Consider the following 72089-nt stretch of genomic DNA (forward strand, 5'->3'; position numbering starts at 1 on the left):
TAACAAGAAATGAATCGCCCAACTCTAAAAGGACGGAGTGTTAGAATAATTTGACTTAAGGCCAGATGATGAATACGAGTCTTGTCTTTTGGGCAAGATGACAAAATCACCTTTCACTAGATCTTGTGAAAGAGGTCAAGGTTTGTTCGATCTCATACACACAGATGTGTGTGGACCCTTCAGATCCACCACAAGGGATGCTAATCGATTTTATGAGACATTACAAATGATTATTGAAGATATGGCTATATCTACTTAATCAAAAATAAATCAAAAACCATTAAAAAGTTCAAAGAGTTTAAACATGAAGTTGAGACTTAATTAGGCAGGAAGATAAAGATGCTCTGATCTAATAGAGGCGGAGAGTATCTTAGTATCGAGTTCCATGACTATCTCAAGGAATGTGGAATATTTTCACAATTGAATCCTCCTAAGACACCACAACTTAATGGTGTCGTTGATAGGCGTAATCGGACCTTATTAGACACGGTTCGTTCCATGATTATTCGAGCTTCTCTTCCTATTTCGTTATGGTGGTATTCCTTAGAGACAGCTGCCCATATACTAAATCTTTTCCCTACCAAGAAGGTTGCCAAAACACCTCACGAGATGTGGGCACGAAAAGTTCACTCATTAGCATATATCAAGGTCTAGGGTTGTGAAGCTTTCATTAGACAAGTGACTCATGAAAGACTAGAACCTAAAAGTGAGAAGTGTTTTTTCATTGGCCACCCACAAAAGTCTTTTGGATATTTTTCCAACAGACCTAATGAGAACGTGTTCTTTGTAGCACAAAGAGGAGTCTTTCGTAAGAGAGAGCTCACATGCAAAGAGGGCAGTGGGAGTACAATTGACCTTGAAGAGATTCAAGAATCAACCAATGAAGGAACCTTAGAATACACAAGCTCTCAACCAGAGGATGAAACTCCTATTGAGCCCTTTAACAATTCATTACCTCTTCGACGTTCTAGTAGAGTTAACGTACCACCTGAGTTCTATGGTTTTCATATAACTACGGATGGTGACACGTTTATCAGTAACCGTACAATGATAAATTTGGATGAGCCAGCTAACTACAAGGAAGCAATGGCAGCCCTGAAGCTACCAAGTGGAAAGAGGAAATGGACAGCGAGATCAAGTCCATGTATGATAACCAAGTTTGGAATTTGGTTGATCAAGAACCTGGTCGAAAGACAGTGGGTTGGAAATGGATCGTCAAGAAAAAAGACTGATATGGATGGAAAATTACACACTTTTAAGGCATGACTAGTTGCAAAGTGCTTATTCAAACCCCAGGGATTTACTATAATGATATCTTCTCACCACTGGCCAAGATAAAGTCTATTAGAATAATGTTTGCCATAGCTGCCTATCATGATTATGAAATATGGAAGATGGATGTCAAAATTGCTTTCCTTAATGGGAAGTTGGTTGAAGATGCTTACATGAGTCAGCCAAAGGGTTTCGTAGATGCAAAGTTTCCGAATAGAGTGTGTAAGCTTGAGAAATCCATTTATGGATTGAAACAAGCGTCTTGCAGCTAGAATCTTTACTTCCATGAGAAAGTCAAAGAATTTGGTTTCTCTAAGAGTGGGGATGAGTCCTATGTGTATGTCAAGGCTAGTAGGAGTATAGTAACCTTTCTAGTATTGTATGTTGATAACATACTCCTTATAGGAAACGGCATTCCAACTTTTCAAGAAGTAAATTCTTGGCTTGGAAAGTGTGTTTTTGCTCTAAAGGATCTGGGAGAGGCAATTTATATTCTCAAGATAACAATATTAAGGGATAGAAAGAAAATACTAATTGGTCTTAGTCAGACTACATACTTAGTAAGAGTTTATCGGCGATCTCGAAGTAGTTCTGACCATTTAAGAGCCAATGGAACTTTTCTGCGATAATCAAGGAGCGGTTGCTTTGACCAATAAACCGAGAGATCATGGTAAATCCATACATATCGACAGAAAGTACCATTATATAAGACATAGATTTTAAGAAGGTCATCTCATAGTAAGGAGAGTGTCATCAGAAGACAATCCTGCATATCCTTTCACTAAAGCTCTGAGTAGGGTTAAGCATAATCAACATGCTAGGAGCTGTTGGCTTTTTATTCAAAAATCAGGTTTCATAACCGGTAAAATTGACAACGGAAGCTTTAAAAATGTTGAATAAAACTAAAACTATTTTACCCACCAACGATCATTTTGCAAGAGTTAGACATATTAAAACAACCATAGAAGGGAAAGCATAACAACCTTTGAAGACTTTGATCCTCATGGGAGGTTGGAAGTTGATGAAGTGTGGCATGAAACTATAAAACAAGAGTTCTCTACAAGTATCCATCAAAACATGCTAGTATTCACTTGTAATTTGTTGTTCATAAGCCTTTGAAATATATACCAAATATGTGTTCAAAGGTGAAGCAACAAAGGGGCTTTGTCTAGCATCAAAATGCAATAGAATGGAGGAGAAGAAGAGCTTGTAAAGCTCGAAATTGGAAGCCCTCTTAGAGCTCCTCATGCCCACGATTTTCATAGCCAAAAGGAAGAAGAAGAATATGCAAGAACTTATCTCAAAAGCCTTCCAAGCCCTTCCTTATATAATGGCCATAAAGTGTAAGAGGGAAATAAAGTAAAAGGAGAGACAACATTGTTCTAAGCATTGTATGTAAAATAGACAAGGCATGCATGCCTTGTCTCCTCCCTTAAATTTTCGAAAAAAGATGTCTCCTATGAGACAAAAGTTGTCTTATGGCTAGTTATTACTTTTATTTATATACATATATGTTATCTTTATAAAAATCAATCATTTTTATAAAGAATTCCCAACATATATATATATATTTATACAACTAGTCATATATAAATATCTTATTTTATATAAAACTATCTTTTTATATAAATTGTAACCAGCTTATTAAGATATAAATATGAATATATAAATATCTTATTTTATATAAAACTACCTTTTATATAAATTGAAATAGTTTATTAAGATATAAATATAACTTATAAATAATCATACTTTATGATATATTTCATAAGTTGTTATTTCTCCAATAGATATTATTATCACAAATAATAAATTCCCAATTAGTAAAATATTATTTCCATGAAATAATAATTTTCCAATTAAATGCAAGTGTTGATATATTTATTAATAATCGAATTACACTAATAAATAATCAATTGACTGTAACTTGCTATATGGTGTGACCCTATAGGATCATATATTATTAGCAATATCATCTATAATGACTCTTAGGCATACTAGATATTTCAGGAGCATTGGTTTGAGTAGTTTTAGTAGTTAGATGATTAGTTTGAAACTTGTAACAGAATAAGTGTAATTGATTTTGGTGATTAAATAATAGAGATTATTTATGAGTTTGTTTACTGCCTTCGTCAATTATATATTCTTGTGTTTTGATTTGCATGTTTTACTTCCTGAATGATTTGATTATTCGAAACTCCATATCCATTCATACTTTAGGAAGTAAGTAGTGAATGAAGACTTTCATGAATTAGATTGTAGATTGTTTAAGGAGATTAGACATAGCAATTGTGTTGCTACAACATTCATGAGTACTTCGAAAATGGAGATTTGAGTATTATATAAACCCACGCTCATAGAATCACTTCATGGATTCTATCATGGGTAATTCTTAGACGATAATATCTTGTATTCTTAAAATGGAGATATATGAGTTGTAATTTACAAGTCGGTTGTGCATTGGTATTGCGAAAATGCATCAGTAGCATGATGTTATAAAACATAGTGTCATGTATGATTTGTGAGTAAAGGATACAAGCATATAAGTCATAGTTTATTCATTACTTTCGCCCTAACGGGAAAAGCAATATCTTTGGGGCCCTCGGTGATTTGGTGTTGACTTATAGTGTTGGGCTCATTTAGGTCTAAATTGATGTTTTCAATTATAAGTCTTATGAGGTCATCACAAATCGAAAAATCGGGAAATAGAAATTTAGACAATGAGATTGATTCTAATCCATGTCTTGTGTCCATACGATATTTGGAAGAACGAAAGAATATTTGATCACTTATCTTAGGACTAATGTCTGATCAGGTTAGAGTCTGGAGTTGCTTTGTGAAGCACCCTTTGTAGTTTAATTTAGAAGTTATACTGGAAATTATAGTTATAGACTTATCCAAGTGAGAGAATGTTGGATTAGGTGTCTAAGCCAATAAAAAATTAGTATACACTTAGATTATTAGCAAAGTCATTTTGGGTTGCCCAGTTGCCCTCAAACCTAGTAATTGAATATGATGATTTTTATAGAGAGAGATTAATTTATTGATTTAATATATGATTAATAAATAGCAATAAATGATTTATTAATATATTATGAGAATAATATATTGATTAGAAATAGTATTATTTAATTAAGAACCAGTCAGAAATTAATTACAATTAATTTGGGGATTAATTGGATTAACTAAAAGTGTAAGGACCTAAGTTGTAATTGTTCAATAGTTGAACAAAAGGGTTCCAAAACCTTCCCAAGGTGGTGGAAAGTTCGGGGATATATTTTAGGGTTTCTATAATATCCTTTGAAGATAATTAAGAGATTGGATAATTACCTAATATGAAATAATAATATTATATTCAAATTAGGGTTTCCTAGTGCAACTATTAATAGGGCCTTTACCCTTCAATTTTCTTCCACTCATTCCTCTAAAGAGTATAGTTGAAAATTGCCTTCCTTTTTATCTCTCTTCAAGTTTCCTTAGTTGCTAGGGTTTGGGTGTGAACCATCAGAGACATGAGATTTCTAGTGCTTGCTTACAACAGCTTTTGAAGAAGGATTTCATTGGTTGTTTACAAGAATGATCAAAAAGTATGTAAACCCTAACCCTCTTATGAGTTTCGATTAAATTAGGGTTTCCATAGGGGTTTTTTTGATGATCATAGATTATAGCATTCAATAGTGAAAACATATAACCTTTTTAGGTTGCATGTGAGCTTAAGAGTTAAGTTATTTTCCGCCACATGATTTTTTGTAACCTATAAAACCTATCACAAAATTGGTGTTGAATACTCTTATTACTATAGTATTGAGGATGATCCTAAAATTTTTTAAGAGTCAATGGATTCTCAAGGTGTTGTCTTTTGGAAGGAATCAATTGATGATGAAATATCATCAATTCATGAGAACAACATTTGGGTGTTGTCTGATTTGCCTCTAGGTTCTAAACCACTTGGTTGCAAATGTATTTTCAAAAGGAAAATGAATGTTAATATAACTCTTGACAAGTACAAATCCCGGTTGGTCTTTCAAGATTTTAGGAAAAAAAACCGGTGTTAACTATTTTGATACGTACGCTCAGTTTCTGCGTATTTCTACTATTAGATTGTTAATTTATTTGGCAAGTATCCACAATCTAATTATCCATCAAATGGATTTTAAAACAACCTTTTAAAATTGTGAACTTGATGAAGAGGTTTACATGAAACAACTAGAAAGTTTCGTTATGCCCAGTAAAGAGTGTATGGTATGTAAATTAGTAAAATATTTGTATGGGTTGAAACAAGCACCCAAACAATGGCATCAAAAGTTAGATGAGGTTATTTTTTCTTCTGGATTCAAGTTAAACCAATGTTACTAATGTGTTTAGAGTATATATAATGATGTTACTGGTACAGGAGTGATCATTTGTTTATATGAAGATGACATGTTGATTTTTGGTACTAACTAACAAAGAAATTATTATCATCTAACTCCATGAAAGACTTGGGAGAGGCTGACATAATTCTTAGTATAGGGATTAAGAGGGTGAACAAGGGATTAGTACTGACTCAAAGTCATTATGTTGAGGAAATTGTCAAACGAGTCAATTTTAGTGATTGTTCTCCTGTGAGCACTCCTACAGATTCAAGTTTGAAATTAATGTCTAACACTGGCATTCATATTTCACAATTAGAATACTCTAAGGCTATTGGTAGCTTTATGTATGCAATGACATGTACCAGGCCTGACATTGCTTTTGTTGTGGAAAAATTGAGCAGGTACACTAGTAATCCTAGTGTTCAACATTGACAAGCAGTTAATAGAGTGTTTAAGTATCTCAAGGGAACAATGGATTATGGTTTGAGTTACTTGGGAAGTCCTTCGGTTTTAGAAGGTCATTTAAACGCAAGTTGGATAACCAACATGGAGGACCATTCCTCAACTACATGTCGGATATTTTTGCTTGGGGGAGGTGTCATTTACTAGGCTTCCATGAAGCAAACTTACATTACAAAATCGATAATGGAATCTGAGTTTTTTGTGTTAGATACTGTTGGTAAAGAAGCAAAGTTCTAAGGAATATAGTCTATGAGATTCATTTCTGGTCAAAGCCTAAATCACTTGCTATCCTTTATGATAATGCAACCGCATTGGCTAAGGCATATAGCCAGGTTTATAATGGCAAGTCCAGACACCTAGGTATTAGACACAATATGATTAGAGAACTAATCATGAATGGTGTGATTTCGATTGAATTTGTGAAATCACAACAAAATTTCACAGATCACTTGACTAAAGGTCTAATAAGAAACTTTGTTTACAAGTCTATTATTGGGATGAGATTAAATTCCATTTAATTCTATAATGGTGAGATGCTCACTTCCCTTCTAATATGACATTAGGAGTTGAATTCAATGTGGAAAGCTTACATTATAGATTGGAACACATAAAGTATACATCTCAGGCATGTGTTCAGTTTTACAGTTGACTAGGTTAAAGTTTAACTTCTTAATAATTCCTTTGGTAAAATGTATGTACAGATACATGAAGTAAAGGAATTACCTACGTGATTGTGAACTGTAGCCGCATTTCAAGAGGTTGAGGACTTGGCCTTAATACAGTCATGAGAGGATTAGGATACATCGTTTTATAATAGTGTCAACTTGTATTTTGCTAGGAAGTTCAGTAAACTGGTATGTATTTTACTTTCAAGTATTCAGTTGGGTTGATAGGTTATTCTCTTAGGATACCCTAATTCTCGAGTATTTAAATTATTTGATACTAAGATGGAAATTCAATCGTTTTGACATTTTCATTTATGTACTAGTTTAGTTTGTTTAGATAATTTTATGTTAGTTCATGGGTTACACTAAAATGAGGGAGGATTGTTGGGGATTTTAGTGTCACCAGACATTTTGTGTAATTGAAACTAATATGTAAGCTAAGGGGCTTATTCTTTGTACTTTATATTATATGTTCGCTAAATGTTGAGTGCATGCATATATAAGATCGAATTATCAGTCGGTGACAAATCTCGTCAGTTTTGGAAACCATTGTTTATATCATTAATTCATGATTTGTTTAACTAATTTAAAGATGGAAACCCTAATCTCTCAAAGTATAAATACGACTCCTCTATTGAGTCATCATCAGTCCCTTCTTAGTCCCCCCTCTTCTATAACAAACTCATAATTCGTCTAACATTTTGGCTTGTGTTTCTGTGCCTAGATTCACAAGTGTCCTTTTGGATTATCCTATATTGTATTTCCGGTAACTTGGGCATATAATGGAAATATCAGTTAAGAAAGTAACCTTTACGCGATCCATTGGGAATCCGTTTCTCCACCATCACCCTATCACATCCCCAAAAGAAAAGAGTCGTGTCCTCGTAGTCTATCTTTACCTTTCAGTTCTTTAAGTCTATTAGGATCAAATTTTGTCTGTCTAAATGATCTTTCAAAACAAAATGTTCCTTCATTCTAAGGGAGAACAAGGTTATTTTAGTAACAACTTACTCGTTAGGGACTTTGTAGTGCAAAGAAACTCGAGTTTCATCCACAACCTCATTGCACTTTCTTCATCAGCTACCTCGTGTAGTACCTCGTCCTCATCCGAAGGAGATAGCAAAATGGTAGAATGTGCATTTTCTTCCAACTGTCCATCATCTACACTTGTGGGCTTCTTCCCAGTAAGTGGAAGCCATATACCTTATTGTTTTAGTAATACACGCATCTTAATCTTCCAAAGACTGGAGTTATATAAACTGGTGAAAACTTCTTTGAGGAAGCATGAAATTGACCCCTTACACCCAAGAAGACTATGAAAACTTCTTTGAGGAATATGACCGAGCACATGGTGTGCGAAAAAAAAAATTGAAAGTGTCTTTAATACCTTTTAAAGATCGAAAATGACCAAAACATATGCACACCCTGTCTTGATGTTTTTGTTGTTGTTGGATTTGAGAAACATGCATGTAGTGACTAAAAGAAATTACCCAAAATTTTCATTATTTTCCAAAATAGATACCAATTTACAATTGTCCACTAACAAGTGCACTATTTAAAGTTTGATACCCACCAAAAAAATAATCTTTCTAACACATTATTCTTCGTAATAAACTTCTCAATTTTTTTTATTTTTTTTGCAAATAATAAATTTTTATTAAAAAAATGAAGTTTTTTTTATTGTAGCGATATTCAAAATTAATGTCCTCGCAGCCATCATCACCACACCATTGTCATCGCTGCCATTACGACCAATATACCCACCCCCACCCCGTCGCGGCCATGATCGTCACCAATACCATCACCATCTTCGCGCCACCACCACCATCACCACCTTATTCTAAAAATGAAAATCGATAAAAAAAATTACATATATAAACACGTTTTCTAATTTTCTAAAACATAAAATGAAAACTAAATAAGTTTTATTTAAACATATTTTCTAAATTTTCTAATTAAAATTTATTTTGTTTTTCTGAAAATTAAAAACAAAAAACAAAAACTATTTTTCTGCTTCTAAATGCAAGCATTGTGAAATTAATGGGCATTTTAAAAAATAGTGCTTATTGGTGGCAAATGATAAATAGATGTTTTGTGACAAAAATATATCCCTTGCGATTAAGACCATCTCTAACTCGTTTATTTTTCCCCTACAAATAGAATAAAAAAATAAGGTAAATAGTGTTTCATTTTCAATTCTACTTCATTTGTTATCCCATTTTTTACTCCAAAAAATATATTCTTAGAATATTCTATTTTTTTAACTTATATATTGTCAAATACACCCCTCTACTAATTAGATTTTAGCAAATATATATTATCTTTTTTTCATTACAATAATATTACAAATTATATTATCATAAATAAAATGTTTATATATAATAAATTTGAATTTGTTATTAATTTTTTATAAATAAGATTATATTTATAATAAATATATCAAGATCACAAACATATTCGATTACTATATTATGTAAAATAATGCATGTAATTATTATGTCATGTAGTATCGGATGTTTTATTAGAATATGTCATCGTGTTTGTAAAATATATATTTCAATTATAAATTCTTACAACTTATATTACCGTGTTTCAAGTCTTTAGTATACATTTAATTTTTTATATGTTTTCGATAAATAAATATTAAACTCCATATTTATGATTAATTAATATAAATTATTATATAACATGATGTTATAACTATTAAATATTGCATTTAAATTATAATTAGTAGATAAAAATAAACTAGAAATGTATAAATAAATGAGAGAGAGAGAGAGAGAAAAAAAAATACTAAAATCGACAACCAAAACTTCAACTCCATTTTTTAAATATAGGGAAAACTATTCATATATCCAAAAATAGATATGAAAATGGGATGGGGTTTAAGGAGAACGGGGAAAAATGATAATAATAAAAAAAATGAAGTTTGGGATAGATTGAAAATGTCCTAACAACTAAGCTACAACAAATATCTCTCTTATAAGACTTTTAATATATTTGGACTCCTTAGTTTAACTTAGAACAAATTACTGAAATCGTCCCTATGGTTTGGTTAAAATTATGTATTTGGTCTCTAACTTTTGTTTTGTACTCTGACCATCCCTGTAGTCTCTTTTTGTTATGATTTTTGTCCTTGTGGTTTAGTTAAAATTACGCATTCGGTCCTTAGTAGACATAAAAAGACTATTATACCCTTACCAGATTTTATTTATATTTAAAAGAATATTAAAGATTATTTCCTAAAACTATTTTACATATTATTAAAAAAGTTAAATCCCACGCATCCCCACCACCCCCAGTTAACTTCTTCCCTTCTACAACTAGAAGCCATCGACCATCGTAGTTCAAGCCATACCTCTCTCCCCTAAACTCAACCTTAAAGCTCTGATGTTCACCTTAACTCCCTGTCGGAGCCGCCTCCTCCCAAAATTTGCAAGTTCTAAACTCGACATCGTCATCAGTATCATGTGAACACCACCACCGGAAGCCTGTAACTGTAACGCCTCAAGAAATCTAAAACTCTAAATTCGTCGAAAACCTGCACCTCCTTTGTTCTTCTCCGCCATCGCAGGTTCCCATCTAACTGCAACTCTGTTAGAACCCTATTGTGGGTTTAATCCCATTGTGTTTAATGTGAAGATATCATCGATTTGAGGTTAGGTTTTGATTTTAGGATTTGACTTTGGTTAGGATTTAATTTTGGGATTTGATCTTGGTCTGGTTTTGCTTTACGGGATTTGATCTTAGTTTTGCTTTGATTTTGATTTTGGTCTCGGTGGTGATTGATTGTGGTTGCAGGAGGTAAATTATGGTTGTTGTAGGAGGTGAACATCGTGGTTGCTGGAGGTAAATGGGGTGTTACGTGATGAAATCGATGATGTGGGCGACCTGAATAGGCGGATGGTGTTGCCGGAATAGGTGAGTGGTGGTGGTGGTGGAAGAATATGTGGGTGGTGATGGTGATGACTGGTGGTTGCCTGGTTGTAATGATATGAATGTGTCTATATGGCTATAACAATTGTCAGGAAAAGGGAATGGAGGTTACCGGAGGTGATAAGTGAGGGGTGGGCAGGTGGTGGCTAGCGGTCACCGGTGGTAGTTTCCGGGGGCTGGTGGGTTTCAGATGGTAGTAGGCGGTGGTTAACATAAACAGGTGGTGGTAATAGTGGAACCTATTATATTAATTCATCTTTTAATTAATAAATAATAATAACAAAAAAAATAACAAAAAAATGAAAAAGAAAATATAAAGGGCAATATAGTTTTTTTATTTTATGAGGGACCAACAACGCAAAATATCAAACAGTAAGGACGGTCCGAGTGCAAAACAAAAGTTAGGGACCAAACGTGTAATTTTAACGAAACCATAGGGACGATTTCAGTAATTTGTTCTTTAACTTAAAAGAATAAAATTTACTTTGGCACCCATGTGCACTTTAAACTCTTTTGGACAAAGTCTAATAACATGAAATAAATAAAATAAACAAAATTTCACTCTGCTCCCCATATCTTTATGGGATGTTGTGCGTTTTAAACTCTTTTTGGACAAAGCTTGGCCATATCTTTATTGGATGTTATGCGCTTTAAATTTCACTCTCCCACCCAACCCGAACCCAACCCAACATTAGTAGGTTGGGTTGAGATTTTCAATCCACTTAGGTTAAATGGGTCAACCCGTCTAACTCATTTAATTAAATAGGTTGGGTTGGGCAAAAGTTATCAACTCATTTTCAATCCACCAACTCATTTAACTTTAATATAATTTTAATTTAATAATCATTTAAATATTATCATGTATTAATCTAAGTATTAATGTATAAATTACAATGTTGTATTGTCATTTATTTAAAAAAAAAAATACAATCCTAAGTCTTATCTTTTTTTTTACGCCGACAACACTAGTCACTCTTCAAAATCACTTCGAAATTACATATCCTTAATTTTATTTGAACAATTTCTTTATATTTGTGAATTAGGATTGTGTTTTTATTATATTTTGAAAATTTATTCAAGTTTAGAACTAATTTAAGTAGTGTAATTTTTAGTTATTTTATTTACTTTTTTATTTTGAATGAGTTAACCCATATTTAACCCATTTACTTAATAGGTTGGGTTGAAGATTATATAAACGGATCAACCCGATAACAACCAATTTATCTGAAAGGTTAGGTTGGATTGGAAATATCCACCTATTTAAATAAAAAAATTGGGTTGGATTGAAATATTCAACCCAATTAATAAATGGGTTGAACCTGAACACAATCTAAATCGACCATTACGAGCTCTACGATTACCAACATCAAATTATAGAGTAAATGAATTTAAATTTATTTACAGATTAATTTCTTGTTCCCTTATGCACAGTAAGTTAATCCTATTGGACCACCATTAATTTTTCTTTTCTTTTCCGATCGGTGGTCTTTCCCGATGTTTCCCACCGCTTATCTTAGCTTTCTCCACACCGCCGCTCCAATCGATCCTTCCAGTTAATACAATGTGTGTGTGTTCGTCGGACTTCTCGATTCTTCCACCCACCGCCAAATAACCTCCTCCATAGAGGGTCTTTCTTCCATACCCACCGATATTATACGCTTCTTCTCCATTCATCGGCTTCTCTTTCTAAATAAATCGGTGTGTGCTTTTGGTTCGCATCTGGGCATCCGTCTTATTGGAAGATGTTTTGCTAAGGTTCGACATCCCCTGCTTCTCCAATTTTCTTATGTTTGTGTTTCCACTCGATAATTTGCTTATTTGATTTTGTCAGTTTAAAGGAACAAGTTTCATATAGCGTTCTTCTGCATAGTGAAGGGATAGAGAAACGGAAATATACAGACTTGAAGATTCGTCTCTTTGCTATCTTCTTCGTGATTGTTAGATATTTTTCTCGATAGCTTAATTTTTCAGGTAGTTGTTGATTTTGTTATTCATCTACTTATTCGGCGTCGCAGTAAATAAGGTTTTCTACCATTTTGGGTGATTATGTTTTCGGTTTCAGTTTCTTTGTTTTTTTCTCTTCTCTTTTTTCTTGGTTACGCTTCAAATTGTCACCAAAAGATTTCAGGTTCTTCTTCCTGGTGGTTCTTTTGTTTGATTTGGGTATCTATGTGTTGAAGGAAAAGAACATGTTTGGGAATTTTGCGGCCATAATTCTTCATCCTCTAATTCCACACAAATTAACAAAGTCAACAATCAACTTATATATTCTAAGTTTGGAAAATGACTTAAAAAGGCAATGAAGTTTCAAAAATGTACAAAAAAAACCTTTTTTTCAATACACAAAATACCATTTAAATACCAATGAAGTATACATGTGTTCAAATAAAGTCTTGTGGGTAACCTGGTATTCCAGATAACAGAAAAATGTCTTAAAAAGGTAACAAAGTTTCAAATTTGTTCAGAAAAAACCATTATTATTTTAGTATAAAAAATACCATTGAAATTTTCAAAATGTTCAAAAAAAACCATTGTTGTTTTTTCAGAGCATCTTTTGTTAACTTCGTTGTTTCCGGATTATATAGAACATAGTCGTCGGAGATTAGTCACCGTCTAACCAGTTCACACCAGTTGTGTACTATCTTTCATCCTATCACTCAATCAGTTTGTATCTAAATCCATATTTAGGAATTGTCAATGACAAAACGTCACACTCGTTTCTCCTTTGTGTCTCTCTTGTGCCGCAACACTAATGAACGGCTAACCTTGATTTATAATATGTGCATCTATATAACGTATATATGTTTTAGGTTTGAGTCATATAATGTGATCGGGAAGCAAGAATGTTTAACTAATTTATTACCCACTTACTTCTCTTGTTACCACAAGAACGATCGAGTGAAGGAATGAAAGAGATTTGCACAATTGTTGTGAACTGATATGACGGTTCATGATCCCCGGTAATTGTGTTCTATATAATCCGACAACAACACAGTTAACAAAAAGTGTGATATTTTTTAAACATTTTGCAACTTCGTTACACTTTTAAGTCATTTTCTCATTTACCTGAAGTACCTGGTTAACACAATGTTTTAGTTGAACATATGTGTACTTCGTTGGTATTCTGTGTACAAATAGTAACATTAATGGTATTTTTTGTACTAAAAAAACAACAATTGTATTTTTTGAACACTTGGAAACCGGGTAACCTACAATAGCCGGTAAAATGGTATTTTGTGTACTAAAAAAAAACAATGGTCTTTTTTGTATATTTTTGAAACTTCGTTACCTTTTTAAGTCATTTTCCCTTCTAAATTTGATTTAGTCAAATTTTGTATATAGTGAAAGGGCAGTTTGGGGAATTGGTATGTAAAATCATTGTTGACACCCCTCCTTTCCGTTGTTGAATATACAAGAATATTTTACAGAGCATGTCAAATCTCCTTACAAATCGTGTGATTAAAGTCTGTATACTTTTTGTTCCTTGTGTTTCAGACAAATTACTTCAAAATCAGATCCATGGATGCTTTATGAGAAATTTTAGAAGAGCTGATCTAAGGTATTCCAATTTTAGTTCAAAATTGTCTTTCTGTGTTTTGGTTGAGGAGTTGGTCTGAGGCTTAGAATGTGAAATGATTTGAATTGCTTTATGAGTTTAACTCCTAATACTAAATTTTGAATTTACATAATTTATTCGACCCCGATAAGAAAAACTCCTAATACTAAATTTTGAATTCACACTTCGTACACAAAATCGTCACCCCACGCATTTTACTTTACTAATAAAACTAAAATCATTGTTACATTTCTAATTTCACAACATTCTAAAAGATATATCATTAGACTTTTTTTTTTAATAAAATTACCATCCGCCGATAATAATTTACAAGAAAACACCATCAATTTCCACATGAATAATGGCATTAAAGCTGTACATATCAAAATATTTACATTCATATAGTTTTGAATTTCGATGATTTGATCTGTAATCTCATCTTCATTTCTGTATCTTCAAATGGTTGGAAGTTGCATTCAAGCACCACCAAATTCCATGAATATTTCTGGATTTTTTTTCATAACATCATCATCATCATTATCCAAAATTTAGAGGTGTAATACATGAATGCAAATGTACCTCAAAATATCCTATGGGTCATTTTTTGGCAAACGTAGCTTCAAAAGTTTGTCCCTCCACATGGCTACAGAACAAAAAAAAATCAAATCCTATTTAGAGATTTGTTTTTGAAACATTAAAAAAATTGCTAAACTATAAAAAAAAAATATTAAAATAAAAACCTGCATCACTGTATCTTTCATCCTTAACAGCAAGATTCATTTTTGTAACCAAATCAAGCTCCTCAGCAAGTACATCTGGACCATCTATGGCACTGTATAATGAAATTGTAACAGCCTTAACGACATGGAAGGGTATTTTTGGGATTTTAACTTTACAGAAAAGGAGAAAGGTGGAGGGTACACCTGTCCAAAAACACGTCGTATGTCGGTTTTTTATCGCGCAATTTGTTCACCCCGTAGACTATCTTAACAGCATCAGTCAAGACAATTTGTTTGCTTACATAAATCGGTGCCTGTAAGAGTGAGTCATTATCAGTGGATTTTAATATGTGAGATACAGAAGGTTAAAAATGTAAATTTATTATCCCACCCAAAAAGGTGGAACAAGATGAGACAGGGATATGGACAGATGTCAATGGGACAGAAGTTGTTATTTTGTGTAGGGCTCAGAAAAGGTGGAACAAGATGAGACAGGGACATGGACAGATGTCAATAGGACAAAAATGTAATTTTGTGTCCCGCCCAAAAAGTGGGACAGGGACTGATGTCAATAAGACAAAAACTGTAACTTTATGTATCATCCAAAAAGGTAGGACAAGGACTTGTCCTTTATCTAGCGTTTGTACAAAAAGACGTGAATGCCCTTCTTGTCTTCATTATCAAAGCCAACAAAACTAGTCCAATTATCAAAGGTGCATTTGGGTACCCTGCATCTTTTAGCTACATTTATGGCATCTGAAGGGCGAGCATCAACTCTAATATCTTCTGTGCCTGGCTGCAAGTTGTGAAATTCAATGAAGGTCAAAATGGTCAAATACTCAAATTAACTTCATCTCATCATAGAAAATTATAATCATGGGGTCGTATGTGATATGTTCTTTATTTACCTTATGAAAACATATATTCGCAAAATATATACTATCCACTCTTTCTGTAATTTGTACCATTTTTACCTAAAATAAAAAACAAAGGCAGCATTAGAGGAAACAAAAGGTCTTTTCCTACTTTAACTTCTTTCTGTTGCACCATTAAAATATTATATAAGTGCATGATAAATTCATCTGCATACTTCATAGCCAAGTTTCCCAACAATATTTTTCACAAGCTGAAAATGATTTGGAAACCCCTGCAGTACAACAAAAAAAAATTAATATAAAAATTCAATTGAGCTTCTCTTTGATTATAAACAACCTAAACCTCATCTTCCAGTGTGGAGCTTATTAGCTTTTCAACAGCATATTCCCCTACAATATATTAATATAAAGTGTTATTACAATTAACAATAATTGGATAAAACTTCAATATAACTGTGCATGATGAATGCATTTATTTACCTACGATAATTGGTAGCAAATAATCTCCATCACAATCACATGATATTTTAAGAAAGATAGTGGGATTTTGATATTGGCTAAGAAATTCTGGTCCAAATGTATGGATGTTGGTTCTAAGACCTTTTCCTTGACCAGATATTGGAAACAACCTTGCAGTAGGTTTCCAATTTATTGCTTCTTGATATCCTTGTATGCGCATCTGATAGTGCATTAGTGTTTCTGCACAAAAATAAAAGGAACCCAAGATTCATAATCATAATCCAAAACTATAGATTTGACTAAAAACATCAATTGTTACACTGTTTCCATTAATCCCAACCATTTTATAGACATATAGTATTTAATTAAAGAAAGTATAACAAATTCAACTCAATAGATTGAGCAACAGTGGACAAGAAGTATCCTATGTGGGACAGAAGTAACTCTTAGTTTCTTGTTTGTGTAAAAGACGTAAATGCCCTCTTGATCCTCATCATGGAAAATAGCCCTAGAAAGTTTGTCTTGTCCACATATTATCAGTGAAGTAGATAGGACCTTTGAACTTATAGTAGTTTTTTGCCAAGGATATGCTAATAATGTGTATGAATGGTTGTGCAGTAGATTAGGTAAGCTACTGTTGTAATTGGAAACCTAATAAATAACTCCAATGGCAATAGACATTATGTTAAATTGATAGTAATTTGATTAGCAATAGCATACAAACTGTTCGTGTTAAGTTAAAGTGGTAGAGCTCTGGTAATCTAATCTATTGCACAACCATTCATACATATTCCCTATACGATCTCATAAGTCACAAGTCTGAACATAAAACTCCAAACTATAAATCAGCAAATGTTCTACAGACTACACTATATAGAGTGCAGTTAGAATTTTACACACAGACGAAAGATAAGATTGAGAGGACTTTAAACAAGCGATACGACGACCTACAAAACTAATTCGTAAAATATGGAGAATTCAACTGAAGAAAATTAACTTCAAAGCTTCAAAGCAAAATAAAAATCTTTTAATCATCTAGATTGTCATCTGTCACATCAGATTCTGATAAAGGGACAGTGATACCTGTCATGAGAACAGAAGCTTCCAAGTAATCATCACCATCTTGATAGTCGTAGTCTTTAGATCTTCTACCACGAGAGGAATTACAAGATATGACGACCGATTTCGAGCGCCGGCGACGATAATGCTTTACTAAAGGAGTTGAATACGAAATTGAAGGTGATAAGCATCGGAGCTGAGTAGAGAATAATGTTTGATGATCGACGAAGTCGCCGGCTCCGGAGCTGACGAACGTGCGTGCACATAATTGAAGTCGGAGCATTGTACAAGAGAGATTCCGGTGTTTAGAGAGAAATGGGGTTGTTGGTGAGGTAGAAACAAGGTTCCATCGATCAAATCAGATCTTTATATATATATAAAACGTACGATCTTCTATTTCACATATACACGTGGTTTTCTATCTTATTCCAATTATTTGTGTATTAAAATACTTTAGTTCTCTTTACTCAAAATGGAAGTAGAAATAAAATATACAAAAAGATAAATAAAAAAAAGATTAATGATTTGTGTAATAACTTTCTAACAATTATTGGTGTGTATGAGACAGTTTGATTCGATTATTTGTCAAAAACGAACTATAATCATTAGTATTGATTAATGTATTTTGATAGTCACTAGTTGTGAGACCCATGTATTATATGAGTTTAATTAAAAAACAAACAAACAAACATGAAGATCTAACACATTAGAAGTTTTGAATTTATAAGAAAAAATAGAAAAATATTTAATTATTAAAATCCAAGTGTTTATTTATCTTATAAATTTAAACTAATAATTTTGATACATAATTTTTGGAAAGGGAACTTCCCTAACGAGGGTTTCCGGGCCAGCTTTCGCGCACCGACTAATCCCCCGCTGAAAACATGAGGCTTTGCCTCATGCCCTGGAGTCACTGCATGCGAACCTCCATGGCCACAAGGGCTGAGTGGTGCCAAGATTTGAACATGGGTCAATATGTTATCCACCATATCTTCCACATGCCTTACCAAGTCACCACAACCCAAGTGGTTTAATTTAGATACATAAACAATTAAAATAAGGGGATTCAATTTAGAAATTTAGAAATTATAAAGAAAATTGTATTAATGAATTGGATATGCATTTATTATTACATTTATTACATTTAAATATTATATGAAATTTAATAAAATGAAAAAAAAAACACAAAATGACATGAATATAATTTAATCTAAATTTACCATAAAATGATATGTGGCATAATGTATAAGAGGATGGCAAGTTGCAAAAATGGTTTTTATTTTTTAGAATAGATTGGGTAGCGGTTAATATTGGTCTTAGTTAATGGTTTTAGGCGGTTAATGGTTATGGTTAATGGTTAATATCGGTTAACCATACTGATCCAAAATAACATAAAAATATAAATATTTTTTAACATAATTGGAAAACATAAAGCCTATTACTATCAAAATTGAATGATTATGTATATATAATTATACTGATAGAAGAATATTTATTCTATTTGATTCCAAATAATTATCCTTTAAATATTCAATTCCTAATATAACTTACATACCATATATTTAAAATTATATTATATTAAAAACATTTATTAATATTCTTGGTTCGGTTCGGTTTATAGTGGTTATGTTTTAGATGAAAACCATAACCGAGCCATATGTAATCGGTTAATCAAAATTAAAAACCGCACCATATCTTTTAGTAATGATTCTGCTAAATTGGTTCGGTTATATTGATTAATTTGATTTTGGTTCGGTTTTTCGGTTAATATGTTCACCCTTACTAGCAAGGGTGTACATGATATGATGATAATGTATTAGCTTTTTTTAATACCGTATCAATCATAATTTTTTGGTAAATTTATCAATTGTATTGTATCATGTATAAGGCTATAAGGAATGCATCACAATGTATTTTACGCGTTTAGGGTTGTCACATCACACAAAATCCTTCCACCTCACAAAATATATCAAGTTATTAGTAATGTGAAATGGTGTTTAGCAGTAAAGAAGTACTGAGATAGAGGGGGAAAGAGAGAAAATAGATGAAAGAAGAGAGAGAAATAGATAAGAAGAGAGAATGAGAGAGATTGTGAAGGATCGTACCCTCACTTACGGAGCATCACAATTACTAAGCTTGGGGGTGGTGTTTGGAGCAAACTCACATGTGACTTGGCCTTGCCAAGTCACCTAACGCGTGGGTTTTTAACCCACTTCGCATAGCTTAAGGGGCATTGATAATTGGATATCCAATGTTTTTATAGAACCTATATAATCCAATCATCAATTAGATATTGAATATTGTTAATCGATCCAATCTAATTAACTCTAGTCAACCGAGCCGAACCGATCTAACTAAACATTAGATTAGATCGGTTTTGTCTATTGTATATTTATTTCGGTTATCCAATATATCTAATTGGATCCACCCGATGGATATACAATTTTTATCTAACTTTACATCCAATTACTATAGAGTGTGAACTGTCTAGTGAGAGGTCGAATGTTATTTTGGTATGTATAGGTGTGAAGTCTAGCACTTCGCAATGTATGTATTTTGCAAGGCATTTGTTGTATTGTGTTTTCACGTCTAGTCCTTGCATATTTTTTGAGTGTTTGTATCTACCTATAAATAGGGTTAGTATAGAAGTAGAGAGATAGCTTTTGGGCACTTTTGTTCTTACTCTCTCTCTTGTACTTTGTACTCATTCAGACGAATCAACGAGCCAAACAGAACTTATTTACTCCTTGTGTTCTTAATGCTTTCTGTGGTTGATTTCTTCTTCTAAACTCGAATCAAACGCTATTCAGTTGGTTTCAGAGCAGGATACATTCAGTGAATACTTGTTTTCTCGTCTTTTTCAATAGTATTTTAATCGTTCTTTCCGATTCAAAGATTTACGCACTATTGATTAATAAAACATGTCCTAATTAATTGATTTGTTTCGACTCTACAATTTGTTTGATAGATCGAGTGTTTACTGATAGTTTTCTGGTTGATTCATCCATTAGATCTCTTTTCTAAAATCATTCGTCACTTTTGTCCGTACGAAAATGGCGAATTTCAATATGAACACCATGTCAAGCTTTTCTCATCTGCTTGGATCTTCCACTAAGATTCCAATGCTTATTCCAGAGTATTATGAACAGTGGGCGGATCGTATAGAGGATTATCTCAACGGAATCGATGAAGATCTCTGGCGATGTGTTACTAGAAGAAATTATCGTCCTGAAATGTTTACTTAAGTTGGAAATGCAGGATCATCCACTGGTATGGCAACACAAAAGGAGAAGTATGAAGAAAATGATAAGAAGTGTCTTTGTGAACTTCGCGGTGCTCTTCCACCGGTTGTTTACAATTATGTTCGAGGATGCAAGACCGCAAAGGAAATTTGGGATACTCTAAAAGAAAAGTATCAAGGAAGTGAAAAGACCAAGAAGAGTTCTGTGAAACAATGTCTGTTGGAGCTTGGCGGATTCAAGCAGAAAGAAAGCAAAACCATTGAACTCTACTATGATCGCTTGAATGAGTTGATATTCAAGTGTAATCGCTATGATGTTACACGCTCAACTCTTGAATTCAACCTTACCTTTCTGATGGGATTGCGAAAGGAGTGGAGGAACATCAGCCTAATGATAAAAAATCAGCAAAGTTTCGATGGCTATTCCTTGGGAGACTTGTACAATGTGCTCAAAGATCATGAGAGTGAAATCAATGAGATTGCAGAAGAAGGAAAGATGAGTCTAGGGGGTCCTTTGGCCTTATTGTTGAAAGTGCCAGCAAAGGACTCTGAGATCGAAACTGCTGAAAAAGATGATTTTGAAGATGAAGGATTTTTGGTGAATTCAGAGGATGAGGCTGTGGCATATTATTCAAACAATAAAGTGAAAAAGTTCTTCAAGAATCCTTTCAATCCAAAGTACAAAAGCAAAAATGAATTCAAGGGCAATAATTCATCTGCCAAAGGCACAAAAGTGGAGCCGATGGAAGAAAAGAAAGAAAGTAAGATTGTTGGTGAAAAGAGTGAGAAAAAGCTGAAGGGAGATTCAGGATTCAATTATAACTATTGCAATGGTGGAAACCATCTTGAAAAAAACTGCATGCTGAGAAAGAAAGAAGAGAAGAAAGAGAGGATAAAAGATGAAGCTTATTATGTTGAAAAAATTAAGGAACTGAGAGCTCGAACCAAAGGAATCTCTTTGGTTGCGAAGGGTGGAAATGAAAGTGATGGAACTTACCAAATATGGTCATCTGGATCAGATGATGAAGAAATGAGAAACCCGACTCATGTAGCAATGTTTTCTCAATTTGAAGAGGATGTGTCTATGGATGCGAAGGTCACAGGAAGGTGTTTTGTGTCAACCAGCGCAGATAAGTTACCTATGACTTCAAAGATACGTACTCTTCTTGAATCTTATGATATTTCTTCAAGTTCTTATCTCACAGTTTTATCTGATTTTGATGATACTCTCTCATATGTTAATGACACGCTAATTTTTGTTAGTAGTGAAGCTGAATGTTAAAAACATTGTTGTTAGACGTTCAAAATTGGTTGGAGACTAAGAAGAGTAGAAATGATAGCCTAGAGCTGCAATTGCAAAATATCACTCTAGATAGGGATTTAGTGAGGAGTGACAATATTATGTTAGTAAAACAAAGAAACATTTATTTTAATAGCGCTAAGAGATTGTATGCAAAACTAACTGAACTCCATCACTCTTCAGACATTTGCAAAGAACAACATAGGAAATTATTATCATTCTTAGAATATCAAAGGGAAAAAGTTGATGCTACTTCCTATGATTGAGAAAAGAAAAACTCTGGATTTGATAAAGTGTCTAATGATTCATATGCTTACGAAATAGTCAAAATTGATGAATGCTTGAATGTTGATGACTTAATGCATATTGTAAATGAAACTCTCACTAAAACTGAACAAGTTAAAATTTTGAACATGACTGAGAATTCGACATTAGACTCTCAACAAAATTTTGCTAATATTGAAGATGATTCTGATAATATTAGTGAAATTGAGGAAGAGGAAATTGTTGATTGTTCTCAATTATTTGTGATTATTGTCAATTCGATGGCAAAAGGCAAAGAAATTTGTCATGATTCAATGGAAGAGGTTAACAGTGATAAACCCTCTACATCGAAAGTTAGTGATCTTGTTGATCACGTTGTGGTGGAAGACTATGATAGTGATAGTGATGAGGAGGATGGTTCGATTGAAACAACTATTCCTAGAGTTGTTGTCAGACAGGTTCATGAAGAAACAAAACAGTTCGCAAACGTGCTGAACGACAAAGGTTCGCATTATCTTGAACCAAATTCAGTCGTCTATTTGTCATTCAAATGCACAGATGTTGTTGTCTTTCCAAACCAAGTATTTGTCACTTCTAGAAATGGTGTCAAAGTCAATCCAGAAATAAACAAAATTGTTGAAGAAGATAATAAAGTTGCGGCAAAAGAAGGTTTCTTTTCTAACCAAAGCACGGTGGAATTGGTCTGAATAAAAATTCAACAACTTTTTAAAGACAAAAACAGATACGTATTTGGGAAGTAAAAATTGAAAAATCAAAAGTTGAAAATCAAACCAAAGAAACTGTTTCAAAACCTCAAAAGATTAAATCACAAGTTTTCAATGAAAATGTTCAAAAAGTTGTGAGAGAAGAAGCCATTTCAACTTCAAAATCGCGAAACAAAGTTTATTGGAAAAATGTTAAGGCTTTTCAAAAACAAAAAGTTTTTAATTAAAAATCAACTGAACAATTTAAGACATTTTCTCAAAATAAGACGTTTGTTCAAACCAAGTCATTTCAAAAGCAAAATGATTTTTCAAAAAGTCAATCTAATGTTCAAAAACAAGTGCGATCTCAAAATGTTCAAAGGCAAGGTGATGGAAAATTTGTTCAAAACCAACATCCAAGGAATTTTGTTCAAAATCGTGGAAATAAGAGGTTTGTTAATAACAAATTTCAAAGGAATTTTGTTCAAAATAAAGAACAAAAATATTTCAATCAAACTCATGCTGAAAGATTTTTTCAACAAGGACAAACGGTTTTCAATAACAATAATGTTGGTTATAAGAATCAATATCAAAATCGTTTTCAAAATTCTCCAAAACCATCTTTTCCAAACCCTAATTTTGAAAAATTGGATGTTAAAGGGAAGAAAAATAAACCATTTAAGGCCACAAATCCACACTTTCCAAATCGTGAGTCAAAGCACAAAGTGAAAGCAACGTTTGCGAAAGGCAGAAATGATGCGAAAAATATTAATCATTGGTTGGAAGGAAAAGGGAGACAATATCAATCTGGAAAGTACTCTCAAGAGCAAATCAAGGTTGCTTATGAAAGTTATTTAAACGAATCGCAGAATGGTAGTTCATCATCTCTAGAGTCGAATCCATCAGTGAAGAAGTGGAAAGAAATTCCCAAGAAAAAGGTTAATGGACAACAAACTGTAGATGGAAAAGGGAAAATTAACGTTGAACCTATTCCATTGAATGATTACATTTTAATGCCCAAACCAATCGAAATTGGCTTAATCGAAAGTTTAAAGTCAAAGGTTCGCAATTGGATACTAGGTTCATCTTTCCATAATGCATTTAAAACTAATGTACAAGGACCCAAAAAGCCTTGGGGACCTAAATTCGTTTGAATGATCGCAGGTACTGTGTGAGGAGCAATACGCCGAGCATTGATATGTTGATAGTGGTTGCTCTCGTCAGATGACTGGGCGAAAGGAGAATCTGCGAGACTTTCACAAGTTAGAAAATGTTGGAATTGTGAAGTTACGCAACAATCAAAAATGCAAAGTGAAAGGATATGGAAAGGTGACAAATGAAAGTTTATTGTAAATAGAGTAAAAGCATTGAGCTCAGTTTGAGGAAGAAAGTTAGAAGAATCAAAAGTGATAATGGTACACAATTCAAGAATCAAATTATTGATTCATTTTTGGCTGGATTGGAGATTTCGCATAAATTCTCATTTCCTTACACACCGCAACAAAATGGTGTTGTTGAACGGAGGAATCACTCTTTATGCGAATATGCAAGAACAATGATGACCTATGCGAATCTACCTCAATATCTTTGGGCAGAATTTGTTTAGACAGCGTGTTTTACATAAAATCGTTCATTCATTCATCGTCGTTTTAATATCATCCCTTATGAAATCATTAACAATCGAAAGCCTAATGTTAAATTCGTTCATGTTTTTGGATGCAGGTGCTTTATCATAAATCTCAAAGATAATCTTTCTAAATTTCATTCAAAACCTTATGAAGGAATATTCTTGGGGTACTCGCATAATTTTGTTGCATATCGGGTGCTGAACAAACGAACAAGAAAGATTGAGGAAACGTTCAACCTTACTTTCGATGACTATCACGTCAAACGTCTCGATCAGACTTTCACACAAAAGCCAATTCTTTCTGAAACAAATGTTGAGTCAGAAATTGTGAATTCTTTTGATATTGACTATGACTTGATTTTTGGTATTCCTGACAGAGCAATAGATGTTGAAATTCATGTTGATGACAAACGAGTTCCTGAAGCATCAAAGCATTCAGATGATTCAACGGTTACTTATGAAGTTGATGATTCACATTCTACCCCAACATCTCCAGTGAATGTCGATAGCATACATATTTCACAGGGTGATCAAGTGGAGGGGGAGCACTTAAGTTTGTAGTCACATGATCATATTAATGATTCAACTGTTGAGGGGGAGCATGGACAGAACAATAATGAAGTCAAGAGGGAGCATCTCAATTCCCATCCATTAGTCGAGGGGGAGCTAAATGGATCAACTCCTAATGTTTTAAATTATCAAACTAATGAATTTCATGATGTTAGTGATCATATTTCACATGCAGGTGAAGATTCTGAAACAGATGAGATATTTGAAGATGTGCCTTTGGATTTTGATCCTTCATATCCACCACTGGATAAATGGACATAAAGCCATCCAAAAGAACAGGTTCTTGGTGATCCACATGCTAGAGTTATGACACGTGCACAAATTCGAGCTATGAATGATATTCTTGAATGTTCACCAGGAATACTATATGTTCAATGTGTTTATTTCAAAACTTGAATCCAAAATAATAAAGGTTTCATTAGAACACTCATATTGGGTTGTTGTGATGCAATCTGAGCTAGCTGAATTTGAACGTAACAAAGTTTGGAGGTTAATTCCTAAACCAGACGATGTTTCGTTAATTAGGTTGAAATGGAATATTAAGAATAAGACTGACAAAGAAGGTAATGTGATTCTCAATAAGGCAAGATTAGTTGTTAAAGGATATTCGCAACAAGAAGGAATAGATTATGAGGAAACCTTTGCCCCTTTCGCAAGACTCGAGGCGGTTAGAATTTTTCTTGCCTATGCAGCACATAAAGATTTCGACGTATACCAAATGGACGTCAAATGTGCCTTCCTAAATGGTGTATTGGAGGAAATGGTCTATGTCGAACAACCGCTTGGTTTCATCAACGATAAGTATCCTGATTATTATTATGTTCTTGATAAGGCAATTTATGGGTTGAATCAAGCACCTCGTGCCTGGTATGCAACCTTAACCAATTTTTTGAAATTTGCTAAATTTAAACTAGGATCAGTTGATCCCACATTATTTCGTAAGAACGTTGGGAATCACCTGATGTTTGTTCAAATTTATGTCGATGATACAACTTTTGGTTCAATTGACCCTTTGTTGTCAAAGGAATTTGAAGAGTTAATGAAAAGTAAGTTTGAAATGAGCATGATAGGAAAAATAAATAAATTTCTGGGCTTACACATTCGTTAGAGCAGGGTAGGCATTTTCATCAATCAAGAAAAAAACACGCGCAACCTGCTAGATAGATTTGGCATGACAAAATACACAAAACTGAAAGTACCGATGGCAGTGGGAACACGCTTGAATCCTTCGTTGGACAAGCCAACAGTGGATCTCACTACATACCGTAGCATGATAGGTTCACTTTTATACTTAACTGCAAATTGACCTGATATCATGTTTGTTGTTTTTAATTATGCCAGCTATCAATCAAATCCAAGAGAACCCCATCTTATTGCTATGAAGAACATCTTTCGCTATCTTAAGGGAACAGTGTCTTTGGGACTCTAGTATCCTTCGCATACAGGATTCTTTGTTCAAGTTTTTTCATATGCAGACTTAGGTGGATGTCAACTGGATCACAAAAGCATAACAGGTGGATGTCATTTGTTGGATGGGAAGCTTGTGAGCTAGCAATCAAAGAAACAAACATGTGTTTCGATTTCCAAAGTAGAAGCAGAGTATGTAGCTGCTGCAGCTTGCACTTCTCAAGTCACCTGGATTCAAAGCCAACTTCATGATTATGCAATCAATATGAAGAAGATCCCTTTATATTGTGATTCACAAAATGCTATTCGCATTTGCCATAATCCAGTCCAACATTCAAATACTAAATACATAGCTTTACGCTATCATTTTATCAAGGATCATGTTGAAGATGGTAACATAGAAGTTCATTTTGTCAAAATGATGGATCAACTTGCAGACATATTTACAAAACCTTTAGATGAGAAATCATTTTTAAGGATTTTGAATGGGTTAGGAATTATTGAAGCAAGCTCTATTCCTGGTTCGCATGAGTGAAAAGATGTTGATATGGTTGGAATGTTGTTGAAGCATTCAGAGGTTACTATTCACGGTCCAGCGTTCGCATATGTTTGCATTCTCATTCTCCCTGAATCATTCCGACATCACTTTACATTAAGGGGAGAAAAGCTGATCGATGTACAATGTGTTTGGGAGTTGCTAATTCTTACATCGCATGACACTGGTAACACTGTATTACTTTGTTTTTGTTTTTAGTTTTTCCAAAACAAAAATTCCAAAAAGATTTTCTTAAGTTTTGTCTTTAAATTTCAAAATCAAAAACTCAAAAAGATTTTCTTTATTTTTGTCTTTTATTTGTAAAAACAAAAATCCAAAAAGATTTTCTTATTTTTGTATTTATTTTTAGAAAACAAAAAAAAATCTTGTTTTTATTTCATATTGTGTTTAACCGTTTATGGCTCCTTGTAACAACATGCTTTGGTGGTGAATGCTCAACGATCACATTCAAAAGGGGGACATGTATGATTTCACACTAATGTATTAGTTAGGAGTCCCTAGAAGCATGCTGATGTATGTTGACCTCAAGCCTCAAAGACTTTATGTGTTCAAAGCCTTAATGGATCTCTCACTACGAGTGTTCCTTCCCAGTCAGGCTATATTCACATTAGTCCAAGAGCTACATTTCTCTTCTCATTTTGAGTAAAGAAATTTCTGTAATATCCATATCTTTCACAGAGGTACAATGAGTTTCTTTAACCAATCTTTTTCACCAACATTTTCTTCACGATCACATACATCACTACATATCCTCGACATCTCTGGTAGAAACCAATCAGAATGTAGATATTGTACCAATCTGTGTTTATGATCTTGATTCATTTTTCCATGATGATGGTGAAACCCAACAATCCCAACTTCTAAGGAATTAACGGTGAACTTTTTGTTCAAGATTATAACGAAACATTTGTTTTTGTACCAATTTTCGATATTCAAAATCATATTCTTTTCATCATGTGTGATCTTGACAAAATGCTCTATAAACTATACATTTTTGCCCAACAAGATTCAACTCTTTAATTTTTTTTGGAGTATGATCTTCGTCTGAATATCTTTTTGAACTCTTATGTTACTTAGAACATTATCCAACCTTACTTGTTCTTGACTACACTGGTCATCCAAGTAATTTTTTTCAACTTACTCACACTTATGTTAAGCTGTGGTATTGAGCAAAATTATGCCTACCTGCAAAACCTATAGAAAAAGAGGCCCTTCGATGCTCATTGATGAGTATTCGATTTTACTTCACGGGAAACCAAGCAAGCAGTTCGTCATCTCTCTTGATGTCGAATGAAGAGATCTTTGCCCGGGATCCAACTGCTTTCGCATCAAATGTTATTTGATGTCAGTATTCACACATTTTTTAAATTTTGATTCCCACTTATTCTTTGGCACACATTCACACTGGAATCCTTGAGGTTTTGGGTACTACCAACTTGAAACCTAAAATTCACAAAGTCTGGCATATGATTTTACTTTTCAATCCGAAAAGCAAATGAGCCTAACCTTAATGCGAAGGCTTGGTGTACTTGCTCAACAGTGCGAAACAAATGACGGTTCTTATCCTATTGGTAATAACGAGAAGTTCGGTGGACGTGATGGTTCAGTATTTCACGGGATTCTAGGAAATCGTGATGATCAATTTATCTGACGTGGCGACTTTTACGGTAACTGGTCCCATAACCAATGCAACACGTGGCAGAATCTGATTGGTTACCGGTTCAAATTCAAAATATTCGTCGACTATAAAAGGAATTTTGTGGTTTTATTTGAAGACTTTATGCTCTCTTGTCAAATTTTCCCTAAATTCTCCAAAGATTATCGTCTTCAAACAATGTTTGCAAACCCTAACAATGGCGGCTCCTACTGGTAATGTTGATCCTTCCAACACTACAAATGATGAAGAGACTTCTCAACCACTGCTAAAGATTCAAAGTTCAAATCTTCGTCTACTGCCAGATGTTACTCAATATCCAGAACAGTTGCAGATGTTTATTGTAGCCCTAAATCACTCTGTTCTCTCAAATGTGTTATCTTCTTCATTTGTTGTTCGGATGAAGTGGTTATCTCTTGTTGGATCAACGGTGGTTTTCAATAATACATCGAAGATCGTAACTTTTGAACTGACGACCAACAAATTGCAAAAGCTCACTAAGCGTTAGTTTGCTCAGATCATGAAGTTACCATATACAGGTATTTTCTATGAAGTTACGAATTAACACGTTATTTTTATGTTCAATGAGATAGGTCATCAACTTCCTCTTACTGGGATAAGTCAATTTCGCAAATCTTATCTTCCCTATATGTGGAATTTTCTTTTTGGCATTATACTATGTTGTTTGACAGGTCGTGTTCAGATTTAGATAGAGCGAAGTTGGAGGTCTATGCTATGATTGCAGGTCTTTATTAAGACTTGAATGTTGTTACGTAACTCAATTTTGGGAAGAGTTTGGTACATTAATCACACACACCAATGTCACGAATGGTGTTTCGTATGCGAGATACTGCAGTTTGATACTTCGGGATATGTATGATAAGGAAGGAATTTTGGTTCCTTCAGAAGATGAGAAGGCGGAGTTTTCAACTTTGAAGATTCCTAAAGTGGTTACTGATGATCCAGTTCTTTTTCCCAATATTGCTCGCATTCCAGACACAATGTTCAGAAGTATTGCTCCTGAAAACCCAATAATGGTTCAATATTTGGCATCTATCAACCCAAATGTCACAGTTGGAGTTTTGTTGCCAAAGGGGGTTGAGGGTTTATCAAAGACTAGTAAAGCTCAAAAGAAAAAGAAGAAGACTGAACAATCACAACCTATTGAAAAGAATGAGGAGAAGGAAGTTTCAAAACCAGTTCAAGAGAATGTGAAAAAGAAGTTTCTAAGGAAGTCATTCCTTCGAAGACAGGCATTCTAAAATGCACAAAGAAGCCTGCTCAAAGACCTTGTCATTCTCCTGAAAGGCCAATTTTTGAGGAAGTTTTAGTTGATACCATTGCTTCACCTAAGCAAGTGTCTTCAACAAAGGGGATAAAGTAGATTCGCAAACCTCAAAATAACAGAAGAGGTGTTCTTTTTTGGGAATTTCTTGTTCCTGTTTCCCTAGCTTCCATGAAACGTCAAGTACAAGAGATGGTTAAAAAGATTCAAAAGAAGCAACGACAATTGGAAGACCCGCTTGATAAAGTTGTGATCAAGTCAGAGCAAGGCAGTGATAAGGAACGCTCTACTATTCACATTGAGGATATTGGCTTTGGCTTTGGGTAACCTCAAAGGGATTCTCCAGTTAAGTCGAATTTCGAGGATACTGGAATTCCTGGTGGCAATGTACACGTATCTAATATGGATACAACCACCAATTTGAGTGAACCTTTTTCTACATCCATCCATACGAAGGAAATTGTCATACCACCCGAGGTTTCTCAAACCAAGTCCACTACGGAGGAGGTTTGCACCTCAGGCATCCCTGTGAGCGCATCTGATGCGAACACAAATGTCACTATGGGTGAAGGGGTGATGAATAATGAAGCCATTGGTTCTTCCCATCCTGAAACAACAAGTATTTCTACATCTTTAGTTCTTTAATCTACCATTGAAACCACACATCTTGATACCTCAACTTCTCTACCACCATTATCCTCTCCTATCCCTTCATGATTTCCTGCTTCCACAATTTCACCAACATATTCAACCATCATGCATGAACCCATAACAACTCTCTTCTCTTTGTAATCCACTGAGCCAGAGAGATTAGTACATGATGGAGAACCGAATGATGATGAAATTATGGTTTCATTTGCAAATTTACAGTTTGATCCTGCAGAGGACAATGTTTGTGATAATATGTTGATGTTTGGCAAGCAGTTTAAGATTCTCAACAACAAGCTTAAATCGCTTTCACAGATTCAAGCTGACACTGGAGGTAGAAATTTTGTTTTTGGAGCTGAAGTAGAATACATGCTCAAATCTTAGAAGAATCGTCTTAAAACTGTGATGGAGAACATTGAGCAGCAACATGTTGAAAGATTGAAGCTTCATGCCAGCAATTTTGAGTATGAGATTACAAAGCTTCGTGACGTTGCAAAAGAGCGTCATCTAATTTTTGTTGAACAGATTAAGAAGCTGGAAGAATTTGTTAATCTCAAGGTGGTAGAACTAAAATCTGAGATGACTGAAGTAGTGGAGAATATTGAGAAGAATTACTCAGTTCTTCATGGTAAGGTTGATGTTCTTGCTGATGCAATTACAAAGTTAGTTGAGTACAATTCTGCTTATTCGACTAAGCTGGATGCAAAGTTAGAATCAGATTCTAAAGTCTTTACAAAATTGGAGGAATTTTTAAGCAGCATCAAGGAATCCATTTCGCAAGCAGCTCTTTCTAATAAATCTTTGGTTTCTCAAGAATCTATTTCCAATATGATTTCTTCTATTGAATCTAACATCAAGGCGGAGCTTGATCCCATCCTTAAGTTGGTACTACTCTTACCAACTAATGCTCCACCTGTGAAGCAAGTGTTACAAGGGGGAGAGAAAGGATGCGGAGGGGTTGGTTCTTCAAAAGATGTTTATAAGGGTGAAGTTGTTGGGAGGGTTATGTCTACCCAAATCCCTACATCACTTCCAGTTTTGCTGACAACAACTTCATTGGCGAAAGTGTTGGAGGATCTGGGTCGAGTTCTTAACCACCTCCATCAAAAGAAAACCAAGGAGATAAAAGGAAGGGTCTTGTGGTAACTTTGTCTGAAGAAGAAAAGAAGAAGATATTAGAGATGGAGATTGAAAGGTAGAGACAAATCAATAGTATTCTGAGGCAAAGACAGAATGATCCACCGGGTTTGAATAAGGGTGATCCCAACAAACACTGGTGCTATGAAACTATTAAGCAAGTTGTTTCTTTAGGGAAGATGCATGATTTTCGCAAGGTTCCAAAGAAAAGTTATGATGTTGAAAACTCATACTTTAATCAACTTGATTTTCCTATCAATCACATGACTTATATTTCCTCTCAGTACAAGTTGGTTGATCGCTTCAAAGACAAGTGGGAATATAAGAGACTGAAAATGAGATTTCATGCAGTCTTAGGAAAAAGCGAAGAGGAGATTTGGTCTGTTGTGAAGATTTTTAAAGTGATGTCAATCACTAGGGATAATTTGTTTGAAGGGATTCTTCAAAATTTTCGATATGTTGTGGTAAGGGCGAACAACGTAGTCTGTGAGTTTATAGTTGCAGACTTCCCATTGATGAATCTGAACGACTTGGTCACAGTGACGCCGATTCTAATCAATGTGGATATATCGAAACTATCAGAAGATAACGAGGATGATTTTCGCATCGACTTCGCTCATATCAAAGTCTTCATTGATAGTTATTATGATTGCCTCGCAATCACAAATGTCGAGATTTCCATGGTCGTTCACAAGACTTCAAAACGTCCTTAGTCTTTGTTAATGGGGAAGATTAAAATTGACACATATGAAGATGGAGAAATCATACATCAGCCTCTGGGGGTAGTGTTTGTTGGAAAGAACAAGAATAATAAAATGACAAAGTTTTTGTTTCAAGTTGTTGATGTTGAGAGATACATGAATGTCTAGTATACAAGCCTTATTGTACGAATCAATAATTGCAAAAAGAATAGTGTAGAAGACAAGGTTGAAATAAGAAAAATTATTCTTTGGTATATGGATGTTCGCAAAGTAATTCTCCAGACCATGAAGCTGATGGCGTAATTTCGACTGTTTTTACTAAGGGGGAGATTGTAGAGTGTGAACTTGTAACATCCCGTTATTTTTCTGTTTGAAAAGTCAACTCTAGTCAACCAAAGTCAAGCAAAGGTCAACTAAAGTCCTTTTATTATTTGGATTTTTATTAAGGTTATGATAATAACCTTTATTTGTTAAAAATCTTTAAAATATCTATGGTTGAAATTAGAAGGAAAGGGTTTAAAAATCGAGAAGCTTCGCATCTTATTCATTGCTTCGGACCGCAAACACTTCGGGCCGCAAAGAGTTTACGGCCGTACACTCCTCAGACTGTAAACTCCTCGCAGCCGTAAACGAGGCTTCAGCCGTAAACATCTTGCCGACTTCAAACCGCAAACGCCTCGGCCGTAAACCCTCGCACATATATATAGATTTCCTACATTTTTCACCATTTCTCACACTTTCAACCCAAGAAACTCGATTTTCTCTCAACTATCATCAAGATTTACACCTTGATCTTCAAATAAGTAAGTGTTTCTTCCATTCATTTGTTGATACCTTGCTTAATCTAGTGAAACCCTAAGATTTCATCCATGAAATCATCTCTTTTGCTTAGATCTTCAAGAACACCAAGAACACACACTAGTTCTTTAGACCTTGAACACCTCATTCAAGCTTCAAAACGTAAGTATCCTTCCGTATATTAGTTATCCTATAGAATCCCTTAACTTACAACCTTGAAAACAACCATTTCCAAGAACAATAAGAGTTTACGGCCATGAGCATCTCCCTTGGCCGTAAACTCCTATGAAGAACATCTCCCTTGGCCGTAAACTTATGGGCCGTAAACACCTTGGCTGTAAACTCCATGGCCGTGAACACCTTGTGTGATCGTAAACCCCCTTTAGAACAATCACATGTGATTCTAACACTTATATCAAGTGTTTCCTAGTCCCTAAAGTGGTTTCCTATCATAATTAGTTGCTATATACACTAATTATATCCATATATGTATTATTATATGCTTAATAGGATCCGTTGTGTTCAAGACTTCACTTGACACTTAGCATCATACACCAATCTTACAATTGAATAACTTACAACAAGTGAGTTCATACCCCCGTATTTTCTTAGTTTTTACTGTTTTAAGGGGGGGGGGGGGAATACAAGTCTAACACAAAGTTTTTGTGTTATAAACAATTGATTTCAAATATCTTATCAAAATGGATTTTAGTTATCATCAAATCAAATGATTTTCAATGATTATATCAAAATGACATCAAGTCACCAAAATGAATTTCAAAATATTAAACTTCTTTTAAATGTTTTATAAACTTATATTTTCCTCCAAAAATCATGTTTGTATATATATATATATATATATATATATATATATATATATATATATATATATATATATGTAAATAAGATTTAAAAGATTTAGGACTGCTAGCCCACTTTGGTTCCTTTTCCTTGTTTGGATGTGGGATTATAAACATTGATTATCTGTCCAAGTGCCATTTAAATTTTACTTATATATATTTGTATATGTATACAAATATAAAAGTTAGTTCATTAAGTACAATTACCCTTAGTAACATGTTGAGCAAGGGGTTACATTCATGAATACTCGTTATCAAATCGGAAAGTACATATAAATTATAATAGGTATAATTTATGATTCATAGAACATTAATTCACGATTCAAGTATACTAGAGTACACTGTATTACAAGAACAAAGGTTTTATTCAAAACTATTCAAGAGTATACATTCTTTCAGATACATACTAAGTATACTAATTCAAGAGCATACTATCAATCATTTATTTCAGAATGATTGGGTTTTCATAACTATTATACAAGTAACGTTTATATGCTTTTATGAGTCAAGTAGTACAGGTTGTTTAATTAATTTTAAACAATATAGTAAAGTCCTGACATTATAACCAGAATCTCCAGTCGGGGATCGAAACAATGTGTGTATAGATCTATATTGGGATTGATAACCCCGCACTCGGACTGCTAGCTACAGTCAGGCATACACCCCTGTGAGTGACAAATTGTTATCAACAGCTTTCAGCGCATTCATAGCGTTGGGTCAGGCCATCTAGTCAGTATGGTTATAATAACTCATATAAGATATTAACAATACGTTAGTGTATAATTAACTAAACTTAAGTACATTTTCAAAGTACTAGTTTTACAAGATACAGTTTACAAGATACAGTTTACAATATTACATTACAGGGTTTTATGTAACTAAAATACTTTTCATGTACAGCAGAAAATATAGGATTTTCTGGAAACAGTTTACATATTCAAGAAACAGAAAACATTCTTTCAAAACATAAATACTTATGCACTCACTCAACTTTATGTTGATACTCTCTTTTCAAATTACTTGTATTATCAGGGAACCAGTAGACAGGTACACCCCGAGCTTTTGAGAAGATGGAGCTATTTATGTCTTGTCTTCTTCTTTTGTACAACTATTTGGTTTCAATATACTATAATGAAACACATGTAAATACTTATACTTTTTAAATATAGTGGTTGTTTGTACTTTGATTACTATTATACATGTGTTATGATACTACAAATGAAGTCCGCTACCCCCGGACGTTTCCGCCGTCTGGTTTGGGGGTGTGACAGAACTGTTTAGTGAGAGGTCGAATGTTATTTTGGTCTATATAGATGCGAAGTATGGCACTTCACAATGTATGTATTTTGCAAGGCATTTGTTGTATTGTGTTTTCACATCTAGTCCTTGCATATTTTTTGAGTGTCTGTATCACCTTATAAATAGGGTTAGTATAGAAGTAGAGAGATAGGTTTTGGGCACTTTTGTTCTTACTCTCTCTCTCTTGTACTTTGTACTCATATCATAGATTTGTTTAAAAGGAACATTTACTTCACAAATAAATTTTAAAGATTCAATAAAAATCAAAATATGATAACAATCAATAGTATTAAAAGATCAAAAATGTAAAGTTCCAACCAAAATATAATAACGATCCATAATTGGATATGTAGTTCGATGATAATTGGATTATAATTTGATAACAGTTGACAAATATTTGGATGATAATTTGATATATGTATTAATAAATGAATAATAGCTTGATGATAATTGGATAATAATAAAATGATAATTAGATATCCAACTAGATTATAATTGGATATACAATTAGATAACAACTATAACGTCCTGATTTTCAACCCAAAATTTTCATTTTTATTTATTCAAATATATCATAGAATGATTACATTGTGCGGAAACATGTAGTGAATACGCGTGTGTACAGTCGAACCTCGCCCTTCTTCCAAACCAGTGAAGCTCCTGAAAAACATTTATAAACCATTGGGTAAGCGTTAGGCTTACCTAAAATACCATATACCACAATACATATACATTCATACAAACAATGGCTCACGATCTGCCAATATATATCTTGGAATACACGGGTATGTAGGCTTCCGGCCTCTTTAACCGTTCTACAATTATCCCCTAACTAAATCTACATGGGTCTATAGGTTCCCGGACTCTTTAACCGTTCCACCATCAACCCTACCAAAGTCTAATATCAAAACAATTATGCATATAGAGATTACACATTAGATTCTACTAATACAAGCACATTTATACTTTCTACTCTACCGGTTCACACTTATGCACATAGAGATTATACTACTAGCTCTACTCTACTCGTTCCCTATCCTAACATACATGTATACATATTGGAGTACATGGTATAGTGAGATAACTCAGCTGGACAATTACTCCGACGATTGACAGCTATCTAGGTGATCCTACTGGCGATCCAACCAGCAGGAAATGTGTGTAACAAGTATTAACATATAATACTATGACTTATTAATCTTTATGGAAATCTAGTGATGAAAGCTAGATCTTTCACATCCCAACGAATACTGAGAGTTATATAAAATAATGATCACTCTGGCCGGACAGTTGGGAGGCAGGATCATTTCGGCATATAGCCTTTTAGAAATCCAACAATCAAGCCAACGTGACCATTCTAGACACTCTCATATAATTAGATCAATCAGCATTATAACTGGAGTCACTGGTAAATCTTATTTATACATTCATAACAACGACTATAAATATAAATATAAGTTACGTTTGAAAGTGTAGCTTAACTTACAGGGATCCTAGCAAGAATTAGAATTTGTGCTCGCAGAACTCCGACCTGCCCATTTCTTTCTGCCCGACTCTCTGATGTCGCAGAGCCTTACTAAAGTACTCCAAAAAACCCAGAAAGATCAGACTCGAGGGGGTGAGGGGTTTCTAGAGAGAGTTGGAGTGAAGAGAGGAATGAGAAACAAATGAACCCGGATCATTTTATATTATAGTATGGATGTGCACCGTACTATAGGTGTGCGTCGCACACTAGGGTAACGTCGATCCATTTGCTGCCTTTCCATGTGTTAAAACCCATGTGGTCCACGTTGCACCTTTTAGAAGTTGTGCGCCGTGCAAAACGTGGTTTTTGTAAATTCCATATCTTCTTCATACGAGCTCCGTTTTCGACGTTCATTATATCTACGCGTAGCTATCGACGAGATATGCAACTTTAATTTAAACTCTGTCGGCTAATTCTCAAGTTATATTTTTAACAGGCTTAGAATGTTAAAACCCGTATAAAAATCATAACTCTCTCTTACGATATCCGTTCTCGAATATCTTTAAATCGACGGATAGATATTGACAAGATCTTCAACTCTCGTTTAGATTGTTTTTCCTAACAATCAATCGATATTAATTTTGGTTTCTGTGTCGCACAGTGTTGTGCTGCAACTTCTAAAAATCACAACTTCCTCTTATGAAGTCATATTTGGACGTTGTTGGAACCTGAAAGTGAACCTCTAGCAATCTCTAACTATTGAAGATCCGAAGCCTGTCTTGAGTCTGAAATGTTTGTGGTACGAGATGGAGGTAGAGTCCAAAGTAGAGAATGTTCAGAGATGAAGAAATGATCCGAGAGAATGTGTCTGTCTATCCATTAATTATTCTTTTCTTTTGTATGATGTAACATTTCATATGACGTAGTCTCTTTTGTTTATTTGGATAATCAGAATGTCAGAAGTAGTGTGATTATCCGGTCCTTTGTATGTTGATCGGTTTGTACGATGTTCTTCCTTGACTATTTAAGGAGTGATTGAATGACAAGAATATTACGGATTGTTCTTCCAAAGATAGCATATTCTCATATTAACTCCCTTTCACCTTTCTCTCACATCAAACTCTTTCAAAACATTCTACTTGTTCATTTATTGTCTTTACCTTGATTATACTCATAGTTCTACATTTATTACTTGAAGTACTTTGTTGATTTCTCTCTTCAGTCTTGATTGATCTTTCCAGACTTGACTGGAACATATAATTATAAGCAGACATTGATCTTAAGCATGAAATCAAGGTTTGAGTTTTCAAAACTTGTCCCTGCGCATAATATCCTTGTTCTCACTATTGGTATTAGAGCTTGAGTGGTTGTCCTTTGAATCCGTAAGAACAAATTATAATTGATTCGAGATTACCTTGGTATTTCGATCATTTTTGTGTTAAGGATAAAAGTTCTTCTATATACCACTTTTGCTCAAGATATCTTAACCTCAATGGCTGCTTCTAATTCTCAACAAATGTATTCAATGCAAATAGCAAATAACATGGGTTTCCCTTCTCGTGCCCCACTACTACTTGTTGAAGAGTATGATCACTGGAAAGTCAGAATGGAAAGATTTTTACTTGGTAAAGAAAAAGGTGAAGCTATCTGGAGATCCGTTAAAAAAGGTCCAAATGTTCCAGTTCGAACAATTGTTAGAGATGCTGTTGTAACTCTCATTGGACAAGACAAACAGCGTCAAGCACCTTTCATTGTTGATGACATCGAAAAGCTGCATGCAGATCAAGCAAACCTTTTCCGAAATGGTGTTTGGTGTTCCACCTTCTCTCTTTGAGCACATTAAACTGTAAAAATCCGCTAAAGATATTTGGGACACACTTCAAGAACTGTTCAAGGGATCAGAAAACATGAAGGATAAGCGTCTAACCTTGGTTGTCAACGAGTTCGATACTTTCACTACAACTCCAGGTGAATCTGTTGCCTCAGCTTCAAACAAATACCGAATCGTTGTCACCAACATCACAACTCATGGGATAGTCTAAACTCCACTAGAATACAACCTCAAGTTCATTAACAGTCTCGGAAAGGGATGGGGAAATGTGAAATCATGTCTTCAGAGTAATGGATCTCTGAAAAAGCTGTAGCTCTACCAACTGTTCGATGAGCTTCAAGTTCATGAATCAAATGTTGCACAAACCTTACGAGAACTCACAGGAGGTCCTCTAGCTCTTGTCAGCTGTTATGATCCTCAGATTCCGAACCTCCCTGTCTTGGACCCCTTCACAGCTGTTGTACCATATATCCCACATGTTCAACCCTCACCGCCAGTCTTACCTGTTCCTACCAATTATCAAAAAAATGGTGACCTCGACCCTGAAGAAATGGACTCCGAATTCCGCTTTCAACAGGAGTTTGCTTTGCTTTCCATGAAATACAAGCGTCCTTTTAACAAGCCATATCACAACTATTTCCATGCTCCTCACCAAAGTAATCCTCAACCATTCAACAAACCTTCAGAAAACCCACCATCCTACAAACCTAACCTTCCTACACCAAATCACACCTCAGAATCTTTACATACTACGAAGTCAGACAAACCAGAGATTTTTTGTCACAAATGTGGTCATGCAAACCATTTTTCCAAAGACTTCTTAGCTGAAGTCCCACAGAAACCCAAGATTAAGGACTCTACTTACTATGTACGTCAAGCTCAAGAGATGGCAGAAAGTGAAAAGGCATTTGTTACCACTGTATCAAGAGATGTAGATGGGTATTGGTCTTTTGGAGATGATGATGATGATGTGAGTGCTGGCAGAAATATGTGCTTTATGGCTAGACAGAAAATTGAATGTGATGAAGGCTACTGGTCGTATGGATCAGAGGGAGATTATGAAGATGTCGAACCAAACTACTGCTACATGGCTATCAACGATCCACCCGGTAGAAGCATCGTTCAACAGGTAAAATTTATGATTACTGATAATAACTTTGATTTGTCTCTTTACGAACCATATCTAACCCAAATCCAATCAGATATAAACATCATTTACAAAGCCTATGAGTCAGCCATAGAAGCCAGTGAGAAGATGGAGAGTGAATTAAGTCATCTTAAATTACGTTTCGAGGATTAGAAGTTAAAAATAAAGTCTTTAGAACGAGAGCTTGTAATGTCAAAAGATGAATGTATCATTCTTAAAGACAAATGTGAAATCACTTATTCTGAAAGAAATGTTTTAATTTCTAACAACAAATGTCTCAATGCCAAAATAGATGCTTTGCATAATTCCATTGACATTCTTGAAGAAAATGAACGGATGACTCATAATTTTCGTCATCCTTGGTCAAAAGCTCCTGGTCTCGGAAGCAAGCTTCCGAAACCTATTGCTTGTCCCTTGAAGGAGTTGCAAAACCTAACTTTTATTGGAGACGTTCCGAACCACAGACATTCAGACACCCTGTCTCGCCTTTTTGACCCCTTCCTGAGACTTCTGTCAAATTTGCATCACTGATTCCTGAGTTTCATCCTATAGTTGTCAAGTGTCCCGATTCCACGCCTCTTCCGCCTCTGACAAACCTGGACCTGAATCGGACCTCGAATTCTACTCTAACATTCCAAACACTTCGTTCAAATTCCAAACCACAGTCCTCCTAACAACTGTGTTGTTGAGAAAATGATTCCGGAGACAACTGAACCTGATACTTCTGAGTTTGTTTGGGCATCTTTAGATACTGACATTGATGATTCGTCAAATTCATGTGATTCTGACTCACAAGTGATTTCCAAAACAAATATTGTGCCAATCAAGCCTGTGTTTAACAATCCCTCTTTAGGTCAAACTTCCAAGTCCTCTTTCAACTCTAAATAGAAACCAATGTTAAATAGGAAAGATGTTGTTGATCCTAAGGTAGAAGCCAAGAATGCTCACAAAAAGGAAATTAATTCAAGACAAAATTCCAGATTCTTTGAGAACTCCAAAAGGAGTATATCTCAGACTGTCAGCCAATCGTTTAGGAGTCACAACACCTTCATACCTGTTAAGATTCTCAAAAGGCCATCTAATCCTCCCAGTCAGTTAGAACACAAGAAGGTTGTCAGCCCCACCTAAAAAAGCCCATTGTAGATACTCAATCTGTCAGAACTAACTCTCCTTTTGATAGCCAAATCTGATGGTACGATTTTCAAACCTCAACAGCTTTCAAAACAAAGTGTATCATCAAACAAATAACGAGACTTTAAGAAAACAGTTTCACAAAAATACTCAAAACAAAATCTCGTATGGAAAGTAAAAAATCTCAAAAATAAAACCGCAACTCCGAGAGACACAGTGATTCCCACTGCTCCGGAAGTTGCTGGTCCGAGAAAAGTTGTTTCTGAAACCACATGTCATTGAGTATGATTATTGGGTAGATGAAAGGACCATGACTTTCTGTTTGTTCCCAAAAGGATCTCGGAATAAACCCTCTAAAACAACTGTTGCTAAAAAGTCACAACCAAAGTCCAAAACTCGTGCCCTTGTCCCAAAACCTAACTCGGAGCCTAAAAACTCCACTACTCACTAATTTTGCAGGCACTTCGTGCTTCGGAGCAAGAAACAATATGTTATATTGATAGTGCTTGCTTCATGCACATGATTGGGAAGAAGGACTTTCTGCGAGATCTCAAACTTTCACCAAATGCTGGCTACGTGACGTATGGAAACAACTTCAACTCTCAGATTAGAGGTTATGGCATCCTTACGAATGGCAACTTCTCCATTTCAAACGTGGCATATGTAGCTTATTTGAAGCATAATCTGATTAGTGTGGCTCAACTCACTAATGCGAATCGTAGAGTTGAATTCTGTAAGAAACACAAATATGTCATGATAGAAGACCGAAAGGAATGTTTAATCAAGTTAAATCGCAACAAGAACATGTATCCTCTTGACATCAACATGATAATTGGCAAGCCCCAGCTCTGTTTACTCTCAAAAGCAGTTCCTGACGCCAGTTGGTTATGGCATAGAAGGCTTGCTCATCTAAACTTCCGATATATGAATGATCTTGTTTCCGGTGAAATGTGAGCTCTGCTACTCCTCAAGTTCGAAAATGATCATTTATGCGCTGCATGCGAGCGTGGGAAGCAATCGAAGAAGGGTCATCCTATCATCATTGAAAAATCCATCTCGGAGCCGTTAGAACTTCTGCACATTGTTCAGTGTGGACCCTCAACAGTAGAAAGTCTACATCACAAAAAATACATTCTTGTCATTGTGGATGATTTTACTAGGTTCACTTGGGTCTTCTTCGTAAGGCTCAAGTTAGAAACAACCTCGGAACTCATCAACTTTATCAAAGGAATTGAATTTCTCATCAAACTACCGGTGAGACGAATCTGAAGTGATAATGGTTCAGAGTTTACCAATGCCACTATTGAAAACTTCCACACCGAGAATGGTATTGCCCACAACTTCTCTGCTCCATACACTCCACAACAAAACAGTGTAGTCGAACAACACAACAAAACACTTGTTGAAGTTGCTCGATCCATGCTTAACATTGCCAATCTTCCACTCTATCTTTGGGCTGAAGCTGTCTCAACTGCATTCTTCACTCAGAATAGGAGCATTATTAATCGACGCCTCAATATGACATCGTATGAAGCCATGGACGGTCGAAAGCCAAGTATCTCTTTTCTTCATGTTTTTGGATGTGGATGCTTCATCAAAAACAACTGCTATCAACTTAAAAAGTTCCAACCCAAAGTTGATGAAGCAATCCTCTTAGGTACTCTGCAAAATCAAAGGCTTATCGAGTTCTGTTGAGTATATGGGTTGCGCCTTTGATCTTAGATAGTTCGGTCCATTTGTATTCACGGTTTGGGCCTGTCCAACCGTGTGTTTGTTTTTAGGGTTTAGTATATATGATGCATGCATGCATTATATGATTTACGCTTCTTGAATATTTCCTTTGACAAGTACTGTAACCCTAGCACGCCTCTAAAGTAGAAGTTCTTCATCGATCTCTTCTGAGGTGTTGCTGTTTTAATCATTCGACATTCGTTTGATTCATTGTGGTGTTCATTGTTCTCTATTGATTGTTATTATCTCATTGATATATGTTTGAATCTATCGATCTAAGAGAATATTATTCTCATCAATTGGTATCAGAGCAGGAGGCTGTGTAAATCATACGCATCTCTTCTGTTTGAAGAATTTTCTTAGGGTTTCCGCTTTTATTGGATCTGTTAAGTCGTCATTACTTCATTGACGTTGTTCATAGATCTCGATATTACCCTATTCAATCTTTACAAGTCTGATTCTTAGCAGATATCTGAAAAAGGTCATCATGTCTCACGAAGATTCACAATCCAATCCGATCAACATCTCCAACAACATTGGATCTACAACCAGAATCTCAATTCTATACACTCAATATTATGAAGTTTGGGCGCATCACTTTGAGGACTATGTCGTTGGTTCCGAAGACAATGGTTATCTTATCTGGGAAGCAATAACATTGGGTCCTTTTGTTCATTCTGGTACAAATAGAACGATTAAGACTCAAAAGGAGTACAACAAACTCTTAACTGACGTGGAGAAGATTCCTCAAGACGAAAAGGATAAGTTGCTATGTAATGTTAAAGCCATGAGAATGATCAGATTTGCTTTACAATCTGATACTTTTCGTTTGGTAAGATCATGCACCATGGCAAAAGAGATCTGGGATAGACTTAAAGAGCTGTATTCCACTGATGAAGACCTAGAGCACTCTATCTAAACTCTATTGCTCTCTGAGTTCGGTGCGTTCCAACAAAATTCTGATGAAAAACTTATTCAGGCATTCGACCGTTTCAACCATATTTTGAGTAAGATGATCAATCACGACATTGGAAGGGAAGTGATCGAACAGAAGGTCACATTTATGAATGGTTTAAGGCCAGAATGGATGGCTATGGTATCAACGGTGAAGGCTCACGAGCAATTTAAAACCTATTCACTGGCGAAGATGGTAGGTATTCTCAAGTCTCATGAAAGTGTTATGACTAAGGAAGCGAAAGTGGTGTCTGGTATGGGTTCCCTGGCCCTTCTCTCTAAGGCGAAGAATGTGGCAGAGGATGAAGAAGAGTCATAGATGTCAGAATGTGATCTAACAAGCGAAGAGTATGCAATGATGGTTTCCAACCCGAAGCGGTTTGCTCGCAAAAAGTTTCCTATTGCCAAGAACCGAAACTGGCAGGGAAGCTATAGCTCAGAAAAGGCCAAAGAGGAGATCAAAAATACTCCTCAGAAAGAAGAAGAGAAGAAGGAGAGCAAAGCAGAATCCTAAATCCCATAAGGACATGCTCAAATCGGCATGGGATTTAGGATGTCCTTATGGGATGTCAAGGACATGCTCAAGTTAAGTGAAATCGGCAAAAATCGAGTCCTTTATGGTCTTCAGATAACATCTCTGACGCCTACATGGTTGGTCTGGACAAAATCGAGTCCTTTATCAAGTCCAAAGACCATAAGGACATGCTCAAAAATCTTTTGGACGAGAATGATAAATTGAAAATTAAGACCGAAACCATAGAAAAATTTGACTCATTGAATGCCAAGTTAAGTTCAGAAAACAAAATAAATGTTGAAAACACTTCTGAATTTGACGAGGACAGTGATATGAGTGAAATTTCTGTAGAGGATGTGGTTGACTGTTCAAAATTCGTCAAGAGCGAAACCGAACCTACCAAAGGTCTTATATCTGAGAATTCGGTTGAATTCACTCGAGTGTCCCAAGATAAATCCAAAGTTCTGAAACCGAAAGCAGTGGTCTATCAAAAGGTTCAAACAGTACCAAATCAAGTATACACCACGTCAGGAGTTACTCAGAAACACAAAGCCGAACTGACAGCCATAGTGAACGAAGATAATGCAGGTGGCTGTGATAATTATTTCTGGTCGGCTCCAATCGACAATGCAGATGAGACTGTCAGTTTATCAGAGAGAACCTCATGGAGGGTTAAATTCAGATACATGGCAGAACCACTCAACAAGCCTACAAGCTTTGATGTACCAAGCACAAGTGGTACCAAATAAATTCCAAGCGAATCATTGAAGGCTGCAAGCGAAACCTCTTCATTAAAGAGCGAAACTTATGCTGAGAGACCGAAGCCAAGGGTAAACATACACAAGTCTCAAAAATAGCTTGCTGAACAGAAACGCCAGCGAAACAAAAGATATCAAAAGAATCTCAACGAAAGGAAGCAGTTTTGGAACTCCCAAAACTTCAATTATGTTCGCACAAAAAAGGCGTCAAATCTCAAGGCGAAAGCTGGATCAAAGGGAAATTCTGATCCATGCAATCTCTGCCAATCCTGCAGTCAAGCAAACCGAAAGCCCAGTTTCGGTCCCAATTCTTGCAGCGACAAGAACCGAAAGACTAGTTTCGGTCCCAAGACTAGCCTTGATAAGAACCGAAAGACGAGTTTCGGTCCTAAATCCCATCCTCCTCATTCTCGACCATAGCATAATCCTAACAGGGATGTCAAGGATAGCAAGGGAAAAGGGAAGCTCGTCTCTGAAGACAAAACGCAAACAAAGAAGACGTTAGCTAACCCTAGGAAACACGAAAACGAAACTATTAAGAATAAAAACAAAAATCCTCAATCTGATTTAAACAAACTCAAGGTTTTACCATCAAAAGGAAAGACGAAACCACACTAATAAAAAGAACTTATATGGTTGATCTTTCTATTGCTATTCCCTGTTCTGTAAAAGGCTCACGTGGACCCAAGCAACTTTGGGTTCCTAAATCTGCTTAATTTTGCAGGTGATAAGTGACGAGCAATTCGACGACGAATGGTACATTGATAGTGGCTGCTCACGTCACATGACATGAAGGAGGGAAGAGCTAAGGGAGTTTCGGGCTCTTAAGGATGGTGGATGTGTCAAATATGGGAATAATTCATATGGCACGATCAAAGGCTACGGAATGATCACAAATGGTGAATTCTCAATCAGGAAGGTAACATATGTAGAGGGATTGCTGCACAATCTCATCAGTGTCTCTCAACTGGTTGTGGGAACTGGCTTGAAGGTTTCGTTCGATGATGAATGTTTGGAGATTGTTGAAAAGAAAACGAAGGCTGTACTTTTGAAATCCAAGCGAAAAGGAGAAATGTATCCTCTTAATCTTAACCCAATTCGAGGAAAGCCGGCTGTATGCCTTTTAACGAAAGCACACTCTGACGAAAGTTGGCTATGGCACCGAAGGCTCTCACATCTCAACTTTAAGGATATCAACAAGTTGGTTATCGGTGATCATGTACGAGGACTTCCACTTCTCAAATTTGACAAAGAACACTTGTGCTCAGCATGCGAGATGGGAAAGCAAAGCCGAAAGAGTCATCCCAAAATTGTCTACACAAAGATCATTGAACCTCTTGAGCTTCTTCACATCGATCTATGTGGTCCTTCAGCCATAGAAAGCATCGGTGGTAGTAAGTACATTTTGGTTATTGTTGATGACTTTTTTCACGTTTCACCTGGGTTTTCTTTCTTAAACAGAAATCAGAGGAAACTCCAAAGCTCAAAGCATTTATAAAGCAAGTGGAGCTTCAATTGCGAAAGGTGGTTAGAAATGTCCGAAGTGACAATGGGCTGGAATTCAAAAACCAAGAGTTTGAAGAATTTCTCACTGAAAAGGGAGTGACTCACAACTTCTCTGCTCCCTATACTCCACAGCAAAATGTCGTAGTTGAAAGGCGAAACCGTTCGTTGTGTGAAGCATCCCGAACCATGCTCAGTTTCGATTCTATACCTCTGTACTTCTGGGCTGATGCAATTGCTGCTGCCTGCTATACCTAGAACCGAACCTTCCTCGACAAGAGATTTTCCATCACTCCATACGAAATCTTGAATAATCGCAAGCCAAATGTCAAATTCTTCCATGTGTTCGGTTCAAGGTGCTTTATTTTCAACTCTAAAGAGAACTGAAACAAGTTCGATGTAAAGGCAGATGAAGGGATTTTTCTTGGCTACTCGCTAACTTCAAAGGCATATAGGGTTCTGAATAAATGTTCAAAGAAACTTGAAGAAACCTACTATGTCACCTTTGATGATGAATACGTCAAGAAACTTCAATCCAGTAAAGTACCAACGGAGGAAATCTTTCTAAAATCAGGTCAAGTCTCGGTTCCAATTTCCAATCTATTTGAAGAATACATGTTGCTCTTTGATGAACCAGAGAGAGCAATTCATTATGAGGAAAAGGCAGCTGATAACAAGATCGACAAATTGAAGAAAATTATCGATGAAGCAGCAAAGGAAATGGAAAGTGAACCTCAAGGACCAACCGAACAGCAAAATCAAAGCGAACCCCAAACCTCAAATGAACCTACTCATAAATGTTCTGCATTCCAGGGGGAGAGTTCATCTACTCCAAGGAGACCAGACTTACCATTCCAGGGGGAGAACCCATCTCCAACAATGACCCATGAAAGTCCAATCGAGGGGGAGAATTCTGAATCGGATGTTGAGCTTGTCTCGTTATTCGAGGGGGAGAATAACAACACAAATTACGAAGACTCTCAATCAGAATTCGAAGTAGAAATAAATGTTGAATTGGATCCTGCTTATGATCCAGACTACCCTCCTCTCACGAAATGGACAAAATATCATCCAAAAACTCAAGTAATCGGTGAAACATCTGAAGGAGTACTTACTCGGTCTCAATTAAAAGCGAAGCAAACTGCTCTGTTCTCTAAAGTAGAATTTTGCATGTTTAATTCGTTCGTCTCAAAAATAGAACCAAAATCGGTTAATATTGCGCTCGATCACTCTGATTGGGTACAGGCAATGCAAGACGAACTCCACAAGTTTGAGTGAAATCGAGTCTGGAGATAATTCCCACACCGAAGGATGCATCTGTGGTTGGATTAAAATGGGTATTCAGGAACAAGATGGATAAAGAGGGGAATGTAATTCACAACAAGGCGAGGCTGGTAGTCAAAGGATATTGTCAGGAAGAAGGTATAGATTACGAAGAAACCTTCGCTCCTGTAGCAAGGTTAGAATCTGTTCGGATCTTTCTGGCATACACTGCTCACAAGAATTTTGAAGTCTTCCAAATGGACGTCAAATGTGCATTCTTGAATGGAGAACTAGAGGAGACTGTATATGTTGAGCAACCACCGGGTTTCGTGAACGAAAAGTATCCTGATCATTGCTACATTTTGGATAAAGCTGTCTATGGTTTGAAGCAAGCCCCTAGAGCCTGGTATGAAACCCTTACTAGATTTCTAAAAATGTCGAAGTTTAAACAAGGTTCGGTTGACCCAATCATCTTTCGTCAAGAATATATATATTTTGCCATAGTCAACCCGGTTGACCAAATGGTAAAGAGAAAGGCTAAGTCTGAGATAGTCCCATTACTAAAGGGTCCATATGTTTATTTTGCCAAAGGAAGGGGCGTTGATTGCAAAGCTGCCAAATTTACCTAAGGATGTTAAACTCAATAAGTTTGACTCTACATCAGGTAGAGCCTATTATCTAACTCTGTTAAGTTCTATTCTGAGATCCTCATTACATGATGTGACTGGGTCACATGTTGATGTTTTAATAATCAAAGAATAGAGAGAAATCTTAAAGGAAGTATATGCTGATTCTAATCGCGAAGGTGGATTTCGATCGCATCAGAATTTTGAGCAGTTGCTTAAGAAGTTATGATATATTGCTAAGGAATAGATAACAACAATTTTCCATGTGGATTGTAAGGATAAGTTTTTTCGCAAAGTTTTAAAATAAAAGAAAATTGTTATTTATTTGAAGTATCCTTACAATGGCATTTGTGGAAAATTGTTGCTTATATGATTCCACTGACAACAATATTGGAAAATGGATTTGATTCTTTCATTTGTGGTAGTGTCTAAATTTACCAAATCAGGAAAGTTCCTCATCACCCAAGTTTCAATTGGACCGAAACTTGGAATCATGCAAGTTGAATAGTATGATGAATGAGAACTTTCAAGCATTGGAAAATCAAGACTAATTACTTGTTCACATGGATGTGTGAGTCAAGTGAAGGACTAAAGGGATCGAGTACACATTCTTGTGCACTGGTCATGTCCACCACAAAGCTCGTTAAGACTATTTTATTTACTAAAGTTTAGTAAATATGGTTATACTTACAAGTTTAAGTATAATTCTGAAACATTGGAAAAGTCTCAATGTATGGCAGAACGAATGGGAAGAATTAAATTAGGCAGAAAGATAAAAGTTTCTCAAATCTGAAAAGATGGGAGAGTACTTTAGTATCATGTTTGTGATCATCTTAATGATTTAGAAATCATATCACAATTAGTCCTCTAAAGGTCATCTTAGTGCATTCTTATGACTAAGAAGAGGAGTCATGAATTGTTGAAATGGTTAGATCAGGAAGATGAGTCATACTTCGTTCCAAAACAATTCTTAGAGCCATACTCCAAGATTGTAACTTGAGTGACATATCTTAAAGAAAGGTTTAAAACACTTGTCAAATGTAAGAGTAAAAGTGTCCTACTCTTGTACATTTGAAATTGGTAAGTTGTGATGTTTTGGATAAAACAAAGACCAACTAAGGCCAATTGTGTGAAGTGTTTGTCTTGATAAAGAATCCGCACCATCTCTTGAATATTTGGCAAGATAGTCTTATATGTCAAGAGGATAGTGGGAGTCTTAAAGATCCTAAAAAGAATTTCAAGAACTAATCAAGAATAAAACCTGAGGTTCTTCACTAAAACACGAATTGAGGTTTATAACCTATCGTGTTGACATATTCTGTGCCCATTCCGGTTAAAGTTGGCTTTGCATAGGAGTTCTGAAAGTTCTCAATTGGTTGCATAACAACTTGGAAGCAATGGCAGGCCCTGTACTGCCAGGTGGCAAGAAGTTAAGATTGCATAAGTTCAGTCCATATGAGTTTGGATTTGTCATTATCCTTGTCTTGTGACTATGGTTTTGACGATTCACATGGATAAGAACACATACACCATAAAATCTAAGGGTCATAAGGTTTCTCTCCGATTCATGAAAATGATGGTGAGGAAACACTTCCACCAAGTAGATTTGAAGCAGATGGCAAAAGGTCTAAACAATTGAGACTATGATTACGACATCCCTTTTCATAGTTCTGAAATTGTTTAGACACACATGCATGCTATCTAAGGAAAGGTGTATGATTTTGATAAAGTTTTATCAAAGCATCTCGTATCAGAAATCTGAACTTTGGTAAGAAAGTCAATAAAGTATTGATTTCTAGAAGTACAGCTGATTTCTGAGTACATGTCAAAGCTAGTGGGAGCATAAGTGTTATGCTAATAATCATCATGTTAGTGGAAGCATGATAATTATTGTTAGTGTTGCAAGTTAGCAATGTTAATTATAGAAAACAAAAGTTTCAATTCGTGAGGCTGCAGGGATTGAAAAAGTTGTTTTGCTATAATTAAGGGAGAGGATATACTTCATTTCAGTTCTAAAGGCTTAGATTGAGACCTTAATCATCTTTCGTCAAGAATATATATATGAATTTCATGTTGGATTGGTTCAACTTAAGGAAATTCTATATATTGCGTTCTCAAAATTCGATTATGATTACGACATCCCTCTTCATAGTCAAATTTTGAAAACATGGCAAATAAAAATATTGTAGCAAAAGACTGGTCTAGAATCATGTCTTTATGTGAGACATCATGAATCGTGTACCATTTGCTTTGGGTACAGGATCGATTGCATGTGCTATAATATTTGTCATTTCTAAATTTTTCCAAATACCCAGAGGCATTAAGAAGGGAAAAGGTCTGGAATTGGATATGACTAAAATGATTAAGCAATTGTCGAGGACAATCTGAGGTTTACCAAAGATTGGTTGCTCAGGGACAGTTGGAAGTATAGTGCTAATTTTGGAAGGACCATATTGACATATTCTGAAAAGAGGCATCTCTTATTCAGAAGTGATAGTCAAAATGAGAATATGGAGTTGTCTCCATAGGCGGAAGTTATCTGTGTAAGATTAGAAAACTTCATGCAAGAAGCATGTCCAAAGGAATGTACTTTGAATATGAGACTTAGTTTCCATGGAGTTGATCTCCATTGGAATACCTTATAATGACTGTTGACAAGTCTTTGTGACTTTGTACATATTCATTACAGGAGGGTCAGTGCATATAAGTTTAAAATCTAAACAGATTTCGATAAATGATAGGAATTTGAAATTCTCACATTTTTCGATAAGGATTTGGGAGTGTGAAATTAGAATCATTGAAATTATGTTCAATTGGTTTATTTCACAAAGTAAGGATCATAGACAAACATAGAGTGCATACTTGGTGTATGGCAAAGCTATTGTTTAAGAAAAACATAGTGTACATGCTTGGAGCATGGGACAACTAGTGTTTTTAATTCAAGTTTAAAGTTGATAAAACCGAAACAATGAATAATGAGTAATCAGTATGGTGATAAATAAAAGTGTTTATTTATATTCATAGGGTTTGATACCATATTTGATTCATTTATTCTTGTGTTTCACTTTGCATGTTTTGACTTCCAGAATAACTAAGTCGCTCTTCCTGAATGATTAAGTTATTCAAACCATCCACAGTCGGTCATATGTTGGAAGTAGATATGAATCAAGACTGTCATGGGTTGGTTTGTAGAGGTCCAAGTTGGTGGACAAAGTGGTGCTACAACACTCATGAGTGTTCATAAGTTCTGAGTATTGGATTCAACCCGCGCTCATTTGAATCACTTCATGGATTTTATCACGAGTGATCATGAGACGATAATATCTTATATTCTTCAAACCTAGAGATATGAGTTGTTACTATGAGTTGGTTATACATTGATTGCACGAAAACACATTTGGTAACTCGATGTTATAAAACGTGCCTTTGTGTATGATTCAACAAGTAGTAGAACAAGCCATATGAGTCGAAGTTTATCCATTCCTTTTACCTTCGGGATAAAAGCGATATCTGTGGGCCCCTCGATGATTTAGCGATGACACATGTGAGTGCTTGGCCAAGCCAGGACTGATTTGATTTGTTCAATCAGTCAGTCATCATAAATCGGAAATCGGGAAACAACAAATGGACAGAGAGAATGATTGATAATCCATGTCTCAGTCCATATGATATCTAGAATGGAGGAATATATGATCCCCTATCTAATGGACAAGTCATTGACAAGGTCAGAGTTCGACAGCGGCTTTAAGAGCTACGATTGCCAGTTAGGTTTTGAAGTCATACTCAATAATAGTTTTAGACTTATCCAAGTGGGAGACTATTGGATTAATGTCTAAGTCCATAACTATATTTGGTATGTACTTGACCCGACCCGGCATGGTCCATTTGAGTTGCACTTCACCGGCACAATTTATATGGATAGTCTTTTGAGAATAGTATATTTATGATTTATATTAATACATTATAAGTTCTAATATATTAATATGGAATCATATTATTTAATTAGTATTGATCAAGAATTAATTTAGAATTAATTAAGTGATCAAAAAGAACTAATTAAATATGGACTCTTATATATATGGAATGGGCCAAGTTCATTTAGGTTGGGCTAAGCTTTCATGGATGGTCCATGGAGCTTTTAACCCATGGATCCTATGTAAATGAAAGGTCATGGGTATTAGGGTTCACATGGATGTAACCCTAATCTTTCCATAATATATAAAGGGGTCCTTGGCTCACAAAATTGGCACAAGTGTGTGAAAATAAGAGTGGGCCGATTTTAGTGTGCATACATATTCTCTCAAGTTCTTCCAAGGTGTTTTGGTGATTTGTGATTCCATTTGAGGCTTCCACACTATTGGGGCTAAGCTCTTAAAGCTTGAAGACATCAAGCTACATCAAAAGGTATGTCATCTAACTAGAACTTTGTAGTATAGGTGCTTCATAATATGCTAGTTAGGCTGAAACCTTGGAATAGTTAATATTTGCATGTATAATAGAGAAAACATAGATCCAAGGTTTATAGGGTTGCATGTACACCATAGGAGTGTTAGAATGCTTAAAACCCAACATTCACAACTCTCTCTAGCACACACCGGTGAATTCCTACTATTCATCTTCTTCTTCACACCTGCAACAATGGCTGAATCTTCATCTGTTTATGAACAAACTGCTCAGTCCTCTCTTCTCACCATTAAACCGAATCAAAACCTCATCATTGAACTCTCACCTTTCCAGTATGATCCCTACATGCTGCAAGTGGTTGAATGCCTCAAATATTCACCACTCGTAATAGCCCTAACCCAGGTGGAGTGTGTTCCAATGTCGCTACTTTCTCAAGTCTACTCAACCGCTGTCTACGATAAAGCAAAGGAGCGCATTTTCTTTGAGATTGTCAATCAAAAGACGTCGCTTTCAAAAGCTAGGTTTTGTTTGTTGCTAAGGCTTGCTATCGATGACTCCTTGATCAACCCCGATTCCATTACCAACACTCAACTCTTCACAATGTTCTACGATATGCGGTACACTGAGATTCTCACCACTGTCACAAAGTTCAAGAAATCCCGTCTTCCTCCTCAGTGGAACAGTCTATTTACCCTCCTCTCCAAGGGTTTATCGGAGAGGGTTGCAACTTCTGATGGAGCGAGCAAGGCGTTCATGACCCTTCTCTACGGGCTATACCATGGGGTCAACATGGACTTTGGATCTATTTTGTGGTCTCAACTGGTTCAAAGTATTGGTTCTACTTCATGCTACTCTGAAATCTCCTGCGCTAGGTTTTGGACTCTTGTTACTCAATCGGCGATGGAGAAGTTTCACGTTCCAACAATGGCAGACTCCCTGATGTCGTCTATTGCTACTTTCCACATGACAAGGATACTTGTCTCTGTGAGAAACCCAAAATTTTTTGACTTGTAAAGTCCAACCATTCAACTCAACTTAGTGTCAGACTCATTTCTGCTATCATCTAGTATGTGTGTTTCCGCTCTATCTCCTGTTCCTTGTTTGGTTGTGGACCTGGGGCAGAGTCGCACATCCGACCGTCTAACTAATCCAAATTATATACAACTTGTATACATGAAGTAATGATAGATGGACCAGGTATGACTCCTATCATGAACAGTAGGGCATAGTTGCCAGGTCTACGAGTGTGTATTCTGCCAATCAGAGGAGCGCAACCCTGGTAGTACTGCTAAGAGAGCTAATTTCGGGACGAAATTCCATCTAACAGGGGGATGATGCGACAACCCGAAATTTTTTGACTTGTAAAGTCCAACCATTCAACTCAACTGAGTGTCAGACTCATTTCTACTATCATTTAGCCTGGTTTAGAGTCCGTTTAAAGGTTCAAAGCTCAGTACATTCAAGCATCGAGTATAGGAATGGATCGCGTACGCTTCTAGCACCAAAATCGAGCCTTACACTCCAACATAAGGAGTGTACGGCCGCACACATGGGTGTGCGGCCACACACCCCTCTCCTGGCAGCCCACTCAAGTGTACAAGGGTTAGACTCAGCCTCCTTTCATCCCTTTTCACCCTCCTAAGCTTATAACTCGATTTCTCTCTCAACTAGCATCCGATTTTAAGCCTAGATCGTCAATATTGTAAGTGTTCTTTCCTTGATTTGTTGTTAATCCTTTTAAACTAGTTACATCCTTTGATTTCATCCATTTGAAATCATGTTTTGGCTAGATCTTCAAATCTTCAACCATTTCACCAAGAACACCAAGAACACACACTTGTTTTTGGCGATTTTGGACCTTCTCGAGCCTCCGGATCGTAAGTACTCTTTCCCTATGCTTGAATCTTGCTTAGAACACTAGATTAAGGCCTTAGAAATGCCCAGAACTCATAATGGTATGGTGTGTGTGGCCGCACACCCAAGTGTGGCCGTACACCCCTTAAAAGACCCCAAAATGGCCTCCAAAATGCATTTCCAGCTTCACCACTTGTTAAGCATCAGTCCTACAAGCCTCCCTACCATTGGACAACATTTTTGTGCACTCTTTACCATGAGTGTGCGTCCGTACACTCCCTGGCCACACACTCCTTGTCATGGCTGTACACTCCCTTCTAGTGAATCACATGTGATTCCAACACTTGGACAAAGTGTTTCCTAGTCCCGTAAGGTGTTTCCTTGCATTTGATTGCTTCTAAACACTATATTTATGTCAATATATATTATTATATGTCATTTAGGACTCGTTAAGTCTCGGGAGTTTATTCGTGGAACTTCTCATCCTTACGCGCATATTCGTTGAATCACCCACATAAGGTGAATTCATACCCCGTAATCAATCTTTTAAACTGTTTTAAATGCTTTTAAGGGGGGGAATACAAGTTGAACACAATGATAATTGTGTAATTATTTGTTATAAATATCTTTCAAAAGATTTCTTATGCCCTTTATAAGTGATCAAAACATTTCAAAAACTCTTTTAAAGTTATGTTGCTTTATAGTTTAACAAAACCCCGTTTTTAAAGTACAAGCATAACTTAGTAGTAAAATGAGTCTTTTCAATATCAGTTCAAGTAAAATGCTAGTAAACTATAAGGGGTATAGTATAGAGGTTCATTTTATACTAGATGCTAGATCATACTATAAAGAGAAACAGGGAGGTAGAAACAATATGCGATAACAAAGAGAACATACTAAGATACTATAACAGAACGAACATACTAAGATGCTATAGAATAGAACATTACATGATCTAATTATAACAATGAATCACTAACTCATTGTTCTAAACAAAAGGTGATAGTAAAATTAGGTATACATGATCACATAACCTTAATGTGAACTTTACACGACCTAGCAATTTGTTTGCGGAAGTCGCGTTTGGTCCCCAGAATCTCTTGCAGGGAGAGCGTATAGTATGGGTACTATCCATCACATTATGACCTCAATAAAACAAACAAGTTTTAAAGGTACGCGCATTGGGATTCAGAAGATGGAGCAGTATAGCTTCATGTCTTGTTTGTTATTTTCTTTATATTCTATGTTATGTGAACACATACTTTGTAAACACTTTCTTTCTAATGAAATGGTTGTTTATTACTTTGCTTACTATGATGCATTACTTGTGATACTAAACATGACGTCCTCCACCCCAAAACGTATCCGCCGTTCCGGTTTTGGGGTGTGACAGATTGGTATCAGAGCATTGTTTATACTGAACTAAGTATATCAACCGATAAAAGATATACAACTATAAATACAATGCGGCCGAAGTGCTCTGGATAATAATATATTTTAAATATATAAGTATACCTTATAAAAGTATACCTACTTGCTTATACATATATACATACTAGAACAAGTATCACAAGGAGAACAGAACAGAAGAAGTTAAAGGTTGAACACTATGGTCAAACCTGGACAGTTATGTAATCATAGCTAGGATCAATATAGCCTGATCAACTATATTCATTCGAGATGTGACCGACATGTGTTTGGGAGTGATGTGGTGTTGCAACGGTCTTAAAACTTACCTAATACTAGTCAAGAGAATTCTAGATCAAGTACATAGAGTTAGAATACTATAGGAGTATTCTATGATACTATAACGCGATAACAAGTTTAAAACATACCAAGTTCATTACATTAAAATACTATAGGAGTATTTTAGGCACCATATAAATAACTTATGTGATAACTTAAAAGACCCTTACGGATAGGTCTATAATCTTGCAATGTATACTCCCAGGGTTATATATAATTGAGGTTTTATAGACTTAGAATTTGTGATCTACGCTTCACTACCTGTTCCTTGTTTGGTTGTGGTTTTGGAGTAGGATCACTTATTCGAAGGTCTATTTAATCTTGAATTATATACAACTTGTATACATTGTGCAATTATAGGAGGACTCTGTAAGGATCACCCCATAATGTTTCAGCTAAATCTCATAGATTCTTTAGTCACTTCCATTCTCGCACGACAAACCCAGATAGATGTAACCACTTCCTCATAGCAGTCAACAGAAGAGTCCAAAAGGATCAAGAGCAAGTTCATGAGAAGCTCTCAAAGAAGGAACAACTTAAGTAACCAAAACGTCTTATGCGTCACACTAATAAATAATAATCTTGTTAACTTAATGAGCGAGTGGAGACACTGCTCACATTTTGAGTTAGGATTATTTTCTGACATGCAGCTGGTAACAGTTATTCAAGTCGTAGATATTCATTCGAGGATTGCCATTTCAAATTCATAAAGTTTATTAGTTATAAACTCTTTTATGAATTGTTCCAGAACCCTGTGGAAGTTAGGACCCGATACACTCAGAACTAGGATAACCTTGTCTTTTCAGCTTTCGGCTTATGTCCACAGCTTTAGACTTATTCCATCTCATCTTTGTATTCTTTTAGCAAAGATGCCTCCTCGCAGATCAAACAGACGCACTACTCCGATAACTCCAGCTCCAACGCCTCAGTTCGATCCTGCTGCTCTCCAAGCAACGATATCCTCCGCAGTGGCAACTGCTCTAGCTCACTTCGGTGAAAGTGGTACCCTCGGATCTGGTAGTGGTACCCACTTAACCAACCCCGGAGTTTCTCACGAACACCCAAGGGAGTGTTCGTACAAGGACTTCATGAACTGCAAACCCAATTCCTTCGATAGAAATGGTGGAGTCATCGCTCTGATGCGGTGGTTCGAGAAAACAGATTCGGTCTTCGAAATCTGTTCGTGCCCTGAAGGAAGCAAAGTGAAGTTTGCTGCCTGCACCTTCTCTGACAGAGCCCTGACATGGTGGAACAGCCATGTTAAGTCATTGACCCAATCAGTGGCTAACTCAATAGGTTGGGAGAACCTAAAAGAGTTAATGCTGGAAGAATACTGCCCGTTGGGCGGAGTTCAAAAGCTGGAACAAGAACTATGGGAGCTCACGATGGTCAGCTCAGACATAGTGGCCTACACTGACCGGTTCAGCGATCTAGCGGCACTATGCCCCGGGATGGTTACCACGGAGAGCAAGAAGATTAAAAGATACATCTGGGGTCTAACTGCCCAGATCCAAGGAGATGTGCTATCTTCTAACCCAGCCACATTCGATAGTGCTAAACGCCTGGCTCAGCGACTCATCGACCATGGAGTCTGCCATGGTGTAGAAGTCCCCGTTCCCGAGCCATCGAGGGAAGAGGACCATAAACCAAAGTCGGGGAACAAGAGGAAGAAGAAGCAAACAACACAGGACACCCCGCAGGAGGAACAAACGAGTATTATGTACGCCGCCACAACACCTGCTACTCCAGCGCCTGCCAGTCGATATGCTGGAACCCTTCCGAAGTATGGAAAGTGAAACTATCACCACACCGGAGTATGCCGGGAAATGCAGTGCCTGAACTGCCACAGAAAGGGACACATAGTCCGTTTCTGCAGAGCACCGGCTCAACCGATCTCCCAAGTCCCCGGAGTTGAAAAAACCAAGCCTTCTATGGCTGTGGTGAGTATGGAAATTACCAGAAAGACTGCCCAATAACAAAGAACTCAGGAGCTGATGGATGGATTCTGATGATCACCGTAGGAGAATCGACCCCAGAGTCGTCAGCGAGCAGCGGTACGTTTTCGAGCTAGTAATTACTTTTAAAAAAAATTTATTATTAATTTATATTTATATAAGATTAAAACTTGGGGATAACACTTAAAAGTAATTTTAATACCTCACTTATAGAAACAAGTCACAGTATTCAAGAGAACTAAGAGATCCGTTCTGAGAAGCTATGATGACTTAGTATGTACATTAGGGTTGTGCATAGCTAAGATTTTACAGACTTAGAGTGAGTGATTCCGCCTTAATTCCTGTTTCTTGTTTGGTTGTGGATTTGAGGCAGAGTTACTCAGTCGACTGTATAATTCATCTTAATTATTCATAGCTTGTATATCCCAGGTGATCGTAGTGGTACCAAGGAGGATCGTAGTTTAAAGTATCAACATTAGTTATCAAAGCACTTTTGCAGTATGTACGCGCACATCGCGGTACGATACGTAGAAGTGTTAACTACAAAGGGAAAACTGAAAACACTAGAACATTTACAAAGAGTACATTTTCGAGCACAGTAGGGAAGTACATCATCGTATAACAAACGTTTCTTTCAAATCGGCCAAAACTTTGTTCAGTAAAGAGTCCGTTGCTATCATTCGTCATGAGTTGGCGTGGTCTTCACCATACTAAGTTCATATGTTTCTATCGCCTCGACCGTCAAGTTCACGAAACCATCGTCCTTCGTAACGACAGTCCGACCTAAACCTCAGTTTTGTCTTTCGTATTCTAAACCCCGAAGTACTCATGCGAAGAGTACTTTGTCTTCCCAAACCTTGCCGTCGTATGTTCCACAGACCTTTCCGAAATACCACTCGTCCAGCAGACCAAGTTCGAGCACAGAGGCTAAGGATGAATACAGCCCACCTATCACTATTCAGTGTATACGCGAGGGTGGTATATGATTCTGATTACACAGATCTAGTATGTGTGTTTCCGCTCTATCTCCTGTTCCTTGTTTGGTTGTGGACCTGGGGCAGAGTCGCACATCCGACCTTCTAACTAATCCAAATTATATACGACTTGTATACATGAAGTAATGATAGATGGACCAGGTATGACTCCTATCATGAACAGTAGGGCATAGTTGCCAGGTCTACGAGTGGGTATTCTGCCAATTAGAGGAGCGCAACCCCGATAGTACTGCTAAGAGAACTAATTTCGAGACGAAATTCAATCTAACGGGGGGATGATGTGACAACCTGAAAATTTTTGACTTGTAAAGTCCAACCATTCAACTCAACTGAGTGTCAGACTCATTTTTTCTATCATTTAGCCTGGTTTAGAGTCCATTTAAAGGTTCAAAGCTCAGTACATTCAAGCATCGAGTATAGGAATGGATCGCGTACGCTTCTAGCACCAAAATCGAGCCTTACACTCCAACATAAGGAGTGTACGGCTGCACACATGGGTGTGCGGCCGCACACCCCTCTCCTGGCAGCACACTCAAGTGTATAAGGGTTAGACTCAGCCTCCTTTCATCCCTTTTCACCCTCCCAAGCCTAGAACTCGATTTCTCTCTCAACTAGCATCCGATTTTCAGCCTAGATCGTCAATATTGTAAGTGTTCTTTCCTTGATTTGTTGTTAATCCTTTTAAACTAGTTACATCCTTTGATTTCATCCATTTGAAATCATGTTTTGGCTAGATCTTCAAATCTTCAACCATTTCACCAAGAACACCAAGAACACACACTTGTTCTTGGCGATTTTGGACCTTCTCGAGCCTCCAGATCGTAAGTAATCTTTCCCTATGCTTGAATCTTGCTCAGAACAGTAGATTAAGGGCTTAGAAATGCCCAGAACTCATAATGGTATGGTGTGTGCGGCCGCACACCCAAGTGTGGCCGTACACCCCTTAAAAGACCCCAAAATGGCCTCCAAAATGCATTTCCAGCTTCACCACTTGTTGAGCATCAGTCCTACAAGCCTCCCTACCCTTGGAAAACGTCTTTATGCACTCTTTACCATGAGTGTGTGGCCGCACACCCATGGCCGCACACACCTTGTCATGGCCGTACACTCCCTTCTAGTGAATCACATGTGATTCCAACACTTGGACAAAGTGTTTCCTGGTCCCGTAAGGTGTTTCCTTGCATTTGGTTGCTTCTAAAAACTATATTTATGTTAATATATGCCATTATATGTCATTTAGGATTCGTTAAGTCTCGGGACTTCATTCGTGGAACTTCTCATCCTTACGCGCATATTTGTTGAATCACCCACATAAGGTGAGTTCATACCCCGTAATCAATATTTTAAACTGTTTTAAATGCTTTTAAGGGGGGGGGGGGGAATACAAGTTGAATACAATGATAATTGTGTAATTATTTGTTATAAATATCTTTCAAAAGATTGCTTATGTCCTTTATAAGTGATCAAAACATTTCAAAAACTCTTTTAAAGTTATGTTGCTTTATAGTTTAACAAAACTCCGTTTTTAAAGTACAAGGATAACTTAGTAGTAAAATGAGTCTTTTCAATATCAGTTCAAGTAAAATGCTAGTAAACTATAAGGGGTATAGTCTAGAGGTTCAGTTCATACTAGATGCTAGATCATACTATAAAGAGAAACAGGGAGGTAGAAACAATATGCGATAACAAAGAGAACATACTAAGATACTATAACAGAACAAACATACTAAGATGCTATAGCATAGAACATTACATGATCTAATTATACCAATGAATCACTAACTCATTGTTCTAAACAAAAGGTGATAGTAAAATTGGGTATACATGATCACATAACCTTAATGTGAACTTTACACGACCTATCAATTTGTTTGCGGAAGTCGCGTTTGGTCCCCAGAATCTCTTGCAGGGAGAGCGTATAGTATGGGTACTATCCATCACATTATGACCTCAATAAAACAAACATGTTTTAAAGGAAATCAGTACGTCAGGATGTCAATTTAAAAGACAACTGTGTACTTATATTTTCCCATTACTTTCATATAGTGACAGTTCCACTTGAAAGTTGATGCAAACTATTTTCGAGTCAAGATAGTTATAAACTAGGGAAAACTTACATTTTACAATCGACACACAGAACAGTCGAGTCTAGTACATTCAGTAGAAAAGGACCTATAATGCTAACTTTATGATTCCTTAGTGTATGCATTCAGGGATATATATTAATCGGGCCCGACAGGTAGTAGGATGTGTGCCTTCCGCTTCATTTCCTGTTCCTTGTTTGGTTGTGGGCTTAGAGCAGATACACCCAGCCTACTATCTATCCGAGCTTAGCTATATATATGTTCCGTATACACCAATTAATCATAAGGGGTACCATGTATGGGTCAGGTCATAAGACACTAATTCAATACACCGTTTTCTAGTACAAAACATACTTTTCAAATGAAGAACTTTTGGAATACAAAACTAGAAACTTAACCAGTAAAGGGTTTAATCCATTTTATTAAACCAGTATAACTTAAAGGACCTTAGGTGGTTAATTCTATAATACCTTAGTTTATACATCAGGGTTATATATAATTAATATCCGATAGGTAGTTGGATGTGTGCCTTCCGCCTCATTTCCTGTTCCTTGTTTGGTTGTGGGCTTAGGGCAGATTCACACAATTAACTATCTGTTAGATATTAGATTATATATAGCTAGTATAAGCTAAGTGATTATAGAACGAATCATTGTGGTTACCATTTTTATTATAAGAAATAAGAGTTTTCTTAAAGAATCTTTTCATTAAATTAAAGGAACTATTACAGTTAACTCCGTGAGTACCAAGTGCGTACGCCAGGGTTATATACAACGATGATCTAACAAACAATGGGATGTATGCCTTCCGCCTCATTTCCTGTTCCTTGTTTGGTTGTGGGCTTAGGGCGGATACACAAAACCGATTGTTTGTTTACTCTGGGTTTTATATAACTTGTATCCGTTTAGTACTCATAGAAAGGATTGTAGAGTCATTTTTACTTATCTTTCATCAAAGCAGGAAATATAGGATTTCCTGGAGGAACAGTGTAACGACCCAAAAATCATGACTTAAAATTTCGTTTTAAAAACAGTACTTAAACCACAATTGTCAATTCACAACATAAATCATAACATAAAATCATAATGTTAATTCAAAACATAATCTTCTTATCAGAGTAAAACATCCCAGGCTGACTAGCTATGGTGTGTGCCATGCGATCATCCCGAGCTCTACTCTCCGCTACCGGAAATACCTGAAACCAAAACTGAAAACTGTAAGCACGAAGCTTAGTGAGCTCCCCCAAACTACCACATACCATACAATAACATATAAAGCACATATTTGGCCTTGCCCACTGCATCGGGCCGAAGCCCGGACTAACTGGGGCCTTGCCCCCTGCATCGGACCGAAATCCGGACTAACTGGGGCCTTGCCCCCTGCATCAGACCAAAATCTGAACTAACTGGGGCTTGCCCCCAGCATCGGACCGAAGTCCGAACTAACTGGGGCCTTGCCCCCTGCATCGGACCGAAGTCCGGACTAACTGGGGCCTTGCCCCCTGCATCGGACTGAAGTCCGGACTAACTGAACATAGCATAACATAATCATAACTACTAGCATAAACACATATACTGCATAACTAACACGTAAACATGCCTGAATCACAAATACATCAAGCATATTGAACTACTGCATCGGACCAAAGTCCGAAACTAGTGCTATCTAACGGGCCGGCATTGTGGCCGTAGGCCCGTCCCTACTGGAAGGAAAACTCACCTATACTACTGAACTCTGCTGATTTTCCTCTGGCTACTAATCGACTATTCTCTGAAGCGCTGCTCTCCTAGCTCACCGAGCTACCAACACCAAATAAAAGAACTTAGCCTAAACTGTCCTCCAGAGGTCAACTAAGTCAACTCTGGTCAATGTCAACCTTCCAGTTGACTCGACTCACCGAGTTGTTCTACCAACTCGCCGAGTCCATGCTCCTCAAATCCCAAACAACCCCGACTCCACTCGTCGAGTCGAGCGAGAACTCGACGAGTTCTCCTTCATCTAACACTTCGGGACTATCTTCAACCGACTCGCCGAGTTGTTCTACAACTCGCCGAGTCCATCTTTATCAGCTGAGAAGATTGCCTTGGACTCGCCGAGTTCCTCCTTGAACTCGTCGAGTACAATGATCTTCATGTCCATCACGGACACAGACTGGCTGAGTCCTTTTCTAACCCCACTCACTGATCCGACTCATAAACGGAAGGGTTTAGGTTTTGCGACCCGACTCGCCGAGTCCATGAACTGACTCGTCGAGTCCTCCTTGTGACAACTGTATTCTCTCTCTTTCAGTCTATTCCAACACTCCCAACTCATAGATCTGGACTCCTTATGCTAGCATTGCATGTAAAGTTGCTGACTTTACGTGCATGCAAGGGGTTATGAGGCTAAAACACCAAATCCAAGCTATAATGGAGGTCTAAGCCATGAAAGGAAACCATAGCTGAGAAAATCTTCTTCCTCAGAGCTCCTAAGGCTCAAAGATGCTTCGAACTAGTCTCTATTCGTCCTCAAAGGCTCAATACGCGGGTTGGCCTTGGGAATGGTCCTAAGAGTCTCATAAAAGGGACATGAAGAGATCTAAGAAACCATAGATCAAGGTAAGAGCTTGATTACCAGAAAGTGATGAGGAAGAGGGACTCCTTCTGGATCTACAATCACTCCTTAGCTCTTCCAACTCCTTCTTCTTCTTCTAGACTTCAAATCACTCAAGAACACACAATAATAGCTCACACTTTCATGGAGGACACTAGGGTTTCGCTCTGGACAGTGGGGGCTGTAAATGAAGCCCTACAAATGGGAATGAGATGCTTAAATAGGGTGCCAAGTCCCGAAATTAGGGTTTCCCAACCCAGACCAGATTCGCCGAGTACACTAGCCGACTCGTCGAGTCGGCCACTTAACCTTGCACATGGATCCCGCTCCGACTCGCCGAGTCATTCCTTGGACTCGACGATTTGACTCCTTTGACTTAGGGCTTTCCTTTCCTTTCTTGGTCTTTCTGATTCTGGGTGTTACAAACATGCAAACTTTTCTAAACATAACTTACAACTTACTACAACTTTCTTACTACTCACTTACATCACTTAAAAACTTATGAACTCACCAGCTTAAATGCTGATCTACTCTTTCAAAATAACTTGTATTCTCAGGAGACCAGTAGACAGGTACGCGCACTAGGATTCAGAAGATGGAGCAGTATAGCTTCATGTCTTGTTTGCTATTTTCTTTGTATTCTATGTTATGTGAACACATACTTTGTAAACACTTTCTTTCTAATGAAATGGTTGTTTATTACTTTGCTTACTATGATGCATTACTTGTGATACTAAACATGATGTCCTCCACCCCAGAACGTTTCCGCCGTTCCGGTTTTGGGGTGTGACAGTCTCCGATCCATCAAAGTTTCTCTTTATTGGTTCGGTTCCAGAATCTATGTACCGGTGTGTTTCCAGTGAAAGCAAGGTGATAACTGAGTACAAGAAGCTACCCCCTACAGGGCCAAGGAAGCTTACTCCAGAAATGCAAAGCTCACTAGACGCAGCAGATAAACCAGCCAAAAGAGGGAAGAAGCCTGAAAGAAAAGGGGAGAAGGAAGGTCAATCCTCAAAAGTTTCTACTCCCAAGAAGCAAAAGTCTGAACAAGCAGCCCCTACTGCTCCAAAGAAACAAAAGGCCAAGAAGAAAGCACACAAGCCGAAGTCTCCTTCCCCTTCTTCAAGTGACTCTAACTACGTTCCTTCTGACCCATAGCCCGAACCCGAGTCCAGTGAAGATGATGTTTCTCAACACGAAAGTCCGTCTCGAGGTAATTCGCCTCCACCCTCACCAACTAATGAAGGTAACCGAAACTCACCTCCTCCTTCTCCTACACAATCGGTTCCTATTACCATTGCTCCCTTCCCTCCTCCCATCTCATCTTCCACTACAACCTTAATTCTAATTCCTACCCCTTTATTTACCGAGGTTACCACAACTACTACTCATCCAACCGAATCTAATGTTCGTGTCAACATATCTGATACGGGGGAACCTACTTCAGAAACCGAAACCCCAGTTACTTCCAAACCTTTATATCCACCAAAAAATGCAAGCAAGCGACCGCAAACGTCGAAAAACTAGTTTCTGATGCTCAACTTTTCCTTGACTCTCTTCAAGCTGCAACTTAGAAGAATGATCAAACGGTGAATGCTTCTGTTGATAATCTTACCCGTTCGCTTCAGGCTAAAAATAAGCATTTTGAGGAAACACGCAAAGCAATCCAGACTGCCAACACCGAGCTTCAAACATCAGTTGATGCCCGTCTCTCTCAACTTGAAGCAGAACTAGCTGTGGAAAGCAAGATAATGGATGAGCTGGATCGTCGAACTTCTCAGCTTAAGATTCAGAACTTGAAGTTCAAGGTGGAAACCAAAGAGATTGAAGAACTCAAGTCTGAGCGTGCAGTGGTCAAAAGCTCGGTTGGTGATGTGCATTCTATTCTTCTACATCTTCTGGTAGCACATGACTCGGTCCTTACCATCTCGATTCGACGCCACTTGGCTGAGAAATTGAGACCTGCTCTAGACATTCTAAGCAGGATTGAAGGTGTTCCGGAGCCCGTTGTCCCTCCGAAACAAGGGGGAGAAAATGTCACTCAGGGTCAATCACAACATCCTCCAAAAAGCAAACCCATCACTCAACCGAAAGTCACTGTTGAACCAAAGGATAATGAAGCTTCGGGCAGTATGAAGGACAAACGAAAGAAGAAAATTGGTGATGATGATGAGGATGAAATCGATGATGTGACTGATACAGGAGAAAAAGCTTCTAAATCCGAAAGCCTCAAAGTCAAGCCTAATGATCGAGAGATCGAGGAAAAGGTTCGTAAAGCGAAGGAAGAATTTGATAGGGAGAGGAAACAAAGAGAAGTATTAGAACAGAGGAAATCTATGTTCCCTATGTGGACTATGGAAAAGCTTCAGAAGGAGGTAATTGAAGCTCCAAGCACACATTGGCTCGAACCAGTCCTTTCATTTGCTCTTGAGAATTCCAAGGATTCTCAATTTGATTTGCCAATCACCCGAAAGGCATTCATCTTTCATTGTTTTGAGTCAACAGTTTCCATCCCCTCTTCTGACCCGAAGGTTGATCGAGACCTGCTTGAGTACTATCTTGAGTTTGCTCAACCTCAATACCCGACTTGGAGTAATCAGAAGATCACAACAGTCAAGGTGTTGAAACCCACTTTTGCAGGGAAGTTTATCAATATCAAGTTCAATGTGACCCGAGGCTCAGACAGTTCGGTTCATATGATCTCACTCGCTGATTTGCCAAATTTGAATCCTCATGATTGAATTCTCCTGAACACTATTTTGCTGACTAATCAAAAGGAGTATGAGCCTATTATAGATCACATCAAGTGAATGCTGGTGTGTTACATTCTTGAAGTCGCAAAGATGGATCAGGAAATCGCCTCTGCCATAAGAAAGAAGCCCTCTATCAAGCCAATAGGGAAGGCAAGCGACATCAATTTGATGATGAAGGGTAAAATCGACCCACAGTTTCATACAGTCATGTTCATTAGGGGCGAAGGTCAAAAATGAATGTTCGCTCTTGTTGACAAACACCTGTTCTCCACTGCCTGCTTGGAGCATATTCTCGATATCATACACGGGTGCGATCAGAACAGTGAAGCCGATAAGAAGATGTTTTCAGATATGCTTTGGTGGTACATCAACTTTCGTCAAACTCTTCTTGCCATAATCCCCAAGCTATTCAAGACTGTGAGGAAAACTACAATTACTCAACCGAAGTGATCTCTCGCCTCAATTGGCGCAAAGGGGGAGATTGTTGAGTATATGGGTTGCGCTTTTGATCTTAGATAGTTTGATCCATTTGTATTCACGGTTTGGGCCTATCCAACCGTGTGTTTGTTTTTAGGGTTTAGTATATATGATGTATGCATGCATTATATGATTTACGCTTCTTGAATATTTCCTTTGACAAGTACTGTAACCCTAGCACGCCTCTAAAGTAGAAGTTCTTCATCGAGCTCTTCTGAAGTGTTGCTATTTTAATCATTCGACATTCGTTTGATTCATTGTGGTGTTCATTGTTCTCTATTGCTTGTTATTATCTCATTGATATCTGTTTGAATCTATCGATCTAAGAGAATATTATTCTCATCAAGTTCTTAATTGGCGAATTCGAGTTCTAGAAGAAAGCTTTGATGTACCCTTTGATGACAACTTTTTTTCAGAATTCTGGCCCAACCCATGTCACAACTCACGTCATGGAGTCCGATGCTCCAGCGCTATGATGTCCGAATCAGCAAACAATTTATAAAGTTGACTTTGAAACCCTGTTCGGACCTTCTGATACAGCTTTTGATTCAGAATCTCGAACAAGACAAACCTCATCAACAAAAGCTCCTATTTCCCAAAATGTTTCAGGTCTGACACCCAGTTTTCCTCCATTTGATTATGAACTGTTTCAACCTTCAAAGGTTGAGGGGGAGAATGGTCAACCTTCCCTTGAATCAAATGTAGATGTATTCCAAGATGCAACTGATCAATTTGCTGAATTTGATCCTCCTATCAACAACAACGATGATGTAAATTTCTTTGATTTCCCACCTGAGGATGACATAAATGTGTCCGGTTCAGAAGTTCACGGGGAGCATCATCCCCAAGTTCAAATTATTCTTGGGGAGAAACACAACCCTATTGTTGATATAGGATCCTCTGTTGCACAAGAACTTCCAAGACTACATATTTGGACTAAGGATCATCCTCCGAACCAAGTTATTGGAAATCCAAACGCTGTTGTACAAACTCGTTATGCAACAAGTGTTCAAAATGAATGTTATTTCTCGACATTTATCTCAATGGTTGAACCCAAATCCAATAAGGAAGCATTAGAACATACTGATTGGATTACAACCATGTAGGAAGAATTGGCAGAATTCGATAGAAATGAAGTATGGACTCTCGTTCCTCCTCCATAGAATCATCCCGTTGTTGGTACAAGATGGGTGTTTCGGAACAAGCTAGACGACGCATGAGTTATCATTAGGAATAAAGCAATATTGGTGGCCAAAGGATTCACACATATCGAAGGGCTTGATTAGGATGAGACCTTTGCTCATGTTGCCCGTCTTGAAGCTATAATAATCTTCCTTGCTTATGCTGCTCACAAAGGCTTTAAGGTTTACCAGATGGATTTCAAAATTGCCTTTCTAAATGGTGAACTGGATACTGAAGTATATCTCCAATAGCCTCCCGGTTTTATCAATCTCTTATATCTGAACTACTGCTACAAACTCCGAAAAGTTGTTTATTCCCTCAAGCAAGCTCCTCGTGCCTAGTACGAGACTCTCACCGACTTTCTCAAGAGTTATGGTTTTCAAAGAGGTATTCTCGATCCTAGCCTGTTCCGAAGGTCAAATGGAAAACATCTCATGCTTGTCCAAATTTATGTTGACGATATTATTTTTGGATCCATTGATTCATCAATGGTTGTTGATTTTGCCAAACTGATAGTCAATCGATTCCAAATGTGTATGAATCGTGAATTGAGTTTCTTTCTTGGTCTCCAAATTAAACAAACCAATCGAGGAATCTTTATTCACCAAGAAAAGTACATCTCAGAGCTTCTCAAGAAATACTCAATGGACACATGTGCCTCTGCCAAGGTACCTATGGGTTTCGGACACAAAATCCTTTCGAACCATTCAGGTGTTGTTGTAGATGAAAAGAAATACAGAGGAATGATTGGATCAGTACTCTACCTAACAGCAAGTCGTCCGGATATCATGTTTTCAACATGTTTGTGTGCTATATTTCAAGTCAATCCAAAGATGTCTCATCTCTTGGCTGTTAAGCAAATATTCTGATACCTCAAAGGTACAAAGAGTCTAAGAATCTGGTACCCAGCAAATGAAAATTTCCTCCTTCAAGCATATTCCGATTCGAACTGTGGCGGTCTTCAATTGGACAGAAAAAGCACATCTGGTGGCCGTCAATTTTTTGGTGGCCGATTGGTTAGCTGGTCATCTAAGAAACAGAACTGCATTGCACTTTCAACAACCGAAGCGGAATACATTGCTGTTGTAAGTTGCACATCTCAAGTTCTTTGGATGAAATCACAGCTCTTGGACTATGGTTACCGGTTTCAACAAATCTCAAACTATTGTGATTCATAAAGTGCCATTGCCATCTCACACAATCCAATTCAGCACTCAATGACGAAGCACATCGATATACGGTACCATTTCATTAAAGATCATGTTCTAAATGATAACATTGAACTTATTTTTGTTCCATCTGACGATGAAATTGCTGATATCTTTACAAAGGCATTAGACGAAACCAAATTCAATGGTTTTCTGAACAAAATGGGTATGATGATGATGTTGGGTTTCTGAGCATTCTAACACTCCTAAGGTGTTCATGCAACCCTAGAAACCTTGGATCTATGTTTGACTAAAATACATGAAAAATAGCTTTTCCAAGGTTCATAACCTATCTAGCATGGCATGGGGTACTTTTAAACATAAAAGATACTAGAAGAATTACATACCTTTAGTAGTGAGTTGATTCCTTAGGCGTTTGAGAGCCTAGCACCAATAATGTGAATGCCTCAAATGGAAATCACAAAACACCACAAGCTTGGAAAACTTTATGAGAGAGTATGTTTGCTCTAGAAATCGGTCACTCTTATGCACACACATATAGTGTCATTTCAAGCATCACAAGCCTCTTTATATAGTGTAGATGATTTGGGTTATGAACCATGTAAACCCTAATAACCCATGTCTTTTCCTTTTCCAAGGATCCATGGGTTAAAAGCTCCATGGATCATCCATGGACTCCCATACAAGCTTAGCCCGTTTCCTAATGAGTATTAGCCCACACTATATAAATATAATAGCCCATATTTAATTAGTCACCTTTTGATCACTAAATTAATTCATAATTAATTTAAGATCAATACTAATTAAATAATATAATTTCATATTAATATATTATAACTTATAATATATTAATAAGTCATAAACATACAATTCTCATAATATTATCCATATAAATAGTTCGGGTGAAGTGCAACCCAAATGGACCATGCCGGGTCGGGTCAAGTATATAACAAATAAGTTATGGACTTAGACACCTTATCCAACAGTCTCCTACTTGGATAAGTCTGATAACTGTATTTGCCTATATAGCTTCAGGAACCAACCGGCAATCGTAGCTCTCAAAAACTCTATTGAACTATGAAGCGCCATTTTAGATAAGTGATCATATAATCATCTGCTCTCATGATATCAGTCGGACAAATATATGGAACAATGTCTTACTTTTTGTCCAGTAGTTTGTTTCCCGATTTCCGATTTGTTTGACAAAGAACTTAATCGAACACATCAATTTAGGTTCTGACCGGGCCTGGAACATAAGTCAAAACAAAATCATCTAGGGGCCCAGATATCGCTTCTAATCCTCTAAGGACTAAAAGGAACAGATAAACTTCGACTCATATGCTTGTTCTACTACTTGATGAATTGTACACAAAGGCACATTTTATAACATCAAGGTACTGATGCGTTTTCGTGCAATCAATGTACAATCAACTCATAGGTAACAACTCATATCTCTAGGTTTGAAGACATATATGATATTACCGTCTCACGATCACTCGAGATAAATTCCATGAAGTGATGCAATTGAGCGTGGGTTTTTATCCAATACTCAAAACTTATGAGCACTCACGAATGTTGTAGCAACCATTGCTATGTCTAAACACCTTTAGTCATCTACAAGCCCAATTCATGACAATCTTAATTCATACCTACTTCCGACGTATGACCGACTGTGGAAGTTTGAATAACTTAGTCATTCGGAAAGAATAACCTAGTTATTATGGAAGTCAAAACATGCAAAGTGAAACACAAGAATAATTGAATCAAATATGGTCTCAACACTTATGAATATAAATAAAACACCTTTTATTCATCACCATATTGATTCCACATTATTCTGTTTCGATTTATCAACTTAACTATTGAATTAAAACAATAGTTGTACCATGCTCCAAGCATGTACACTATGTTTTCTAAACAATAATCATGCCATACTCCAAGTATGCAAACTATGTTTGTCTATGATCCTTACTTTGTGAAGTAGATCAATTGAACATGATTCCAATGATGCTCATTTCACAATCCCAAATCCTTACCGTAAATGTAAGAATATCAAATTCTTGTCATTTACTATAATCTGTTAGATTTTAAACTCATATGCATTGATCCTCTTGCAATGACTATGCACAAAAGTCGCAAAGACCTGGCAACAGACATTACAAAGTATTGCAGTGGAGATCAATTCCATGGAAATGAAGTCTCACATTCAAAGTACATTCCTTTGAATATCCTTCTTGCATAAAAGTTTCTAACTTTCTCATAGATTCTTAAAATCCAACTCCCAATATGGGAAACATTTCCATATTCCCATTTTGACTATCACTTCTGAACAAGAGCTACCTCTTTTCAGAATATGTCAATATAGCCCTTTCCAAAATTTAACATCATACTTCCAACTGTCCATGAGAAACCAATATTAGGTAAACCTCAGATTGTTCTCGACAATTTCTTAATCATTTCAGTCATATCCGGTTCTATTCCTTTTTCCCTCTTAATGCTCTAGGCATTTTGAAAATTTAGAACGGATAAATATTATAGCACATGTG

General features: G+C 36.6%; 1 protein-coding gene and 1 long non-coding RNA gene across 2 annotated transcripts; one reads left to right on the forward strand and one right to left on the reverse strand.

Moving 5' to 3' along the window:
- The first annotated feature begins 12162 nt into the window (after window positions 1–12162).
- LOC145108822 (uncharacterized) lies at window positions 12163–14382 on the forward strand. The gene is made up of 3 exons (XR_013708568.1): window positions 12163–12445; window positions 12522–12661; window positions 14186–14382. It is a non-coding gene; the product is annotated as an uncharacterized LOC145108822 (long non-coding RNA).
- A 53-nt stretch (window positions 14383–14435) lies between these two features.
- On the reverse strand, window positions 14436–17715 carry LOC145108821 (Wound-responsive family protein). The gene is made up of 10 exons (XM_079045911.1): window positions 17383–17715; window positions 16321–16539; window positions 16184–16230; window positions 16056–16112; window positions 15874–15939; window positions 15693–15761; window positions 15170–15279; window positions 14987–15078; window positions 14826–14889; window positions 14436–14751 (listed from the first exon to the last, which is right to left on the reverse strand). The coding sequence occupies exons 1-9, from the start codon at window positions 17639–17641 to the stop codon at window positions 14837–14839; spliced, it is 972 nt and encodes a 323-aa protein (XP_078902037.1). The 5' UTR covers window positions 17642–17715; the 3' UTR covers window positions 14436–14751; window positions 14826–14836.
- Window positions 17716–72089: the final 54374 nt, after the last annotated feature.

Source organism: Lactuca virosa, chromosome 4 (assembly GCF_052849685.1).
Source record: "Lactuca virosa cultivar CGN04683 chromosome 4, Lactuca_virosa_CGN04683_v6, whole genome shotgun sequence".
NCBI lineage: Eukaryota > Viridiplantae > Streptophyta > Magnoliopsida > Asterales > Asteraceae > Lactuca > Lactuca virosa.

Bases quoted from the DNA above. Each gene is read 5' to 3' on its own strand.
- LOC145108821 (XM_079045911.1), bottom strand. From the start codon at position 17,641: ATGCTCCGACTTCAATTATGTGCACGCACGTTCGTCAGCTCCGGAGCC. The intron at 16,540-17,382 runs GTATCACTGTCC...ATTTTTGTGCAG, and splicing joins AGCTTCTGTTCTCATGACAG to AAACACTAATGCACTATCAG. The intron at 15,940-16,055 runs GTATGCAGATGA...TTTTTATTTTAG, and splicing joins TTGGGAAACTTGGCTATGAA to GTAAAAATGGTACAAATTAC.